The 72089-nt window shown below is 36.1% G+C and overlaps 5 protein-coding genes and 2 non-coding genes across 7 annotated transcripts in view; 4 read left to right on the top strand and 3 right to left on the bottom strand.

Moving 5' to 3' along the window:
- Positions 1-15588: 15588 nt before the first annotated feature.
- LOC133307097 (putative disease resistance RPP13-like protein 3) lies at positions 15589-17838 on the top strand. The gene is made up of 3 exons (XM_061507520.1): positions 15589-15769; positions 15924-17734; positions 17818-17838. Exons 1-3 carry the CDS (start codon positions 15589-15591, stop codon positions 17836-17838), a joined length of 2013 nt encoding a protein of 670 aa, XP_061363504.1.
- Positions 17839-21076: 3238 nt separating this feature from the next.
- TRNAK-UUU (transfer RNA lysine (anticodon UUU)) lies at positions 21077-21149 on the bottom strand. Its single transcript has one exon. It is a non-coding gene; the product is annotated as a tRNA-Lys (tRNA).
- A 114-nt stretch (positions 21150-21263) lies between these two features.
- LOC133307094 (uncharacterized) lies at positions 21264-27270 on the top strand. The gene is made up of 13 exons (XM_061507517.1): positions 21264-21446; positions 21527-22157; positions 22531-22615; positions 22708-22797; positions 23216-23289; positions 23536-23620; positions 23731-23820; positions 24143-24273; positions 25444-25525; positions 25614-25661; positions 25991-26063; positions 26174-26277; positions 26797-27270. The coding sequence occupies exons 1-13, from the start codon at positions 21290-21292 to the stop codon at positions 26914-26916; spliced, it is 1770 nt and encodes a 589-aa protein (XP_061363501.1). The 5' UTR covers positions 21264-21289; the 3' UTR covers positions 26917-27270.
- Positions 27271-32128: 4858 nt separating this feature from the next.
- Positions 32129-32201, bottom strand: TRNAK-UUU (transfer RNA lysine (anticodon UUU)). The gene has a single exon. It is a non-coding gene; the product is annotated as a tRNA-Lys (tRNA).
- Positions 32202-42558: 10357 nt separating this feature from the next.
- LOC133307098 (pentatricopeptide repeat-containing protein At1g06143) lies at positions 42559-44199 on the bottom strand. Its single transcript, XM_061507521.1, has one exon. The coding sequence runs from the start codon at positions 44197-44199 to the stop codon at positions 42559-42561; it is 1641 nt and encodes a 546-aa protein (XP_061363505.1).
- Positions 44200-56350: 12151 nt separating this feature from the next.
- LOC133307103 (uncharacterized) lies at positions 56351-68021 on the top strand. The gene is made up of 6 exons (XM_061507526.1): positions 56351-56704; positions 58602-58663; positions 58770-59035; positions 67392-67466; positions 67581-67643; positions 67866-68021. The coding sequence occupies exons 1-6, from the start codon at positions 56598-56600 to the stop codon at positions 67908-67910; spliced, it is 618 nt and encodes a 205-aa protein (XP_061363510.1). The 5' UTR covers positions 56351-56597; the 3' UTR covers positions 67911-68021.
- Positions 68022-71078: 3057 nt separating this feature from the next.
- Positions 71079-72089, top strand: part of LOC133307100 (acyltransferase GLAUCE-like) — a 2045-nt gene continuing 1034 nt past the window's right edge. The window contains exon 1 of the mRNA XM_061507522.1: positions 71079-71513. Coding sequence (XP_061363506.1) covers positions 71079-71513 — 435 coding nt within the window. The remainder of the gene's footprint in view (positions 71514-72089) is intronic.

Consider the following 72089-nt stretch of genomic DNA (forward strand, 5'->3'; position numbering starts at 1 on the left):
GAATTCATCTGATCAAGTATAATTAAAGGAGTTTACTTAATGTTGAAAATCAGAATTTCTAAATAGGTTTTGAATTTACGGACGTTTAGTGATAGTTCGGGCGCGTTTTAAATCGCGTGAGGTGGAGTGGGACCCACCCCACTTAGATTCCACTTAAACACATCATCAAAACACTATTTCTTCATCACTCCCACTCCCCCCCCCCCCTCTCTCTTCAGCCGCGCACAGCCCCCCTCCCCCTTCATTTTTGTGAAAATCCTTCTTTGATCACAACTCACACAAAACTCAACCAAAATCAACAAACTTTGACTTGAATTCCATAGGAAATTACCTTCTAAAGCCATTGGTGGCCTTGTTTAACCTTGAAAGTGAGTGAATTTTGAGATCTTCCCCATTTTAGGCTGCGGTTTTCTTGGGAAAAAGAGTGACCATGGTGTTTTCAAATGCTCCAATGGTGGAGTATACCTAGGAGGAGTCATTTACCTTGCATTTGGGTGAGTTATTTCAACATTTCAATGGTTGATTTTTGATTTGTGTTTATAAACCCTAAAGAGGGATTTTATGATGTGTTGTGTTAGAGAGCTCAAATGGAAAATGTCTATTAGATGATAATGCCCTAGAATGATGTATTAATGCTAGAAATGCAATGAAAATTTTAAGTGAAAAGTGATGATTTTTAACTTGGTGGATTTGAGGTCATGATTTTGGGACTTTGGAATTTTGTGTTGAGGCATTGTTTGATGAATTGTGGTATGATTATATGATGATATAATGTGGTTGTGTGAGGTGTGGAGTAATTAAAAGTGAATGGAAATCCTAGAATTGCCCTAGGTTGCAACTTGGCCTTTAAAGGAAAATTAGGGAATTGATGTTGTTGGAAATTGTTTGAGTGATGAATTATGTGTTAAAAAGGTAATTAGATGGGTTGTGTGGTGGTTGGCAAGTGGAAAAATCAATGCAAAAAAAAAATAAGTGGTTTAGTTGGCATAAAGAACCTAGAGTGAAATATTTCGCAAAACGATGCGTAAATGTCGTAAAACGGAAAAACAACGATTGAACTAGCCTCTAAGCAACCTAAGGAAGCGTAATAAAATGAGAAAGAAAATTTAGAAAAATAAATCCTAAATTAACACTACAAGGGCCGAACCATTTAGTGGGTGAAGGGGATTTTGGTGTTTTTCACGTTTTGTCGTAATTTGACATAAACTGACGGCTATACATGGTTGTATAGGTTGTCGTACGTGGATTTAAACCCCGAATAGTGAACCAGTGGATTGCCCTTGGTCCTGGACCAAGTGGATTGAGGTAAGTGAATTGGTTAACACATGTATAATTGTGAAATTTCATGTGTTGTTTGAATTTCTAAGTGATAGGAAATGTCCTCTGTGTAGGCACTCCGTTGTGTACCAGGCTGTGGAGTAAGCTGCTGCGGAGCATAGTGGACTAATATTTAAGGTAACCTCTTGGTACTGGGGCTTGTTCCCCTTTTCTGTTCCACCTTGCCAGTTGATGGCAACGGTAGGAAGTGTGTATGAGTAGTGTAGAACACATGAGCATGCATGCATTATTACAATGGGTACTTATGTACCGAGTCTCTGGCCAGTAGACAGTTTTCTTAGCCTTCGGGCAATTTCGGACTTCCACTGGATAGGTCTCCGAGAGAGAGTTCCAATTGACCGTGGGTCATAGTGTGTGATCCGGGTAGGAGCACACTAGGAATGTCTTTGGAGTTTTGGATGGTTGGGGCATCATGGTTGTGGTTTTTGGAACGCACCTTATATGATACCCGTAGGCTTATATATGCCCAGGGCGTACGTGGTATTGGTAGGTACCATCCCGTATCGTCGTAGTTTGTATCTCTATATTCCCCATTTCTCTAAAACCCTTGCTATATCCCGTTTTAAAAATTGGTTGTTGTATTCTATTCATATGCATCAAAGTGAACCATTGGGCGGAGTTTTCTCCAGAACCTCTGGGTTACTGAGATATATTCGTATATCTCACCCCGTCTCGGGGCATTTATTTCAGGAGGTAGCAGTCGAGTGGGAGCAGCGGGCAAGAGGCCCGCAGAGTAATTCAGTGGAGTTTTAGCCCTTTTGCATTTTGTTGGCCATGTGGCCTAGGCTAGACTTAGGGCATGAACATCTCATTTGTACTTAGTAGGAGCTTCATTAGCATCTTGTTCATGTCATTTTGCCTAAGTCTAGTGGTCATGCCATGTAGTTTATTTTACCATTTGTATTTATGTTGTAATATTGGAAGATTGTAATTAAGTTTCATTTGGAGTTGTAAGTTGTAAAGCAATATTGTAATCGTATCTTGATGCATGTCTATTTATGATGGAAGGGCCTTAGGCCTATTGTAGGTTATGATTATATGTATGATGATAATGTGCATGAAAATGGTGTTAGTGATTGCAACTAATTAAGAATGATTAAGATGAGTTATATGTCTAATAACTATAAACTGGATTGGGTTGTAAGTGCCCCAAGGCGTTGTTGGTCCTTGTGCGTGCCACCCATTGGGTTATTACTGTATTATTATGTGATTATTAGGTACATTTGAGGCTTAAATGATCTTGTACAAATTTGGGGATTATTGGAAAAACAAAGGAAACTCTGGCGAATTTTCTGTAGAATTGGCAGATTTTAGGCGAACTTCGGGAGAGCATATCTCCCTCCATAGAGGTCCAATAGGGACGTTCCATACGCCATTTAGATGTCCTCTACCTTGTGTCAAAATTTGGGAAAAATCTGGGTTGGTCTTCGACCTGGAAAAATTGGAGGAACGCAGACTGCTCATGTGCCCACTGCACATGTGGCAGTTCTGGTCCAGTTTTGGGAAATTACTTTCCGCTTCGTTTCTCAGTCAAATTAAGTGTATGATATATCAAATCGAAGATTGAGGTGTCTAGTTTATGGTGTAAAAATTTAAGAGCAATTGGATGAGAGGAGTGAGTTCAGTAATTCGTGGAGTGAGAGAGGTTTAGAGCTGTTTTGGGGTTGGTTGGCTATTTTGCTCATCCAACTTCAAACGGTGATAACCGGAGAAAATGAGCTCCGAATTGAGCGTGTGGTAGCTTGTTGAAAAGGGAATTAAGTAAGACAAAGATATAACCTAAGAAGAAGGTCTGGTTGTGAGCGGTGTGTTCGCAGAAAATTTAGGAGTGAACCATGTTCGAATAGGTAAAAACGTAAAGTTTGGTAATTGGCTAAGTGGATTTATGGGAACCCCTTGGTAACTTATAATAAGTAAAGTGTGATGTAAAAATAGATAAAATAAATATTCCGCAAGAGTTAACAGTTATAGTCACAGCTTTTAAATATTACGCGTTTTATTGTTTTAAATGTTCGCGTAATAATCGGAAAAAGTTTATTCGTATTTTTATAAATGAATTGCTGTGATTGTAACTGCGCTTAATATCATAATTAATGTTAACAATACCGGTACGTAACGGGCTGTTACAGTTACGGAAGTGAGAAGCTCTCTGGGTTTGGCAGGTTACTATAGGAGGTTCATCAAGGGTTTCTCCACGATGGTTCTCCCTTTGACTCGCCTTACCCGGAAGGAGACTCCATTTGTGTGGACTCACGAGTGTGAGGATTGTTTTCAGGAGTTGAAGGAGAGACTGACTTCTGCACTTGTGTTGGTCCTTCCTGATCCTGCGCTCGAGATTGAGCTTTATACTGATGCCTCCGAGAAGGGGCTAGGTTGTGTGTTGATGCAGTTGGGCAAAATGATTGCCTATGCTTCGAGGCAGTTGAAGCCTCATGAAGAGAATTACCCTACTCATGACTTGCAGTTGGCTGCTATTGTGTTTGCTTTCAATATTTGGAGGCATTATCTTTTTGGTTTAAGGTTTGTGGTGTTCAGTGACCACAAGAGTTTGAAGTATCTTTTCGACCAGAAGGAGTTAAACATGAGGCAGAGGAGATGGATGAAGTTCATAAAGGACTACGACTTTGAGTTGAGGTACCATCCTGGCAAGGCCAATGTGGTAGCTAATACTTTGAGCCGGAAATCCGATAGCTCATCCAATTTGTTACTTGGTAACTTTGATGTGGTTGAGAAGTTCCAAAACTTGGCAGTCACCGCTTCGTGTGAGGGTTTACTTCTCGAGCTGGAAGCAGCGGATGTTGTTAATGAGATGTTGGAAAAGATCAAAGAGGCACAAGTTCAGAGAGTGTCTAGATTATGTGAAGAACCAGGCCGGTGTGTCTTGAAATGATGATGGACTTCTTTTGTTTCAGCAGAGGATCATGGTTCCTCGAGGTCCGTTGATCGATGAGGTTATGGCAGAAGCCCATAAGGGCCAATTTTCTATCCACCCTGGTGCTACTAAGATGTATCAAGACCTGACGAAGAACTTCTGGTGGCCGGGCATGAAGAAAGATGTTGCTGTCTTTTTGTCTAAGTGTTTGGTTTGCCAGAAGGTGAATATTGAACATCAGAGGCCGTCTGGTGAACTTCAACCTCTTGAAGTACCACAGTGGAAGTGGGAAAGTATTTCCATGGATTTCATGGTGGGATTGCCTAAGACTCAGGCGGGTTGTGACTCTATCTGGGTCATTGTGGACAGACTGACAAAGTCTGCCCATTTTCTTCCAGAGAAGGTGAGCTTCACTACAGAGCAGTTGGCCAAGCTTTATGTTCGCGAGATTGTGAGGCTTCACGGGGTGCCCGAGAGTATCATCAGTGATAGGGACCCGAAGTTCACATCTCGGTTCTGGGAGGCGCTACAGGAGGCTTTTGGTACGCAGTTGAGATTGAGTACCGCCTATCACCCTCAGACTAATGGACAGACTGAGAGGACCATCCAGACCTTGGAGGACATGTTGCGAGCTTGCACGTTGGAGCAAGGCTCGGCATGGGATAGGTACCTTCCGTTGGTGGAATTTTCGTACAACAACAGCTTTCATGCTGGCTTGGGCATGGCGCCCTACGAAGCACTGTATGGTAGAAGGTGTCGGACTCCTACCTGTTGGTCTGCGGTTGGAGATAAAGAGCTTTTTGGCTTGGACTTTGTCCAAGATACCACCTTGCAGATCCAGATGATCAGAGAAAAGTTGAAGCAGGCGCAGAATCACCAGAAGAGCTACTATGATGTCAAGTATCGTCCACTGGAGTTCAGTGAGGGTGAGCACGTGTTTGTGAGGATTTCACCTGTCACCGGTGTTGGTCGGGCACTCGGAGTCAGGAAGCTGAGCTCGCGATATATTGGGCCATACCAGATTCTTGGTAGAGTAGGACTTGTTGCCTACCGGCTTGCCTTGCCTCCGAACTTGGCTAACATCCACGACGTGTTTCACGTGTCTCAGCTTCAGAAGTACATAGCAGATCCTTCGCACGTTGTGCAACCTGATGATGCGGAGGTTCGGGAGAACCTAAAGACTCCCGTCGGACCACTCAGAATTCTCGATCGTGGTGAGAAACAACTGAGGAGCAAGATCATTCTGATGGTCAAAGTGCAGTGGACTGGAAGAACTCCTGAGGAGTGTACTTGGGAGCTTGAGGACGAGCTTCTCCGGCAGTACCCCGAGTTTCGAGCAGGTATGTTCCTGGGTTTGAGGACAAAATCCTAAAAAGGTAGGGTGAATGTAAGAACCCGCACCATTAATTAAGAAAATTAATTGATTAATTATGAGAAAATAGGAAATGAGTTCATAATTGACCCTAATAATTATTATGTGACTTAAATAAACATAGTAAGTGGTTTAGAATGCTGAAAGTCGCTTTTCGGAAGAAAAGTGCAGATACCGATTATGCTAGTCGATATAAATGCGTACCGAAAAAGTATCCTGAAAAATTATAATAAGTACATGATAATTACTAGAATATTATATAAGACTTGTAAAACGAGTTTCAAGTTAAAATAATGAGAACTGGTGCCAAAAATGATACTGGCTATGGAAAAGCGCGTACCGGAAAGGTGCTCAGAAAAATATAAGAAAAATATGATAATTCTTGTTAAAAATGGAACCTTGGAAGGATATCTTCACGAAATGCAGAAACGCATTATATCGTGAAATATCCGGATATTGGATATCCGGATATGGGGATCTGGATATCCGGATATTGGATATCCGGATATGGGGATCTGGATATCCGGATATTGATATTCGGATATGGACAGTGAGATATCTGGATATTGCATATCCTGATATGCCCCGAAGAATATCCGGATATTCTGGGATTTCGAAGAACAGTAGCTGTGCTGTGAGTACAATAGGCTATTGGGGGTTTGTGGACCCTAGATTGATGAAGTTGAACTTCTGTAATAATTGAACTAAGTCAGAATCATGTGATTAAGGGCTTATGGCTTTGTATAAAGCCTTAAGACGTAAAACGTAAAGGAAATGTGTTGTCTTTAAGTTGTATGCTCGTGGTGCATGTTTATTGATATATTATTGGTCCTTAACAGATTGTGTTACTGCTGTGTTTGGACTTTGAGCTTGTGTCATTGGATAGCTAGCTTAGAGGTAAGCTTTCGTGTCCTCGGTTTAGCCATGTTGTGGTTCCACCATGTCCCATAGGGGTATGGTATATGCATGCTGTGTTACATGCTTTTGATGTTTTGGAAATGCTATTGAGTTGTTATATGTTAGTGCCTTTTTGATATGCATGTAGTGTTTCACCTATACGGTAAGCCTGAGTATGTAGTACATACAACATGGTGAGGCTGTGAGGTGCAAGCGGTGTTCCTTGTACTACATGTAAGAGATAGACGTATTCCTGCATTTCTCTGGCCAGTAGAATAATATCAACACACATGTCATGAATATCTGTTGCACTGCATAGTTTTGAGAACTTATTTTGAATTACTGCTTTTGAACTTATATTGCACATGTAAGTGAGCTTGGGGTGGAAGATCCTTGAGGACCCCTTGTCTTACTGAGATTTCTGTTTAGAGATCTCACTCCACGTTTGGGGCGCTTATTTCAGGTTCAGGTAATGTTGAGACCTCAGGTGGCAGGAGGCCGGAGCTGAGTTAGATTTGCTGTTATGTTATGCTGACATGTTGGATGCTGGTTATGCATGCTGCTTTATGCTTTTAGCTTCATTTTATGATTATGTTGAGACACTATTGATTTGGTGAGCATGGGGATTGTCCATGACACATAGACTTGTTTATGTCTTATTTTATTTGGAGTTGTAATAATGTATCAGGATTATTGTCCGAATTACGTGATGTAATGTCGTGACTTAGAGACTCACTTTATTTATATATTGAGGTATTTTAGTAGATGTCTTATTGCAATTTACATTCAGACGATATTTTATGAAATTGATTAAGTAATCATCTTGGCTAAGTTTAATGACGTCATAATTGAAAAGGAAAAGAATATTCCGCATTTTTAATTAAGCGTAGCTTAATACGATGTAATGATAACATTACCGGATATATACAGGGTGTTACAATAGACGTGTGGTGTTATTGAGCCCTCATGATCGTGATCCCTATCACACATCCTCAATGTGACACTCGTTCCATTCCAAGGGCTTTATCCAATTATTCATATTCAATATTTGAGACATACAATATGAAACAAGATAAAAAATGCTTTATTCATAAAATTTATTCATGACAATAAAGAATTACATGGGTCTATATGACTCTCAGATTATCTCTAGGACACCTATGTACTAACAGCTCACGACGTCATGTTATGTCCTACGTGAAATGTGACTTAATCAGTTAACGTTACACGTGAGAAACGTTACTAACATTGTTAGAGCTTCACTAATTGAAGGATTAACATGGGTCTACTTTGAATTTCAGAGGGACCACATGTCTAATTTTTTTTAAGGGATTAAAATGAGCCCTATGAGTTTTGTTGAGAACCCAAAAGGGACTTCACTCACATTTAAGGCATTTTTGATGCACAATATATGATAAGGCTAGTATAAGATATGATAGTATAAAACCTGATTAAATTTTAATACTATCTAGCATTTGGCATGATATTGTATAAGATAATATCATTAAGTGTTTGGTAATGCACTGTATATTACTAAATAGGATAAAAAATAAATATTTTTGACAAAAGTACTCTTTAATAAAGAATTTATATAATTCTTCCAAATATGTCATATGATAATAATTTTTATAAAAATCTATTGATCAGTATGTCCAAAAAATATATTTAATTTTATCAAAATAAAAATGTCCAATATTTGTAAATTTAATTTTTATTTTAATATATTAATATTAAAATAATATATTAAATTGTTGAGAATTGCACTTGTTAGCGATGTTAATACATCAACCCCTTATCAAGTCTAATCCCACCTCTTAGGTCTGATTAAGTTATACATCATTTTAATGTACTAAGAAATTCTGTTGTATAAACTTATACTATATGATAGTCACACCAAATAACTAAAAATATCATAACGTATAGTATAAGCTTATACTATCAGGCCTTATATATAACCTTATCAATCTGTAAAATAAACAATCAAGGTTTGTGATTGCTGGACCAATCACATGCGAAATGGAGGATGAAGACTCCAGCACCATAGGATCAGGAAGAGAAAACACACTCTCATGTGAACGATTATTAATGTGCATTCCTTGTGAGCCAATGGCATGATTCTAATTAGTTGAGAAAAATATAGTCTAATGGTTGTGATCAAATAACATGACCACATGACCATTTTTTTACATGAGAGGATCACTCCCAAATCAAATGACTTGAATTGTTTTATTCATTAATGGCCTCCAGGGTTGGCTTCTTGGGATTCTGGTTGTTGGGCCGCTATGAAGCACCGACACTTCAAAAATCCTGACGTGTCGTGTCCGACACTTCCCAACACTCTCAGACACTCCGACACTCTTTGACACTCCAACACGCATTATAGAAATTCAAAAAAAGGTTCAAAGGTTGCGCTGCGTTGAGTTTTTAGTTCCAACAATTAGATTCGTTGGATTACGATTACTATTTTATTGAGTTTAATATAAATATTTGCGATATCTTATGTTTTTTTGCAAAATTGATGAATATTATAAGTTTAGTTTCATTTGTTTGTTAAATTATTGAATATTAAATATAATATACACTACATAAGTTAAAAACATTATTTAATATCAAAACGTGTCCTAACGTGTCGAAATTTAACATTTTTTAGAATTAACGTGTCGGAGTGTCGTGTCATATCGTGTCACATGTCTGTGTCGGTATCAGTGCTACATAGTTGGGCCGTGAGATGACATGAATGCTACTAGTGACCTGCTCCCCGTGTGCATTGACTCCACTAACTGAAGTGATTGCTACAAAAGTGTTGAAACTTTCACGTGGTCATTAGCTAATAAAATATTTTGATCATTTAAATTTGCCATTTGACCTTTTGTGTAAGATATGACTAAGCAACGACTCTCCTTTTCTCTTTCCCATGGTTGCGGTGTGGGCCACAAGAATTCTCACACACTTCACCAACAAATACCTCTCACCCCACCATTCATTCACACTTTCAAACACACTTACCCCTCATTCCCTCACTATTTCAGGAAGTTTTAAAAACATATTTGAAAGCTCAATACAACATCTCTTTTTTTACATCCTCACCTCTTCCTGCTAAGTATATCCTCCTTTTACCTTTGGGACGTGTGTTGAACCCACTACCTAGTTCCACACGCTCCATATCCTTGCAAGCATAATCGACAACACAGTGAAAACACAAAGAATTTCATTCATAATATATTGGATCGTGTAGCCAACTTTTTCAAAATATAGGAATTTTTTTTTTCACAATTAATATTATGAATTTAATGTGTAAAATAGACTATGCATATATTAATCTCTAAACATTAAACATCTTACTCAAACTAGCTGTTCCATTTCAGACAAAAAATAACTTTTTAAATTTAAGTGCCACAAGAGTTCAGGACAACCTTAGCACAGATTAAAAAGAAATACACAAAACACTATAAACTATAAGCACGAAAATTTCTTCTAATTGTAAACCGCATGGGATTTTGAATTTTTTCCTATTTACAATTATCAGAGTCTTATACGAGAACCATAGCCTTGTGCTCAGTGAAAATAAATAGTCTTTGGATATGCAAGTAGAAGACTATCGGAATTTATTAGCATGAAAGAAAATTCTAGATAAAACACTAGAAAAATGTTATGGGAATACTTTAAATGCCTCTTTTACATGTCTTATTTTTAACTTCTCTTCTTCTTAAAAAGTAGAAGTTTAGCCAAACATATTTTTTATAAAAACTCTTAGTATAATTTTTTTTTATATAACGAAGAAAAAATTTAAAAGGTAAAAGCTCCCAAGAGAAACTTTTTTTTATGATGTAAGTCAATTTTTTGGAATCCTCATTTTTTTTTTTTTACAGTTTTTTTTATAAACAACAGTCTTACCTTTATTCTAAACTTGTATTTATACATTTTATCCTTTACTATAATAATTCATCCTAATAACGAATTATTTTATCTTTCCTCCTTCAAAACCATGAGAACATCTTTATATAATTATCAAATAGTTTTTAAATTTATTTTTTAGGAAAAAATATTTCTCCTGACACAGAAAATAAAATTATCTCCAACAATCCTGAAACTACGTAATTTTGAGAATTGAGAAAACTAATGAATGATATTTTAGAAATTTGGTTAGTTTCTTTATTATATGAATTTTATTAAATTAACTTCATTAATTTCTCCAACTCTCAAAACGACATAATTTTTTAGATTGTTGGAAATAAATTTATTCCACGTGAGAGAAGAAATAATAAATCCTATATTTTAATCTTTCTTTTTTTTAACATAAAAGTTACTGTTAACTTAAAAAAAAAGTTGTCAAACAGACACTTAGGGTGTGCATGACAACCATTCTATTTCCTAGTACTATTTCTGAAAAGAAACAATTCTTTTCTATTTCTGTTTCTTGGAACGGTTTCTGAGAAAAAAATGTGTTTGATAACATGTTTTATTTTTATACCAAGAATGAGAATTGCGTTTGATAACACAATAAATAATATAATAAAAAATAATTCCTATTAAATATAAAAAAAATTCGGATCGTCACTTTTCTTTCCATATGGTGTGATTGTGGTGGTGGTCGTGGCGGCAGGGGGTGGCATGGTGGTTGTGGCGGCAGTGACATGGTGATGATAGTGGTGGTGGTTGTAACGGTAGTGGTTGCGGCGACGGCAGTGGTAATGGTGACAACAGCGGCATAGTGGTGGAGGTGGTGGTGGTGACGGCAGTGGCTGAGACAATGGTGGTGGGGATGGTGGTTGGTGGCATATGTGGTTGGTGGCGGCGACAATGGCAGCGGTGGCATGGTGGTGGTGGTGGTGGTTGTGATGGCTTCATGGAGGTGGTGGTGGTGGTGGCAGTGGCTACGACGGTGGCGATGGCGGTGGTGGTGATGGTAGTGGCGGAGGTGGTGGTGGTGACAATAGTGGCTGTGACGATGGTGGTGGTGGTTGGTGGCAGCGGTGACGGTGTCGGTGGTGGCTGCAACAATGATAGTGGTGGTTGGTGACAGTGGTGGTGAAGGTAGTAGTGACGTTGTGGTGGTGGTGGTGGTGGCGATGGTGGTGGTGGCAGTGGCTTGGTAATGGTGATGATGGCGGTGGAGGCAGTGGTTGCGATGATGGTGGTGGTGGTTGCAGCGGTAATAGTTGTGGTGGTGGTGATGGTGGCATGGTGATAGTGATGGGTGGAGGTGGTGGTGATGGTTGCGGTGGCATCATGGTGATGGGGGTGGGGGTGGTCACGACAGCGACGACGACGATGATGGCGGTGGTCGTGTTGGGATGATGGTGGTGGTGATGATGATGGTAGAGATGGAGAGTGATTAAGAGAGATAAGTGTTTCTCATTTTGTGCCCGGAAACAAAAAAACAAAAATTTTCTGATTCTTTTTCTGTTCCTCAACACAAAAATTAATTCGGTTCTTCTCAGGAACAAAAAAATAAACCTGTTTTACCAAACGAGTTTTCTATCCATTTCTGTTCACAGGAACAAAAATTAAAAAAAAAAAAAAATTCCGGAAAGGTTGTCATGCGCGTAGCTTTGGATATGGATTATGTGGGAAAATTTGGAGGATGGTTTCCATATTAATATCCTCTTAAAATTGTCATTTAATTAAAATAAAATAAAATAAAGTGTGGTAGCAGAGCTATCGAAGATAGGTTAAAGCTCATGGGCGGTCCCTCAAAGTCTTGTCTTTTGTAGTTTTGATTTTCATTCTTCCAAAGTGTGTTGCCTTTGAACTGATCAATGTTCTCATTTCAATTGTAAGCAAAAGGTTCAGTACATTATCATTTATTTGGTAGTTAATAATCGATTTTTCTTATTCTTTGCCCTCGTAAGAGCGAGAAATCAGTTACCATTTAATATTCTGTTGCTGTAATTGTTACTTTGTAAAGTGGGTGAGAGAAAAACAAAATGTTTGGGAACTTTTTCATTCCAGAATCAAGATTAAAAAGCTCATTTTGGAACGGTTTAACTCTTTTTTCTTTTTTTTTAAATATTGGGAGCTCTTTATGCGTATCTAAGGATGTGACGCCATGAAGTTTGGATAACACATATATATATAGAAAGATATATAGTTTGGCTAAATGGGTTAATCCTTGACATAGAGACGGGAAACCTCTCTGAATTAGCATTCAAGAATTAAATATGAGTTAAGACCCTTCTATGAGTGCGTAAAAGAATTATGATGATATCATCCTATGAAAACCATTAGGTGGCCTTATATAGATCTTGTATGTTTCCCCATATTTACTGGTTATCTTTGGCAATTTCTCATGCTGTTCAGTTATGTTGCTATGCTTTTTAATGGTACAGCATAGCTTTAAGAAGCTGCTGTTGGTGCAAAAATATATGCTTCAGGCTCTTATGTCTAACAGGCAAGTTCTGGTTTATTGGACTGTTCAGAAACACAGTGCTGAAGATTATAATACAATCTTAATGAGTGGATGGTTTCCATCATGATATCCTTTTATATTGGTTATTAATTTTTTACGATATTTGGAATTTGATACCATTGAATGGATGTTAATATTTTGCTCTAATATACGTATTTTTTCACTAGTTCGGCTGTTTATCAATGGAATCCCTCCAAATCACTAAGGCGGCGTTTGGTACGCGGGATTCTCCGAGAATTCTGGGAAACTGAATTTTTCTAAATTTAAAATTTGTGAATATTTTTGTAAACTTATTGTAAAAATCATATTTTTGAAAATCGAGATTCTCGGACAAATAAGAATTTCTCCTGTACTAAGCGCCTACTTCCTTGGATAAAAAGGAATGGTTCAGGCTTTCCAGATTTTTATACGTAACCACTTGCAATACCACTTACAATAATACAACTTTCTTTATGTATAGATCTATTATACTTAGAGAATGATTCATTTACAAATTTTTTTTACAAATTACATTATGACACTTTTGATTGAAGTATGACCGAATACTTTGTAAGAGTTTATAAACAAAAAATTTGTAAATATAACTTTTCCCATTATATTTATATATAACTTATCAATGTGTAAAATAAACAATAACTTCATTAACAGCTAATTCTGAGGTGTAGGTGTTATAGGCTTGACTAAATGATAGTTGGAAAGTGGAAATATCAAATCTTAGTAATCAACTATCTATTAATTTTGTCTAATTACATAAGCTAAATAAAATGCTGGTTTGCTTATAAAAAATGCTTATCAGACAACTAGCTATTCAGGGACAGCAATTATATTCCTGTATCTTGTTCCCAATCCCTTGAGTTTGTGCTCAACTGACCCCTCTTGCTTATAAAAGGTTAGCGGTCTAAGTTGAGTTGGTGCTGTTTAGAAATGTAAAGTTCACTATTTCCTACTTTGTCCAAAGCTCAAGTCCATTTAAGAAAGAGATTTTGAAAAACACAATAGCATCTATTCACCCTATCTCTAGGATTTTGTTTAGCATCCGAATAAGATGCCACTTACCCAATAGTATTGGTTATGATCTTTTAAAATAAATTTTGGTACTGAGGTATCATTGAGTGGATTTTTATGTTGCTTTACTACATTTTTTTTTTTGGATACTTTCCATATTATTAATGGAATACCTCCAAATTAGTGAATTACTAGTGAACATAACCATTGGTTCAAGTGGTAAGAAATTTGTTCTACTTAATCAAAGTTATTGAATTCCAGTCACGAGAGTAGAAAAAATGGTCTCGAGGTAGCTGTCCCTTATATGAATTTGATAGTGATTGAACTGATAATTGATGAACCGATTGAAATAAAAAAATAAAAAAACTATCATCCGGCAACTTCATTGCTTAAGGTCACCACACCTACTAGTGTAAAACTGATTGATGTAGACTTTCCAAATTTTATACAACCACTTGCAATACAATTTTCAGCAATGCAACTTTCTTTATGTCTGCATATTTTACATGTATATATTACGTTGTCAAATTCAAATGGGTGGATGGTTTCCATCATACTATCCTTTTATATTGGTTATGAATTTTTTAAATTATTTGGCACTGTGGTAGCATCGAACGGATGTTCATATTTTGCCCTATTATATACATTTTTTCAAGTAGTTCTGCATTTTAATGGAATTCCTCCAAATCACTAGTGAACAAATCTTATACAACCATTAGCAATACTGTTAGAAATATTCAAGTGTGAGTAATAACAAAATCTCACATCAGTTAAACATGAACCAAATGAGGATCATATAAGTGTAAAAAAGACCCATACAACTTAAGCCTTAAGGTTTTAGGTTGAGCTGTGATGTCGGTTCATTTATTGTAGTTTGTCATTTGGCCCATAGGTGGATTTATCCCTTGTAAGGGTTTTGGGCACCCCAGAACCGTTCCTAATAGTGATATCATAGCCAATGGTGTGGCTGGGTCGGGTATTTGAAGATGGTGATGTTTCAAGACCTCTGCAGAAGACTAGTGTGACTCCAATACTTGAAAAAAAAAAGATTTCTGCAGAAGTTGCTCACAAAAAGGGAATATGATGTTGGGCCTCACACTTGAAGGGAGGATGTTAGAAATATTCAAGTGTAAGTGCAAAAAAGACCCATACAACTTGAGCCTTAAAGTTTTGAGTTGAGATGTAGTATCGGACCACTTATTGTGGTTTGTCATTTGACTCATGGGTTGATATATCCCTTAGAATGGTTTTGGGCACCCCAATACCATTCCCAACAAAATACCTCTTACAATAGTGCAGCTTTTTATAACCTTGTTAATGTGTAAAATAAACACTAACTTATGCTATCAACTTGCTATTATTTTAGGCTAATTAGGTAAGAAAAAAATCAACACTAACTTCTGCTATCAACTTGCTATTATTTTAGGCTAATTAGGTAAGAAAAATAAAAATGTTGATTTGCTAAAGAAAGATGCTGATTGATAACTAATTCTTAGGTGCAGTTGTTAGATAGTATAAGAGATAGGATTGACTAAATGATTGGTGTATTAATCTTGGCTAATTACACAAGAAAAATAAAATGCTAATTTGCTTATAAAAAATGCTGATCAGCAGCTATTCAGGACAACAATCATCTTCCTGTATCTTGTTCTCTGTCCCTTGAGTTTGTGGTCAACTAACCCCTCTTGCATAGAAATGGCCGATCTTGTTGTTCGCCTCTTGCTGCAGAACTTGCCACAGCTTCTTGAGGATGAATTTAAGTTACTTTCTGGGGTAGAAGACAAAATCAATTCCCTTACCAATGAGCTTAAGTTTATTGACTTATTTCTCAAGAGCTCTGAGGGGAAGCGCAACGACGATTGTGTGAAAACTATTGGTGAGCGAAATAAGAGATGTTGCCCATAAAGTTGAGGATGTGATTGACACCTACATTACCAATGTCACCAAACACAGAAGCAGAAATGTATTTCAAAAGTTATTCCATTTCCCGCCACACATGATGAAGTTTCATGACATCAATGCTCAGATAGAGAAGATCAAGAGCTATATTGTTCAAATTTATACGAATAAGGAGAGATACGGCATTGGAGAAGGAGAATTTAAAAGTGAAGAAGAAGGAGAAGAACAACAAGTTACAGAATCACTCCGTAAAAGGAGGAAGGATGTGGAGGAAGAGCATGTGGTGGGATTAGTTCAAGACAGCAATGTTGTAATTACACAGCTCATGGAAACGGATTCGCGTCTTAATGTTGTTCCCATAATTGGTATGGGTGGGTTGGGCAAGACCACACTTGCAAGAAAGATCTACAACAACAATAAGGTGAAGGAGTTGTTTCGTTGCCGCGCTTGGGGTGACGTGTCTAATGATTACAGACCCATGGAGCTCTTGCTTAGCCTTTTCAAGTGTTTCCAATCGTCTTCATCGGAATATAATAATTTAAATGAAGAGGAATTGAAGATGATGGTGAGAGAATGCTTGAAGGGAAAGAGGTATCTAATAGTGCTTGATGACATTTGGAAAACTCAAGTTTGGGATGACATAAAAGGTGTCTTTCCAGATGACAAAAACCGTAGCAGAATACTGATAACTAGTCGTATAAAGGAGGTGACTTCTTATTGTGGAACAACCCCTCCCTATAACCTTCCATTGCTCAATAAAGAACAAAGTTGGGAACTCTTTTCCAAGAAGGTGTTTCAAGGTGAAGAGTGTCCTTCTGATCTAGAGCATCTGGGTAGGTCAATTGCTGAAAGTTGTGGGGGTTTGCCACTTGGCATAGTCGTCTTAGCAGGATTGGTTCGAAAGAAAGAGAGATCAGAAAGAGAGTGGTCGAGATTGAAGAAAATCAGTTGGCATCTAACTCAAGATAAGACTGAAGTGATGGATATATTAAAGCTTAGCTATGACAACTTGCCTCGAAGATTAAAGCCATGCTTTCTGTATTTTGCAATCTACCCTGAAGACTATGAGATCCGTGCAAACAAATTGATGGAATTATGGATAGCCGAAGGATTCATACAACCAAAAGAAATTGGATACCCAAATCCACCACAAGTAGAAGACATTGCTGAATACTACTTGGATGAGCTGGTGGATCGTAGCTTGGTGAAAGTGGTAAGGAGGAGGATTGATGGAGGTGTAAAAACATGTCAGATTCATGATCTTCTCCGTGACCTCTGCATATCCGAGAGCAAATCCAATGGGTTATTGGAGGTTTCCACAGGGGCGAACATGGATACACTGAGCAGTCCCCATAGATTGTCCTTGCACGGGAGAGCACAATCTTATCTCTCTTTTGACAAATTTAATCAATCATCCACTCGTTCCTTGTTCTTCTTTACTACAGGGAAATTCCCTCATTCTGGTCATGATCATGTTATGAAGAACTTCAAGTTGGCTCGCGTGCTATATGCCGAAGCATCGTTGTTTTCTTCACTAAGCATTGGTTTGAAGATGATGATCCATCTGAGATACTTGAAAGTAGATACAGATGTAAGAGATATTCCAGCTTCTATATGCAGCCTTCGGAATCTAGAAATGCTACATTTGACACTACCACTTATCCGGGGAAGATGGAGTCGTCTTCCTATGGGAATGGGAAGGTGTAGAGAGCTGTCAAGCCTAACCAATCTCCGTTCCATAAAATTAATCGGCTTTGAACATCTTCCATTGGAGTTTCCATCAAATATTGTGAAGATAACATTGCAATCTACAGTTATAGACGGCAACAAGGATATCATGAAGACTCTAGGACGGCTTGCCAACCTCCAAATTCTGAAACTAAAATATTTTGTTGGTCTTTCTGACATTATTATTGCCGCTGGAGAGTTCCCACGGCTTCGAGTGTTTCAGATGAGGGAAATGGAAGCCAAAAAGTGGAGATTAGAGAAAGGTGCAATGCCTAATCTTCAATATATGCTCATCAGTGGGTGCTCCTTCTTGGATGAGCTTCCCGAAGAACTCTGGTCCTTGACTAGCTTACGACATGTGTGTGTAGGCAGGCCCACCGAAAAATTGGAAAACAGCCTCCAAAATGTGGAGTTGAAGAATGGTTGTAAACTAGAGCTTGCTCGTTTTCGAGGAGCACCTGAATCCTATTATGATCCTAACAGAAATATGGAACAAAAATTCTTTCACCGAGTTCGGTAACCCAAACAAAAAATCCCACAATCTTAGATGAATATGAGTTTCGTCATTCAAAATGGGGGCAATCACTTATAAGTTAAATGAGGTACCTCACGTATAATTAAGCGCTACGTTTCCATTTTTAATCTCACTGCTTCTTGTCTAATTTATTTTTCCTTCTTTGTTCTAATTCTGTACTTGTAACTTCATTTATAGGTTTATTATAAAATGTTTTTTTTTGTTTTTTTATTTTTATTTCAGGTGCATTTAGTTCAAAGAGTCCAAAACTCATTGGATAGAGTCCTGCCCACAACCTGTTTGATGAAATGTAGGACATTGAAATAATCTGTGATTTCCTTCTTTCTATTCACTTTTCTGTTTTCTTTTTTCCTGAATGGCCGGATATTTCAGTTAGCTAGAGATGAATCATTTCGTTTGCTTTGTTATAATAATAGTATTAAGTTTCGAATGTATAATTTAATGCAAATTATTTAAGTCCCTCACTATTACCCCACTCCTTGTTGCCTTTCATTGTTGTATCATTTGTTTAACAACATTTGGTTCTGTATTAATTTTTAACTTTTCCTATAAAATGGCTAGCTTTATAAAATGGTTTTTGAAGTATTAACTTTGTCAGGAAGTGTTTAACAATATTTTTATCGTGTTATTAACTTTGTCAATGAGATGAGAATATATGGAGAAAAGATACCAAATAAATAACAAGGTGGTTGAAAAAATTCTTCGCAGCATGCCAACCGAGTTTCATCGAGTGGTGACTACAACAACTGAGGGCATGTTTGGTAAACTGCATAAGATAAGGTCTGATAGTATAAAACCTGATAGTATAAGACCTGATTGTATAAGTTTTGATTAAATTTTAATATTATCCAACGTTTGGCATGACATTGTATAAGATGATGTATTGTATAACATAATACTATACAGTGTTTGGTAATGCACTGAATAATACTAGATAGGATAAAAATAAATTTTTTTTGACAAAAATATCCTGTAATAAAGAATTAATATGATTCTTCCAAATATGTCATATGATATTAATTTTTATAAAAATCTATTCATCAGTATGTCCAAAAAATAAAATAATCTTTTTGTATAAAAAATCTTCAATATTTTTTTAAAAAAATTCATGAATACTATATATATTAACTTAAATGAGGTAAAACACTATTTCTCCTTGACCTTTTTTATTATCTTAAAATTTTGTTGTTTTCTTCGTTTTTTTGTTTATATGTTGATACTGGTGCGAGTTTATATAGATGAAGATATTCTTAATTAAATGTAAATGAAAACTGAATGTTGATACTGGCGCGAGTAACTCACAGAAGGTGATTCTAATTACAAAAATTTAATTCAAGACAATTTACTCAAGTATCGTATACTGTGTATGTAATAAAGCAAGCTAACAGCTAAATTAACAAGGATAACAAAACAATATTTTTCTTCTATATTGACAGTAACTATGTGAACATCCTCAATGTAGATTATAAGCAAGATTAACTATAATTTAAGCATAAAAAAAAAAAAAGCAACAACCAAGAGAAAAACTTGATCGAATAAATAGCATAATGACCAAGAATCACAATTATGTGTTCAAACTGGTCCCAATTCAAAATACAAGTATTTTTCTTAGATACAGGACATAATATGATCAAAATGAAATGAGCAAAAACTAGGTCTATGAGCTTTTTACAACTCTATCAAATAATTTCAAGAGTTATGATCAAGCAAATCTTTCACAAATTGCACTATGTGTTCACCTTTAAACCCCAAAAATAAATGCACTAGAGGAAGATTCGACATAAGTAAAATACCCACCTTATTGTGTTCTCTTGGTGTGAGGTCTTCCGATTTCATTAATTCATCCGCAATACCCCTTCAATCATCATAAAAGTCTTTCACAACCTTCACACCTTCAGCCATTACCTTAACACTTTCAGCCATTACCTTAACACTTTCAGCCATAGCACCCATCCTATCGGCAGATTTTCCAACAACTTCTACAAGCTCCTTCACACCTTCACCCATCATAGTGGCTAGTGCATCCTCTCCTCTTGATCTCTTTCTTACTCGTCGACATTCAGTGTTAGTATCTTTTGCCTTATTATATGTGTGTCAACCCCTACCACCATCCACTGTCCAACTGGAAGCAAGGTTGTTTCTATTAAATTATCAACCAAACACTTAAGTTATATGCAAAAGTATGAACAGGTCACGAGAAAAATATAACCTCTTTTTTTTTTGAAATATTCCAATCGGTTTACCGCTTCGCAACTAATCCGATTCGGGGCGGATCCAGGATTAAGGCTTTAAACCCCTCCCAAATGTGGTACTGGGAGGATGCGAACACATGCTCTCTCCACACCTGCTCAACTCCCATGCGCCAACTGAGCTACCACCATTTGGTAAATATAACCTCTTTAAGTTTTAACAACACATTAAAAAAAAAAAAACTCACTCCAATTCTACTACTAGTATAAAACTAAGGGAAATCATACTCTTATATGGCATGAGATTGATCTCTCATATCACTCTCACTTCGAAAAATGTGCCATTTTTTTTTTTCTAAAAATTGGTGGGACTCACTTTATTTCTCTCTTATCATAAGAGAACTTCTCTCATGCTACATGAGAAAAGTAATCCCTAAAACTAATAATAAGAGAGATTGAGAAAATTTGAAGTATTGAATTGTTTGTTTTGGTTTTGATTGAGAAATCAAACCGATTCAAACTCATCTCAATTAGTTTGGAATGTTTTTGTCTAGTCCGGTGCACTAAGTTTTTAGCTAAACACTTTTTTATAAAAAAATAAAAAAAAATTCACATATAAAAATCATCCTTTTTTAATAGTTCTATTAAGTAGTAATAATAAATAAATATGTAATCCATGATAGAAATATAATCAAAATAAGTATAAATAACAAATTGTTTTAAAAACAATTATATAAATGATAATAGATTAATGGACCAAGTGAACCTGACTTCAGTGACTTACACAAGCTCATATTAAAAGAACAAAAACAAAAGATAAAAAAGACAACTGCGCCGTCTGTGGGAATCGAACCCACGACCACGTGGTTAAAAGCCACGCGCTCTACCAGCTGAGCTAAGACGGCTTGGTTGTAGTAGAGTTTCAATATTTAATTTCTAGTCTTTTAATGTTCACTCTCGTTTGAAGTGAACTTCAAACTCTTCTGCATCGTCACGAAGCTCGTGCGAATTCGAATTCGCAAAACGTCAACCAATTGGTGCTGCAATGGCGGAAATCTCAGATTCTCCATCAAACTCAAAACCCGCAGATGAAAACCCACAAACCCAGATTTCTGAATTTGACCCGAAAACCATGCGAAACACTAAACCCGGTGTCAAACGCCTCGTCCTCAGCATCACTGTGCTCATCTCATTCATCCTAGGTCTCTCTCTCTCTCACACATACTCACACTCTCTCTCTTCACATCTTCAACTATTTTGATGTGCTTTTTGCTCTTTGCAGGTTTCCCACTTCTCTGGAAATCCATCGAAATCTACCGTGCCCCGCTCCCCTTCGAACGAATCGAGTCCTTTTCATCACAACTCGAATCGAATCCACTATTCTTCCCGTGCCAATTTCAAGCCATATTCGTTAATTTTGATTTCAAGTTTTCTCATGGCGAGGTCGGGGCAGCAATTAGGAGGAAAATGTTAGAACTGAACCCTGGCGATTCGCGGTGCGGCGGCGATTGCGGCGGAAATTACTCCGTCTCCGTCGTCCTGGATTGGGGCTCCGAAGTTAACGCGGCTGATTTTGGCGGGAAGTTGAGGGGCAGCGACGAAGATGCTGATGAATTGCTGAAGAATGTGCTGAGTGAGTATGGTGGAGGGAAGGTGTATAGTGTTGTGGTGGTGAATGGAGAGGAGGAGGTGAGGGCTGTGGTGGGGAAGTATCGGCACGCGTGGATTCTCGGGCGGGTTTCGGAGGAGGAGGCAGTGTTGAGTGTGGCTGAGATCTTTGCTAAGGTGTTTGTTAATGGTGGGAATGAAGTCGGTGCGATTCGCGGCGAGTTTATGCCTGTTGGTGCTGATGGGAAGATTGTTCTTTCTTTCAGTTTGCTCAATGCAGACCCTCGAGATTGGATATATGATTGGTATGAATTATTAAAATGAAACTTCCATTGAAATATTGTCCTGATCAACATTTGGTTTTGTTTCTATATTATAGAAGATATGTTTTTTGTTGTGCTGTACTTGGAATTTATCTGCTCGTGTAATTTGTAAGTTGGGATAGAAAGAGAACAGAAATGCTTCAACTTGTGCAGAGTTTGGTAATTTTATGGTTGGGTTCAAGGCAAAAATTAATCTCTCTGATACTTGATTTGTTTGATATTCATTGAACCCTGCTGCCTTTGTTTTCCTGGATAAACAATGTAGATCCATCTTTCCCTTTCATGTCCGGAATATTAGGGTAGTTGTCTTTTTGAATAGTATCATTTTGAAGTTTCTGTGATCATCTTGTTGTAGGAATTTTCATGAAATTGATGAGACTTTGTTGCAACCTGTCATTAAGGCTTTGCAACCTATAGCAAACATCACTGTCGAAAGCCAGGTCAAGTCTCCTACATGTAACAAACTAACAATTACAAGACTCGTTTTATACTTTAGATTTCCAATGATTTTATTGTTCCTTCTAATTGGCAGGTTTTGTACCACACACCAAAGTCTTCGTTTTCTTACTGGGATGATGAGCATAGCAGCCATATATTTAGTACCAAGGATCTTCCTTTCTTTGTATGTTCTATTTATTGCTTTGACTTATCATTTATAGTTTACAGTTTATTTTGAATAGAATTACCATGTATTTAGTTCTAACTTGTGACGCTGCAAACTTGTATGATGATGTAACTTTCTGCCTGAAGCACTTGACATATTAGCATGGTGCCTTTGTTAGAAAATGATGAGATGATGTTTTGATCATTCAGAAGTTTCATTATCTTATCTTTCCAGTTATGTGTAAGGTTTTTCTTTTCTATTTTTTTTTTAAAAAATAAAATAAAATTGGCTCAAGTTATGTTAGTCCTTAGTCCTTGTTCATAGGAAACCCACTGCTCTGTCTTTTTCTTTTCCTGGTCGTATTTCATTCAATGTTTCTTGTATATGTGATACTATGGTAATATATTAATGACATGAATGTTTCTATGTCAAACAGGTGAATTCAAATGAGTGGCACTTGGATACTTCAATTGCAGCAGGTGGGAGGTCAAAAGTATTGCAACTTGCGGTGTATATTACTTCAACTCAATCCTACATCTAATTACTTTTTGACTGCATAATTCTAAGCATAGAATTTGGTTTGTTCAATTTACTGTTTATAGCCTTAGCGTTAAAACAGTAAAAAGAAATAAATTACTTCTCCATCTATTTCTCTCTACTGATATACGTACTCTCAAATGTCTGATTTCAACATGTTAATTATGTTATGCTGTAAGACAGAGCTTACATTTCTACCTTCCTTGTGTATTATGTCAGATATATACCATCTGCGAAGGAGTGTCCTCTTCAGCTGGAGCTTCCAAATGGAGAGATCTCTAAGACTAATGGCTTTATATCACCAGTTGTTCCTCCAAACTTCAAAATTTACTTACTTATTCCTTTTATTTTATTATGTCTTATTAAATTTCCAAATTGGTTAACACTGTAAAAGTCTATTCTGGAATGTTGCAGATGTGGGGAGGTGTTGTTGTATGGAATCCCCATAGCTGTATAAAGGATTTTGAAAGTAAGGATCCAGTGAGACATATGATTTCTCCCCAGGTTTTACTTTTACTCATTGATTTGACTGTTTGTTAGTTTGCTAACTGTCTTGCTTCTCATTATTTATGTTTAAAGTAAACCAGTGCCGTGGAACTTTTTATTTCATGAGTGATACACTTTCAACCTAGATTCACTTTTAACCAATAATTTAGAGTTTCATTCTGAGGCAATTTATTTCAGTAACTTTTTAAAAGCACTTTTTTTTTTCATTTAAATAAAGAATTTAATGCCAGTTATTTATGCAGATATACGTACAGTCCTACTGTTGTAGATTATCATTAATTCTCTTGCTTAACATTGAACCATGCATATTCCGAAACAGGATCTCCAGAAGCTTTTTGAAGTTCTCATGGGGCAGCTGCGGCAACTCCTTGGTCTGAAGTCTGATAACCTTTACGTTGGTGAGTCAGGCACATTCATTCTCCTAGGGAGTAAAAGAGGTTTCACGGAATGGTAAGATTAATAGCCTTTTTTCTAAACTTAAGAAATTATTAACTGCATGTTTTGTGAAGTAATTTTCTTTGATGTGGTCTGTTGAGATAATTTTGAAAGCTTAATGCTGCCTCCATATGTTTAACACAATAATGGGAGTGCTAAATGGGCATTATATTTCAACTTAATTTATTTTCACAACTTCCTGTGATGCACACATATGTTCTGAAGGGGAAAATCTTATTGAACAGAATACTTCTGTAATTGATTGTGTTTTCTTTAAATCCCACAGAGTGGGTCCTAACCTAAATAAAAAAAAAAAAAAAAGTACCAACAAATCCAACTTTGAAAAGAGTTGGGGAAGAACCACGGTATGCGAAACTTGAGTCAGATACTGCTACTAGCAGTTAGCTATTTATAGTGCCTTTGTGTTACAGAAGATATTTTTCTGGGTAACATCTTTATTCTCTGCTACTTCGTGTGAAAAATATTTTTAAAATTCATTTTCCTTTGTTTGATGCAAAAATAAATATTCAGTAAAATAGGTTTAACAGTCAAAGCAAAATGCTATCTTTGGCAATTGTATAGAATGGGAAAATGCAATACCAAAAAAAAAAAAGGATAGGAAAATGACTGCCGCTTTTCCTGAACAAATCAAAAAATATAATTTTTTTAAAAATAATGCATCACTTTCTATGCAAATGTTTTTAGCTAAAAATATATTTTAGGAAAATATCCTTACATTAAATATTTTTCTTGGAAGCTATCTTCTACTGAAAACATTTTTCAATATCAAGTTACTTTTGTGAAAACTAATGATAAAAATTTTCTTGTTTGATTTGTTCAGGAATTCCCCCTTCTTTAATTAGTTGTAACAATTCACTAAGAAACTATTTTTCTTCGACTGATTAAACCAAAATAAGAAAAATGTTTTCTGGAAAATACATTTTACAAACTGAAAACTACCAAAAATATTTTCAGAATTTTTTCCATTAAACAGATGAACCTTAGACTTCATGGTGTTGGTTGAAGCCATTAAAGTTACTCATTTAGTTAGCTTAGGATGGTATAAGTGGAATTTCCTTACATTTTTATTATGTGTATGTCGGACAGAGGCCTATGTTTATATTTATTTATTTGCCTTGGAATTTAACTGCTGTGAAATAATTCTTCTGAGTTGATTGTATGTAGGGAGTTGGATGTTTTGTCACGGAAGCACATATGCTTTAATCTCCTTTCATGTGCTACAACGCTTGGATCTCTTTCTAGATTGGTATGTTTGTCAATTAAGTCACTTCAACGGAGTCTGTTTCAGCTGGCTATTGTTTGTTGAAAGCTTGTTAAACTTCCATTCCATGCAGGTACAATCATTACCTAGGATGATTATCATGGATGAAATTGGAAAGCAGGTGATTTGTTTGACTAAATGCTTTGTGTTGGCTGTCCAACTTATATTGGATGATATTATTGAACATGGAATATGATGTCCATCATATTATTACTAATAGGGTTCTGGGTTTAGTGCATATTGTAATATTTATTGTAGGTAGATTTATGCATTTTTTCCCTTTTGCCTTTAGTTGTGAAGATCTTAAATTTATGATGTTTAATTTCAGATTTTGGTCAGCAACACTTTCTGCCTGATTATTTGATATAAAAGTCTTATTTCCTCTTTGTTTTTAAAAGATGGTTTGAAATCCCTTTTCTTCCTCCTCAATATTTTGTGGTGTTTGAGCAGGTGAAGTTTTCTTTAGAGGCTGCAAAATTTGCTCAAAGTAATGCTTCTGTTGGAATATATGATGCTTCAGCTGGTATGCTTTGTTTTGACTTTACATTGATTTCAAACGCTTGTTAATGACTTTGATGAAGATTTGCAGGCTGTTGTCTATTGCTAATATATGATTAATCTTTTTCTTGTCAGTATCATCAAGGGAATCAAGATCTCTGGCAGAGGATGCCTTTTTTCATCCTTCAATTATGTCCATCAGCTATTATTCGTTTGAGCATTGTTTTGCCATCTATTCGGTTTGTCCTTTAACTCTTGTCCTTTCTTCCCTAAATACTAATAGTTTATAATCTGGCTTATGCGGATTGGTAAACTTGACCTTTATATGATTCCACCATATTGACTAGATCATCTTTATCTTTTTGACATTCACAATTAGGGAATGCAGATTATGCATCTCCCTTCCATGAAAACATAATTCCTGTTTAATTTGATAAGTTTCTTACCACAAAAGAGGGAAATGAATATTAAGGAGGTGGAAGATCCACGGTGCCCATAAAAGATGTCTCAGATGGAAGCTTGAAAAATGTTCTCTCCATCCTTTTTATTCGGAATTGGCTTTTCTTTGTTCTTATATGATCTAAATTATTTTATCTGTTTCTTTGCCAACCACATAATGTTTGTTGTTACTGCCCCTCTAGCTCTAAAAATGAGCTCAACGACCAATTCATGGGAATTGAGTTGAGATGCACTCACAATTTTAAGCAGCAAGTTGAAGTTTACTGATTGTCATGTCTATTTTCCTTCTACTGTGGCAGCCATTTTTTCTACCAGTCTCAATGCATGTCCTCCTAGCTGCTTTAAGAGAATGGAAAAGATACAAGCAAGAGAATAGAAAGTACTTGGCAGGGAAGGCCAAAGCAAAAGTTACATCTTAATCCCCGTGACCTGAGATGACTGGATAGTTTCCAGGTAGTTGAGGTTTAGTGTGTGGTGAAGCACTTCCTCTCTCTCCCCAATACCTCCTTCATTGTGAATTTTGGTGAAAAATGACCATTTTGACACGATCCTTAAGGGACATAAATAATTGGAACAAGACAATGTTGACCCGGCGGCTCTTGGTTGTACCATAGTTATGAGTAAATTGAGGGGAAAAATGCACTTTACAAAAATTCTGGAATGTATCTCATTGTATAATCTATGAATGTATCTATATCCAGTCTCATTCTCCCATCCTCTAAAACCCATTGTGAATGAAAGTGACGCCATTGACTAGATTTGTTGAATTGTGCTTTTCGTCATAAGATGTGATTTTACAACGTATTATTTCATGTTCACATCCATTGCAATTCTTTTCCTCATCTATCCTCGCTGTGAACCAATAGAACCTTATGGGTGGAGAAAAAATATAATAGGACGGCAAGGGGGAAAATCTTATTGTCTATTTCATTTTAACAGAGGACAAGGATTGAATCCGCATTCATGAGGATTGATTCCGCAGCCGTGAAACAAGAAGCTGTTTGATGTGGGCAGTTTACGGCAGATTAGGCATAACTTTTTGTCCTTTTAAATATTAAGCAATACCTATTACCAAAAACTTAAAATAAAATTAAGCAATCACATGTTTCATAAAGAACTCAGTAAATTTACTATACATAATGTTTGTTGTCATCACATAAAATCAAGTATCATGGAAACCTTGTGCTACAAGACTAAGAAGACACTTGTTTCTCTTTCCCTTAGTTGCTATAATGAAAGCCACAGCATGACTCACGCACTTCACCTAAAAATACGTCTCACTCTCCCTTTCATTAATGACATGCCACAATCATTCATTCACTCACTATTTCAGAAAGCACTTCAAGCATATATGATAATTTTACACCAGAATGGAGTCAGTCTCCATTAGAAGTCAGAGAGAAAAGGAAGAGCAACAAGACAAACCGTAGGAAGAGGAAGGTACAAATATTCAGTAAGTACAAGCTGACATCAGAAAGAGCATTAAAAGCAGAAAAGTAACTAAAGTAAACATAGGAACCTATCTAAACTAGTTATAAAGTAACTAAAGGTTAAATATAAAACTTCCCCTCGATATGGAATGTGTATATCAATCACATACATCTTGAACAGTAGAGAAAACAGGGATGAGGATGGCAGAGGCCTGGTGAAAACATCAGCTAGTTGATGTTGAGAACGAATAGACATCAATCGAATAAAACTAGAAGATACCTTGATCACGGACAAAATGACAGTCTATCTCAATCTCATTGTGCTTGATCCGTTCATGGAAGGTTGGATTAGAAACAATGTGGACCGTCACTTGATTATCACAAAACATTAGAGCTGGAGGTGGAAAGCAAACGCCAAGGTCCTGCAGCAACTGTGACAGCCAACAAAGTTCTGCAGCAGTGGCAGCCAGTGCTCTATATTCAGCTTTAGCTGAAGATCTAGAGATAGTTGTTTGTTTTTTGGGCTTCCAAGATATCAATGCATCCCCAAGAAAGACACAAAAACCAGCATCCCCAGGTAGAAGATCACCATCGGTACCATTGAGTTGTGACTTATATTCCATGGGAATAGCAACTGGCTTAGAAGCAAGAAATTCAGCATCTTCTAATAATTGAAGACTATACCTTTACTACCCCTTTCTTTCCCTTTCCCAATTGTTTGCTCCCTTTCCCGGTTGCTTCCTTCCTTTCCCAGCTGCATCTGCTGCTGCTGCCACACTACCGCCCATGTTGTCGTCCCACTAGGGTGAGCCACTTAAAAATGACTCATTAGATTGAAACGCAAAGCAAACAAAAATTTCAAACTCATTGTTTAGATACCGGTATGGATTGAATACTTGAATATGACAACAAAAATAAACTGATCACAATTCACTGTTTGATTTGTCTCTATTAAAATTGGGAAATACAGACAACTGTCGAAAATTGAAATTAAAGGCTTGCGCTGAGAATGGTGCAAAATTATCTGACAACCCCTCTTACGAATAATTTCTTTCATTATCTAAAGAATGAATTATACATCTGTACAAAAGCTGCTTATATAAGTGCATCAGAAAAAGAAAAGGGGATAAAAGGCGGGAAGCTTCTAACTGCTACACCAGAAAGTAGTTATTTATAGCGCTTAACACTCAGAAAATAGCAGCACTGGCTTGGAGGCTAGTTGTTGGTTGCTCCAAGCCTGTATACATTAACTGTTTTTGAACTCGTGTGTAAAGATTTTGAAAGATTAGTGGAACCAATCCTAAATAGCCTAGTTGGTCTTTGTACAAGACGTAGCCCAGATTAGGGGTGAATTCGTTAAATTGCCATGTCAATTGTCACTATCTTTAATCTTTTACTGCTTCCTTTGTAAATCTGTGGCAGTAATGCAAAATTGATGGTTGAAATGTGGTTTAAACTCATTCGTAAAGGACTTTTGCTGAACTGATTTGTGAAGGTCTCTGTTTGACTTTATATTTGAAATCAAATCCTTTTTAATATTGCTTTGGTTATTCTGATATTGTTTTGATTCTTGATATATTTATCATTTATTGAACTTAGATCAATACTGTGCTTAAAGTTTAATACTGGATTGTAATTCTGCAATATCCTGTTAAATTGATCCATATTTGGTTGATCTTCGTTTCCTTCTTGTTTTGGCATGTTGGGGGATATCATTATTGCCGAACCAAACGCTTACATTGCATTTGCGGGTAAAAGAGTAATTGAACAAACGTTAAATAAGGCAGTACCCGAAGGTTCACAAGCAGCAGAATATTTATTCCAAAAAGGCTTATTTGATAAAATATTTCTTGCTGCCATAATATGGCCTTGACTTTGGTGTATTTTGTAATATTGTGAATTGGTACAGTTTAGTTAGTTCTTTAGTAAAGTTTGGAAGTTTACTTTGAAGACATTTCTTGGTTCATACTGAACCTGATTTGTACTTATTGGTTGGTCGAACCATACACTGTTTCAATTATAAATTTGTAGTGTAAAAATTCTCTTTTGTTGTATATTCAAGTACATAAATATTGTTATTCCTAGCATTGTAAATGGGTGAAATTAGACTAGGTTTTAGCTTTGATAGTCTAAGTTTATGTAAAATATTTAGAACCTATACTATCCTATTAAATGTTTGATTTATAGATCTGGCCTGACTTATTATAAAAAACTAAAAAAACATAACACGGCTTATCAAGTTGCAAACTACAAGTTTATAAGTCCAAATCAAACTAAAATATAAAATATAAAATTTCTTATTCACAAAATTCACATGAAATAATATTTTCATTAACAACGCATGAAATAATGTTTTTGAAGATCGCATGAAAATTTCATATATGTATATATACATATAATTTGCACTTTCTTTACTAATTTAATTTAATATTATTTTTAAATTTTAAATAAATATTTATTATTTGTTAAAATAACATCAATCTATTACTTTGAAAATTAGTGTTATAAACCATGGTTTCAAAATATGTCTTTAAGTGAACAAATATTATATTATTAAAAAAATTAAAAGGATAGTTTGCAAGTTTTTAGACCAGGCATTTTAAAATGGGTCTATATCATAATTTTTAAATGGATTTTTTTAAAAGTTTAAACCTGCTCTATTTAAAAATTAGAGCAGGTCAGTCCTAAGGCAGAGCAGACTCTGTGTCCTTGGTAGGCTGTCTGGTCCATTTACACCTTCCTCGAGTGGATATTGTGATTTGCTGCATAATTGTCCTGACATTGTGGTTATTTGGACAGGATGGTGTTAGTCTGACTGTGTAGCTCCATCTGTCTGCAATTGTGAAGTTGTATACCGCTGCATAGCCCGTTGCGGTCGTTTAACTTGAAAGTTGAACTAGGGGGACGTTTGGTACAAGAGAAATTTTTTTTTAACCGAGAATCTCAATTTTTAAAAATATGAATTTTACATTCAGTTTATGATAATATCCGTAAATTTAAAATTTAAAAAAATTCAATTTACCGAAATTCTTGAAGAATCCCGCGTACCAAACGCCTCCTACAAGTTCTATATAACTTGAGAAAATTACCAGAACTATTGTACTTTTATTTGTTCTACTAGTGTAGTGGCATTACTCCGTACCTCTGTTGCTTTACTACATTGATCCGTTCATTGAGTGGATATTATTATGTTGCTTTAATACATTTTTCTTCTTGCTACTTCAATGGTTATCAATCTTCATATTACTAGTGAGCATAACCATTGCTTCAATTGGTAAGAATTTTGTTCCACTTAACCAAAGCTTTCAAATTCGAGTTGCCTGAATAGAAAAAATGATCTCAGGAGAGCGGCCCTTTATATAAATTTGATAGTGTTCGAAACGATAATCAATGAATAGGTTGAAAAAAAATAAAAATAAAAAACTATCATCCAGCAACTTCGTTGCTTGAGGTCACCACACGTCCACACCTACTATTGTAAAACTAATTGATGTAGACTTTCCAAATTTTATACAACCGCTTGCAATACAAAACGGATGTCATAAACTTTTTAAAGTATTATTAACTAAATATTTGACAAAAAAAAAAAAAAAAACATGATATGCCTTAAACAATTTTTGTTAAAGCAAAAAGGATCTAATTTTTTATACCATTTTTATTTCTAATTTAATACCAGCAGTCGGGAGGGGGGGGGGGGGGGGGGGGGGGGGCGGGGCGGGGGGTATAAGGGACATTGAGAAAATTAGAAGTATTCATGGATTGAATTGTTTTGGTTTTGATTGAGAAATCAAACCGATTCAAACTCATCTCAATTAGTTTGGAATGTTTTTGATTGAATTAGTTTTTAGCTAAACACACTTTATAAAAACAAATAAATAAATTCATATAAAAAAATAAACATTTTTTAAATAGTTCTATTAAGTATTAACAATAAATAAACCATAATTCATGATAGAAATATAATCAAAATAGGTATAAATAACAAATTATTTAGAAAAAAAATTATATAAATGATAATAGATTAATGTTAGTTAAAGACTTAAAGATAAGTATGTGTAAGTATTTGCCAGAAACAGAATATTGACAACATAGGATCTCTATTCTCTATGCCGTAGAGGACCAAGTGAACCTTATTTTATTTCAGTGTCTTACACAAACTTATATAGAAAAAGAGAAAGAAAAAAAAGAAGCAAGTCAACTACGCCGTCTGTGGGAATCGAACCCACGACCACGTGGTTAAAAGCCACGCGCTCTACCAGCTGAGCTAAGACGGCTTGCATTTAGTTTGCAGTAGAATTTTTAAATGGCTTAAAAATTTTTGTTAAAACACGCTATGCCTTAAGAGGTGTTTGGTTTAAGCTTTTTAAATATTTCCCCGTGCAGTTGGCTTTCGCAAAGTATGTAGTCTATATTTGGTAGAAAGATTTGAAATATTTTCCCATCTTTACTATTTGCATAGCTTTTTATAATTGCTTGTTAAAATTGAAGCCACACTATTGAGAAAGACAATTTAGAGGTAGTATTTTGTATTTAGCTGGGTAAATATTTTAACACATGTTCAAACTTTACACAAATATTCAACTGGCACTGTTACTTTAAAGTAATTTACATTCAAATTTTAAAAAAAAGGGTATTTTAGTAATTGTAACTCATTTTCCCATCAATATTTTAACTCAAACTAAACATAGACTTTATAATATTTACCAAATTTTCCCGATAAAATTTCTTCCAACCAAACAACTTTTTTTACATTTTCTTACCAAACTCACTTTCCAACCATTTTTTTAGTAATTACATTTTTTTAGTATTCAAAAATTTTCTCCTCAACCAAACGCCCCCTTAAACACTGATATGGTATACGCATGTTCTCATAACTTGAGAACTACTAGAAAGTTAATCGAAAATAATTCAAATTAAAAAGCTCTACTTTACATAGAACAAATAATCCGAGGGTGAAACCGATAAAAATAAATAAATAAGTAAATAAATAAAATTCGAAGATTATTTTTGAAAGATGAAAGCACTTGTTGCATACATTTATGTCGTAGTCAGTGGGAAGAAGACCACTTGCTGATTATGGGAACAGTGATCAAAGTGTCACTGTTGGCAAAAAAATTTACCAAACTGTTATGCTAATAATAAATTTTGCCAAAATGTCACGTGACATATTTCGCTATATTGTGTAGCGAAATATGTGTGCAAATAATTCGCTACACATTGTAGCGAAATATGCCACATCAGAACCAAAAATGTCATGTGTCAAAATTGGAGAAATTCGCTACATAGTGTAGTGAATTTCTCCAATTTTGACACATGACATTTTTGGTTCTGAGCATTCTGATGTGGCATATTTCACTACACTGTGTAGCGAATTATTTGCACACATATTTCGCTACACAGTGTAGCGAAATATGTCAAGTGACATTTTGGCAAAATTTACTGTTTGCGTGGCAGTCTGGTAATTTTTGTTGTCAACAGTTGCAAAATAGTCACCGTTCCCTGATTATGATGCTCTGTTTTTTATTTAAAATATTTGAAAATTATACAACATGATTTGATTTATTATAATACAAGGGACAATATAATGAAAAAAATTCACTTTAGTTTATTTTTCAAATCGTACAAGAAGTAAATAAAAAAACAATTCAAGTTACAACATAAATCTCTAATTTTTTATTAGTCATTAAATTGGGTTAAAAAATATATAACAAAACAATGCAAGATAATACAAAATATTTAGCTCAAGGCATTGGTTATCAAAAACCCTTAACAATGCGAAACATTATTTATTGACTCAACCACGAGTAATGTACTGTATTTGTCCAGTTCAATATGCATCAAATGCAACAAGAAAATCGATTAGTGTGTCCAGAATATACTTTTTTTTCAAAGCAGGTCTAGACGACATGCCTTTAGCGGGAGAATATTTTTACTACCAAAATTTTTTACTACTAACTTACTATCTATCTAATCACCATTTAATCAAAGAGAGAATACTAAAAAGATTTTCAAAAAAGAGAAAATGTAAATCCAATGGTGATGAGATAGGTAGTGAGTTGGTAGTAGAAAATTTTAGTAGTAAGAATATACCTCCTCTAACACTAGACAACTAAAAAAGGGATCCATTTTTGTTAACAGCGGGACCTGAAATGTGGCATTATGAAAAAAAGTTAGCTCTGGACCTAAGCGTCTGAATTGCAAAATAAGAAAGAGGGAGCAGAGGAGGGAATGCAGCTATTGTAATAGAATTTAGAGGCTGTTTGGATGGGTTTTTTCTCATCCAAAAGCTGTTTTTTTTTAAAACAAAAAACAAAACACTTCTATAATTTGTTTGATGTTTGGATGTTGACTTAAAAATTAAGAAAAATATTAAAATCCTGCTTTTCTAAAAAGCTAAAATTTCTAGCTTTTTTCTAAAAGGAGAAGCCAAAAGTTAACATTGTCTTCTCGGAACTGATTGGTTTCGACGTGGGGTTTTCATTGTCTTCTCGGACCCATTGGTTAAGTCATATATGTACAGTGTCACTTTCGTCATCTTCACCAAAAATAGTAACTTGGCTCACCTCCGCTTCCTCTTTCTCTCTCTAGATTCTATCTATCTATGTGGGTCTCTCTCTCACACACACACGCGTGCACAAAAGTGATTCAGTTCAAGAAAAAGCTAGCAGCTCCATTCCACCTTTGTTCTTGTTGTCTGGGATTTGAATCAGAGTGAGATTCAGCAAAAACCCTTAAACTTTTCTTGAAATTGTGAAAAGAACAAAGAAATATGTTTTAATGAAATGACTATATGAATAGTGAAGAGATGAACGTCAAAATTTACTGAAAGAACGGATATTGTGGAGCTGTTTTCTTAATTCATAGGATTATCGCAAAATGGATAATCCGTTTAATAAAAAAGGGCTCAATAAAACATCTTATTACCTTGTTTTATAGTTGTTTTTTTATTTTAACATTCAAATGAGTTTTTTATTTAAAAACACTTTTTAAATATTACATTCAAACACAAAATAATTTTGACTTTTAAAAAAAGTACTTTTTAAAAAAGCAGCCAATAAAAAGTTATTTTTTCAAAAGGCCATCCAAATAGGCACTTTAGAAGTTTTCTTACTTTAGAGTGAAGTCACAAGTATTTTGTCGATATGACACAACTAAATAAATAAGCTCATCAAAAAGCAAAGCCCGTGCATTTTCCTTTATGTACTGGAACTACAAGTTTGAATCCATATTTCTACTGATAATGTGTTTGTTTGCAAGGCTGCTAGTTCAATTGTTTGAATCTATCCATCCTCACATTTTTTTGGACACCATACGTTGTAGAAAATCTTTATAATTCCTAATAGGGTAGGATATGGCAGAGTGTTTTGCTAACTGACAGATGTTACAAGAAAAGTCAGTGGATTTTTTATGGATAAAGAGGTTTGTTAACAATTTTTTAAGGTAATTGAAAGTTGGGTGCCCTAACTTATGGTGCCACAACATTACATCATCACTACAATTGGAAACAAAGAAAGGATTATTTTCGACAAAAGTAGCTTGATTCTCCACATGATCATATCCCTTCAAAATGTAGAGTTCTTCTTTTTCTTTAGCACTGCCAATTATACTCTCTGATTCATGTTCGTGAAAAACACAATCATGCATAGAAAATTTTGCAACACAACTAAGTTCTGTTGTCAGTTTACTAATAGAAATGAGGTTACATGCTAAATTAGGAACATGTAGGACATAATTTAACACAATTTTCTCAAAGAGTTTAATTGACCCTTTTCCCTGCAACCTGGGAAAAACTTTCATCCGCTATTTTGACCCGATAATTCCCATAGCATGGATTATAGGAATAGAACAATGTTGGATTATCTGTCATGTGATCCGAGGCCCCAAAGTCAAGTATCCAACGAGTGCTACCATTAATATGAAATGCAGTACCTTGTTTAGCCATATTGCTAGATGCCAAACTAGATTGAGGCCATTGGACGAAGTTATTTCCATTCAACTTGTGAAGGGACTAATTTTCACCATATGCCTGCAAGTTAGAAGCTGAAGACGCAGCGATAGATCCGATGGAGGAAGCCATTAGAGAAGACCAAGGAATACCCACAAAAAATGTCTCCAATCACAGATTTGACCCTTGGAACAAAGAGAAGAAAAGAAAGCGAGTCGAACGAGACCGATCCGAACCGGAACTGGGACCTGCAATGAGGCGCGTGGCTGTCACACGCCGGAAGCTAGGCGCCCATGGAGCTCACTCTCGAAGTTGTCTTTGGCGCGTGTGGGCTCGTTTGACATCAGACACCGGTAGGCCTTCTTGGGACTCTGTAGATCGGCTTCTTCTGATTTTGATGGTACCTGTTTTGGCAGAAAAGTCTCTGTATTTTTTTTTCTACGGTTGTTGACGGTGGCTAACAGCTATGCAAGGCTGAAATTTGACCTTCTACAGTGACTGGCAACTTTACTTTGCTGTTGGGGCTTTGTAGGAAGGCTAAACAACCTTGACAATGGTTGGACCTTGAGTTTTCTAGTGATGTGACGCTGGATTGATGATGCCTGGGTTCTTTCAAGACCATACAACTCTTGATACCATGTAAATAACCAATTCAACCCAAAACCTTAAGATGTTCGACGAAGGCTTTTTTAATGGTTTATATTATTCTCTAACAAACACCTTAAGGTTTTGGGTTGAAATGGTTCTTTACATTGTATCAGAGTTTTTGTGACCACAAGGTCATGAGTTCGATCCTTACCACTAGGCTCTTGCGTGAGGAGTGTGTTAGAGAATAATATAAACCATTAAAGAGGCTCTCACCCAACACCTTAAGATTTTTTGTTGAAATTATTCTTTCAGGCTCTTGGGATAGATTTTCAGGAGACATTTTCCCTTGTTGGCAAGCTTAATACTATCAGAGTTCTACTATCACTTGCTGCCAACCTTGATTAGCCTTTGCAACAATTAGAAATGTAAAGAATGCATTCTTGAATGGTGATTTACGTGAAGAAGTTTATATGGATCCACCACCTGATTTTGAAAATGGAGACGGTTCAATATGCAAGTTGAAGGAGTCTATCTAAGGACTCAAACAATCTCCTAGAGAATGGTTTGAAAAGTTCACTCAAGTAGTCAAGGGGAAGGGATTCCTACAGGCACAAACTGATCATACCCTCTTCCATAAGCACTCTAACGATGGTAAGGTTGTTATTCTTATAGTTTATATGGAGGACATGATTATTACATGTGACGATCATGAAGAACTAGATTCTTTTAAAAAATATCTAGCAAATCAATTCAAATTGAAAGACCTTGGAGCCCTTAAGTCTTTCTTGGTGTTACGCCCGACAACTTACAAGGATCAATTATTGTCCCCACAAACTAACACGAGACTTTTCAGCGTGTTTTGTTTTCACTCACACACTTCTTAGGAAAACTTCCCAAGTGGTCACCCATCCCAGAATTGTTTCAAGTCAAGCATGCTTAACTATGGAGTTCTTTCATTCTAAGCTAGCGAAAAGTAAATGCATCTTGTTAGTATAGGTAGTACCAATTAATTCTTATAAGTTATCCCCAACTGTACCGTTTCATACTAGTATAGTCTCTGAAATGCCTCTCTTTCGGGTATTGATTCGGTTCATTCATGTACCCTCAGCTGCAAGATTTGGCATGAGCCGCTCATTGTTTGTGCCTCCTTTTGTACCAGCGATCACTCCTTGCCCTTTCCAGCCCATGGGAACCAACTTTTGCCTGGTTCATCCTCGAACCACCCGGTACTGGGCTGAGACTCTGCTTTGATATCACTTGTTACGCCCGACAACTTGCAAGGATCAATGAATGTCCCCACAAACTAACATGAAACTTTTTAACATGCTTTGTCCTCACTTACACACTTCCTAGGAAAACTTTCCAAGAGGTCACTCATATCAGAATTGCTCCAAGTCAAGCACGCTTAACTATGGAGTTCTTCTGTTCACAGCTACCGAAAAGTAGATGTATTTTGTTAGTATATGTAGTATCAATTAATTCTTATAAGTTATCTCCAACTGTACCATCCCACATCAGCACAGTCTCTGAAATCCATCTCATTTGGGTGTTGATTCGATTCATTCATATACCTCCACAGTTGCAAGATTTTGCATGAGCCGCTCATTGTCTGTGTCTTTTTTTGCACCGGCAATCACTCCATGCCCTTGTCAGCCCTTGGGATATTACACTTAGCATGGAAGTGGCACGAAGTAAGACTAGGATCATTATCTCCCAGAAAAAAAATACATCATAGACTTGCTTCAAGAAACATGTATGCTAGGATGCAAACCAGCTGACACCCCTATAGAACCTAACATTAAGTTAAGGATCGAAGATAGGAAGTAAGTGGATAAGGAACAATATCAGTGATTGGTTGGTAAACTGATCCATTTGTCTCATACCCAACCTGACATCGCTTTCCTTGTAAGTATGATCAGCCAATTTATGCACTCACCAAAGGAGAAACATCTTGAGGCAGTCTACAGGTCTTGATGTATATCAAAAATACACCTGGTAGGGACTCTTCTTTAACAAGGGATACAACGGGACGGTTGAAATCTACACTGACGCTGATTGGGCAGGTTCTGCTGTTGATAGAAAATATATTCAGGATATTGCATCTATGTACGGGGTAACCTAGTAACATGGAGAAGTAAAAAAGAAAACTGTTGTTGCAAGGAGTAGTGCCGAAGCAGAATTTAGAGCACTCGCTCATGGAGTCTGTGAAGGAATTTGACTAAGAAGACTTCTTGTAGAATTGAAGATCAGTTATTCTCTACCCATGAGGCTGTATTGTGATAATAAGGCAGTTGTAAGCATTGCTCAGAATCTAGTTCATCACGACTGAACGAAGCATGTTGAAGTCGATCGTCACTTTATCAAAGAAAAATTAGATGATGGAAGTGTGTGTATGACATACATGATACATCCCTACCAAAGAACAAACTGCAAATATCCTCACCAAAAGTCTGCATAGACCATCATTTGAAGATCTGATTGGCAAGTTGAGAATGATCAATATATATCTCCCAACTTGAGGGGGAGTGTAGAAAATCTTTCCGCTTTTATTTCCTATTAGTTAGTGATTGATTTTTTCCTTTAATAGGAATTTGAATTTTGAATTTGCTTCTATAGATAGGATAGGGTTGATGAATCATTGTTGAGTCATTTTTTTTCTTATTACTCTTGTATAAATACTCCCTATTAGTGTAAATCAAATGTATCAATTCTAAAACCCTTTATTTCACATTTCTCAACATGGTATCAAAGCTTCAGTGACCACAAAGTCATGAGTCCGTTCCTCACCTCCACCCACTTTCTAGTGGAATTAAATAAACACAAGGTAAACCAGAAATTGGCCTTGTGCAATATCCACGTTTCAAGCCCAAAGAGCTCTTGCGTGAGAGGGGTGTTAGAGAATAATATAAATAACTAAAAAGGCCCTCATCCAACACCTTAAGGTTTTGGGTTGAATTGATTCTTTATATGTGTAATGTACATATTAAGAGATGTTGAATCAATTTGTGCTTTTGATGCTTCTTGCTATTGCTAAGAATAGATTTGCCTCAACCATTGTTATGTTTAAAAGGTACAGAACCATTAAGCATGGTCTCCGATCTATTGTCATTAGGGGTGTGCAAGAAAACTGGTTCACTTACCTACTCTTGATGTGACCTTGACCTGACTCATAAATACCTATTTTTTTGAACTGGATTTAAATACTGACTCGCTTTTATTTGGGTCAGTTTTAGACCTGACTTATTTAATAATTGACCCATTGACCCAAAACTTGACCCATACACATTATGTGAATAAAAAGAAAACAAAAAATCACAATCTCAGTTCCTGTTTAAATTGTATTTTATTTTTGAAAAACACTGTATTTTATGTATACACACACACAACAAAAAAACCTTCCATATAGTAGACTTCTCTAATAATCATAAACTTATTTTGCAGTCACCAAGGAGAGATTGCTGTAGAGTTCTGCCATCACGTAAGAGCACAACTCTGTACCTGTGGGTAGGCAATTGTAGAGAGGGTGAAGTTACTGAATTGTAGCATGAGAGTCTTGAATCCTTCTATGTCGTTCTTGTTTCTAATGTATTTCAAGACACACAGGAATAAAGAAGTCCAAAAGATGGAAATTGAGCTTCCAACTACATTCTCACTTTGTAGCCTCTAGATGCACCAGAAACCCCACACAATGCTAGTTAAACTGTTATCTTTGACTCTCACAAACCATAAGGTCACAAGCTAATGTTCCGTGATCTACAATATTTCTTTCTCTCTTTCCCTCTATGTAAATTAAACAAAGCATCTTAGCATTTGTAGTTGTCTTGGAATGTATTTTATGAAACATGTTCATTATTGTTTCCCAATGTGACGGAGAACACTAAATTGTCATACTTCCAATGAAATAGAATTTTTTTTTTTCTTTTGGGATACAATGAAAAGAGAATAATAACTTATTCAAATCTAAATTTGTGATATGGATAACTCGTCAAAGTTGATTGAGTTAAATGTGACAAGACCAATATGCAGTGCAGCATTTGTAAAAGAGCATATGGATAAATAAATAAATTACATGAGTTTAAAAATTAAATCAATAACTATAAAAAAAATCAAATTAAAAACAGGTTTTGAAACCAAGTCAGACCCACTTTAAAAATCAAGTCAGGTCAGATCCGATCCAGTTTTGAACTAGTTCAAAAAACTTCAAACCAAGTCAGACCTGACTTGGATCAATTTAAAACGGGTCGGGTCAAAATACTTGATCTATAAAAACCAAGTTGGGTCGGGTCGGCACAAAAACCTGACCCGACCTGACCCATGAACATCCCTAATTGTCATTGGTGACCAATGCTCTCACTATAGAAGATGATGTTCAAAAGGTTGGCTTTATGAAAGAAAAATTTCTAAATTACCTTTGACCGGATCAGGTTGATTATGTAATAAGCTTGACAAAGCCCATCTATGACATGCTTTGTTCTTGTGATACAAACAAGTTAAATCTTCATTTGGTTTATGAGAAATGGGATTCTATGATTAGGCAAGTGAAATCACTAATATATACTAACATGAGGGCAAGGATTGAATCAGCATTCATCCTTTTAAGAAGTAGAATATAACATCCAAATCGATAGATGGATTAAAAATTGCACACCACTTCATTGCTTGGCTCATTCACTTAGTCCTAGTAAATTTAATTAACATGCAATTTCCAATTTGTTGTACTTTTTAAGTTCTAATTAACTTACGCTTATATTTCACACTTTGTATGATAGGTACTATTGTAGGCAATGGCTTGAGGAAGCTCCAAATCAAGTTCCCCCACATAAGGATAACGAGATTGGTATAGGGAGAAACAAATGCCTAAGGAATTACTTTCCGGATCTAAAGGAAAGGCTAGAGGCAACAGCAAAGTTTGTTAAATTCTCAAGTTCTTAAGAAAAGCTTAGCTAATTTGATTCCATGCAAGATAGATGGAATCTGAGAGCAAAGGAATGGTGGGTCATGTATGGTGCTACAGTCCCCAAACTTCAATCCATTGCCTTGAAACTCCTTTCACACCCATACTCTTCCTCTTAATTGTGAGAAAAATTGGAGCACATATTTCCTTATCCACTCCTTGAAAAGAAATAGGCTCAAATCATAAGAGTTGAAGATTTAGTTTTTGTGCATACAAGTCTTCGTCTCCTCTCGAGGAGTATGAGCTATAATGAGGGTGAGACCAAAATATGGGATATGGGTAGAGATGAATGGGGATCCATTTGAAGGGGCCGAGATTCTTAGAAGTTGCTAGTCTTTATCTTAATGAACCAAAATTGAAAGGTGTTATTTTCACTAATGTTGAGCATGGAAATAATGAGATTGACACTAGTATAATTTTCCTAATCATGCTTAAATTTTGTGGTTAAATAATTTAGCATTATAGTTTCTTATTGTGAAAGATGTTTTGTTGTCCAATTGATTAAGTCAAGCTCCATAGAATGAACACTCTTGTGCAATATTTATTAGCATAGCACAGAAAGGTCCCCATAATGAAATTTTATGGCTTCGATTCACTAAATTACGCAGGCCAGAGACTACTTCAGTATTCTTTGACATCACCAACCTTGAGGTCTGCCAAATACTCCTCATTCGTGTTACTAAGCCAAAGACTGCATATCGACTAAGCAATAAAATTGCTGGGAGTTGTCTCAGTTTCTTTCAGTAGCCAAAATACCTGCCTAGAGACAGCACTTCTCAAATTCCAGTTCAGAAACACAAAAGCAGTAAATAAAAACAAGAAAACTGGCGTGCTTTGAAAAACAATGTTGAAGAATAGATTCTCAAATCTTTTGTCATTAAGATTGCTCCAAATGCATTAAAATAAAGTTTTACTTGAGCCTTATGTATAGACCAAACAACTAATTTAACTTACAGGTTCAGCAGTTAAAACACATCGAATATTTGATTGGGCAGAAAAGAGGCTATCAAATTTTTTGAGCATACCTTGCAAGAACATATCGAGGTTTTTCTTCAACTGTATGGCATTGCATAATTTGCATTATAATTTCAACCCTTCATTCCTAAAGTTATCCTCCTTCTAAGGACCCTCCAACTTGAAGAGCCTAAATCATTTCAAAATAATCAGGGACATAGCCTGCTAGCCTCAGTTGCTCATCGAGTTTAACTAGCAACAAGTGAACTTGACCATAAGATGGGTGGTATTTATCAGAAGCTGCAAATAGATGTATTTTCTTATTGATTTCAACCCAGCTAGACCCAGGACATCTCTTTTCTACACCCAGATCCTTCATGGTTGTTCGGATCTTTGCAACCTCACTCCACCTATTTATTTCAGCATACATGTTAACAAGGAGATTGTAATACCCACTGTTCCCTGGCTCCAAAACCATCAGATTCTGAACTGCAATATGAGCTATTTCCAAGTTTCTGTGAAGCTTACACCCATTCAATAAGGCACCCCAAATGAAAGAATTAGGTTCGAATTTCATGCTTGTGATCATCTCTAAAGCATCCTCAAGCAAGCCACCTTTGCTCAATAGGTCAACCATGCATCCATAGTGTTCAACTTGAGGAGTAATACAATAATCTTTGATCATACTCATAAACCTGCAACGGCCCTCTTCTATAAATCCTGCATGGGTGCAAGCAGTTAGGATACTAATGAATGTAACTGCATTTGGTTGGATTCTTTTCCTCTCCATTTCACCAAACATCCTTAACGCTTCTTCCGCATAGCCATGCGTTGCAAGGCCATCAATCATAGAATTCCAACAAAACAGGTTTTTATTTTGCAATTTGTAGAACACCAAAAGGGACCTATCTATGCTCCCACATTTTGCATACATATCAATAAGTGAAGACCCAATATAAACATCAAGTTCAAATCCATTTAGCATCAAATAAAGGTGTACCTCCTTTCCCAAATCAAGCGCTCCAAGATGGGCACAAGCTGAAATGACAGTTGTCATAGTCACTTCATCAGGAACTATTCCTTTGTTGATCATGTCATGAAAAAGTGCAATCACATTACTATATCTTTTGTTCCGAGAATAACATGTCATCATGGTTGTCCATGAAATAATATCTCTGGCAGGCATTTGATTAAACAAAAACTCAACAGATTCAACATTTCCTGATTTTGTATATCCATCAATCATGGCATTCCAAGTAGCAATATTTTTTTCAGGCATTATATCAAACAACATCCCTGCAGAATTCATATCCTCATTCCGAACATGAGCCGAAATCATTGTCGTCCAAGCAAAAACATCTCTTTCAGACATATCATAAAAAACCTTTCTTGAATCACCCATATCACCTAAAGTCGAATAAAACTCAACCAAGGTAGTCTGAACAAACACATGAGAATCAAACCCATGTTTCCAAACATGGCCATGAACAGCTTTGCCAAAAACTGAATTCATCAACAAAGTGCAAGCCTTAATTAAAGACGAAAATGAATAACTAGTAGGCATGACGTTTTTTCTCAGCATCTGCATATAATATACCAATGCTTGGTCTGAATAACAGCAATGAACACAACCTCTAATCAATGCATTATAAACCAAAGCATTAGGATTTTCCATGTGGGCAAAAGCTGAACTTGCCATATCTATGTAAGAAAAGTTTGAGCATGCACTTATAAATTGATTCATCAAGAAACAATCTTGGTTGGCATTAGTCTTGATCATTAGGGCATAGATTGATTCTATTGATTTTGGCCTCAAGCATCCCTTTATCATGCCCAGAATTGTATCTTTGAGACTGTGTGTGTGCATTGCAGTGTTGAACAGTGTGTTTTGGAATTGACAAATGTATAGCTATCATTGCTTCAAACATTTTGCATTATGGGGGTGAATGACATTTACTCACCTAATAAGAACTTAGGAACAAATATGTTCACTTTTTAAAAAAAGTATAACATTTTTCTTTCTTAATGATGGGCTTATTTTTGTTTTTCCTTTTTCTTTGCAAATTACAAAGTATAATATATATATATATATATATATATATATATATATATATATATATATATATAAGAAAAATATTTCTCAAGTCAATTCAGATAACTTTGTTTTCAAACACCTCAAAACTACATCATCTTGGATGTTATGAGAATTAATGAAGGGTGTTTTGAGGTGTTACGAGAATTAATGTATGATATTTTGGTATTATTCATTGTTTATTTATTATATGAATTTTATTAAAACATCTTAATTAGTTTTTCTAACACAAAAAATGACGTAGTTTTGATGTAACAGGAGATAAGGTTATCTCAAATGACTTGACATCTCTATATTTCTCGGGGGTATCCTTAGAATTACCACTGCTTAGCTTTTAATCCGCCTCTGACCATCAAATGAAATGTGAATAACCTGTCCTCTACCGTTTGAAACAAGGGACGCTTCTGGTTCTGTCGGTGCTTGAAACAATTTCGTCTTCTCCATATTACTATATCTCTAGAGTCAATAGTCTTATATGAAGAACTACTGAACTCAATCACTTGCTATCGTTACTCTTCAGTTTTCTGTTGAGGTCTATCCTGTAGAGGTACTCCAATTGGATCAGTGATCGATTTCTAGGTTTCGCCGTAAACCTAATTGGTTACTTCCAATTACGTGAATCAATAGTTCAAATTGCACTCAAAGGTAGGGCATTTCCCATTTTTATAGGAACTTCTGTACCAGAAACAATGGTATCTCCAATGATAGCCCATATGGGGTGTAAAATATATCTTTTCTCACCATACCCATAGTGTATGAGACAAATGTATGCATTTTGATTAGGGTCGTATTCTATAGTTATGATTCTACCATATATGTCTTTTTCATTCTGTCGAAAATCGATTTTACGGTATAGACGCTTATGACCTCCCCCTCTATGTTCAAATGATTTTGTGGATTGGATTTCACTTGACTGTCTACGGCTCCATTGCATGTGCTATTAAGTATTTTTAATGATAAACCCTATATACATATATATATATATGTGTGTGTGTGTATGCGTGCGCGCGGGGGAAATGATTTGTAATGTGACTCAATGGGATAATGAAGAAGCGTTAAGGATCCTTTCATACTTAATGTTTTATATTTATTTCCACTTTTGTATAGTTATACTTCCCCATATTTGATGCTTTCATACTATAAAATGACATAGTTTTATATGACTCCACCAATATAAAAATAAAACTATAATATATATATATATGGGCAAGATCATTTGACATTAGTGTCAAACTTTAAAATTTGACATCAAATCCTAACCGTTGATTTTCGTCAATCAACGGTTATCATTTTTTAAGAATCAAACTCATTAATTAATTATTAATTCCCAATAAATGATAATCGTTGATTTGCGGAAATCAAGTATTAGAATTTGGTGTCAAATTTTAAAGTTTGACATTAATGTTAAGGGGGAGGGTGTTTGGGGATGCTTGTATGGTACTAACATTCTCTAGTTTCTAAACATATTTTAAAATTTAAATAAATTATTTTATTTTATTATCATAAAACTTTCACTAAATCTTTCAATATCTAAAAATATATATTAAAACTTTAAGTTTAGAAAAAAAAATATTTTATTTTATTATATTAAATATAATTTCATCCCTAAAGTTAAGAAAAAAATCTCATGTTAATTAGACCCTCTGCCCAAAAATATTATATTTTTAGGACTAGGTAATGGGTGTTAGTGTAATTAAACGACAATTTTGTATATGTGCCAATACTGCAATTTAGGAAAGCCTTGGAAAAAATAAGATATATAAAAAGTACAAAATTATGTTAGGGTCGGGATTAGCCTACGCCGTTACTATACACCGACTTCTTTCACATCATGTAATGGGAATTGGAAGGTAACATGCTAGGCTGATATCACTAAACCCTCACATGTTTTATTATCTATATGGGAGCGTCAAATATAATTTCATAAAGGGAAAAATATATATTTAATTTTATTTTGAATAATTTTGTCTAGTATTCACTGAAACGATGTTATTTTAGGGTTAAAAAATTAAAAATTAAAGTAATAAAGATTATTATAATACTGAAATAAATTAAAATTACAAATACATCATGATCTCCATACCAAAACGACGTCGTTTCGGTGAACATTATACAAAGTTGTCTAAAATAAATTTGGAAAAAATGAATCTTTTTATTAGGGGTGGTAAACGAATCAAGGGTCTTTGGCCCGGCTTGTGAAGGCCTGACCTTATATGTCTAAAATTAGTTATTGGAACTAGGCTTGAACTTGTATAAAATCTCAAATAATAAAAAGGCCCTAGGCTCCAATTCAAAAAGTTGGCTTTAAAGCTTATGAGGCTGGCCTAGTATACTAATTTTTTTTTTAATTTTTTATACTATTCATAATAGCTCTCTCTCTCCTCAACTCATTTAATCCCATTTTGTTAGTTAAAACGATATTCTGAATGATTTTGTTATATACTATGCTAGAGAATGATTATACTTACAACCTATTTTCCTTTACAATCTCTTTCAACCATATATCTTAACCGTTAATTTCCGCCAATCAACAGTTATTATTTTCGTAATTTAAATTTATTAATTAATTATTAATTCGCAATAAATGATAACCGTTGATTGACGGAAATCAACGGTTAAGATCTGGTTGTAAAAGGTTGTAAAGGAAAATAGATTGCAGGTATGACATTCCTCATTATGCTATATGGATATATATCATATTTATGAATCTTTATGAAATTATTAATGTTGTTGATTGTATATTTGGTTTGGGTAATTTTTTTTAACAGGTAAACTAGACTTTTATTTTTTGTAAATAAATCAGACCACATGCGGATAATTATATTTATAACAGGTAACAGACTAGGTCAGACTGAGACATTTGAATACAGACTTAGCTTTTTAAGATTAAAGTTTGGCTCAGCTCGGCCTGTTAACACCCCCAACTTTTACAAAAGTTGTTATAATACAAAAATATTTTTTATAATGAAGAAAAAAATTAAAAGTCCCCAATAGATTTTTTTTAATATGTATATCAGTTTTTTGGGGTTGTTACATTTATTTTTTAATTATATCTTTATTTTAAATTTTTGTTTATAAATTTTATGATTTATCAAATAATTTACTTTATTAAATAAAAATATTTTTCTTACTTCAAAACTCTAAGAACAATTTTATATCATTATTAAACAATTTTTGCTCATATTTTTTATTTTTTTTAACTTTAACTTAAAAATAATATTTAACTTAAAAATAATAGATTATGATTATAATGTTACATGGAAATTTTGTATTTTCCTGTATAGACAACATATATGTGCCCATCATTTAAAAAAAAAAGTTTGAGACACGGGTTTCGAGGCTTTTTGACCCTTTTGCTCCTCATTAATTAATTAATAACCAATTTGCCCCTCCCCCAGAACTATCCACCATCTTGCCCCCATTTAATCAATCAAGTTGCGTTTGTAGTCGATTAAATTGACAAAATACAGGAAATATGAAACACGCAATTTAATCGACTACAAATTCAACTTAATCGATTAAATTTCTGAGAGATTTAATCGACTAAAATTATTATTTAGTCAATTAAATTGCGCAGGATCAGTTTTTTTTTAAAAAAAAACTATTTCGCAAAGGGGGTTATTTTGAAACCCTAGTCGATTAAAAGCTCCCACCACACCATCTCTTCAACCTCCGACCGAATATTGTGATCCCACCATCTCTAAAGCCCGAATATTGTCAAATCATTGTCATTCCACTTGCTTTCTCATTTGTTGCCCCCAAATCCGAACCCTACTCCCAAATTCGTGTGAAATATGAGCTCAAGTCCAAACATGTATGTTACAATGATCTACTATGATGGAAATCATTATGAAGGCCCCAATGGTGTTCAATTTGAAGGAAAAAGGAAAATGTTGAAAATCAAACGGGGCACTACGTACAATGAGCTGAAGGGGAGAATTCACCAAAAATTGGGGCTACAAGGTAGCCAATGCGTTCAACGGATGATCGCCAGGGTAGAGTCTATAGTTGGTAAGGATGTTATATTCTACATTGGTAATGATATATGTGACGATGAAGATGTGGAATGTGTCATAGATGCAATTGTTGACCGAAAATTTCAAAATTTTATTGAGATATATGTTGAAATAGACTGTGGTCAATCTTCATCTGCACCTATGCATGAAAGAGACATGAGTCAAGAAGAAAGAGTCGTCGGTTTATCTGCACCTGCATGTGTCTTAAGTCAGATAACACTGAGGGAAATAGACGAGGATGGGCATGAGGAGGATGCAGCCATTATAAGTGTGATGCTGGGAAAAAAAACAACACTTAAAACACAAAAGAGGTGCAAACCATTACCTACAATGTTGGTTTCACAAAAGAGGTGCTATCAGACGGCCAAGGGGAGGGGATTCGGTCGGAGGTTGAAGAGATGGTGTGGTGGGAGCTCTTAATCGATTAGGGTTTCAAAATAACCCCCTTTGCGAAATGGAGTTTTTTTTAAAAAAACTGATCCTGCGCAATTTAATCGACTATATAATGATTTTAGTCGATTAAATCTTCCCGAATTTTAATCGATTAAGTTGAATTTGTAGTCGATTAAATTGCGTGTTTCATATTTCCTGTATTTTGTCAATTTAATCGACTACAAACGCAACTTGATCGATTAAATGAGGGCAGGATGGTGGATAGTTCTGGGGGAGGGGCAAATTGGTTATTAATTAATTAATGAGGGGCAAAAGGGTCAAAAAGCCTCGAACTCTATTCAACTCTATTCACCACCAAACTTTACCCAAATGTCTAGAATATTTTTCTGGGAATATTTCCACTTTTATTTTTATATTTTGGGTACTTTTGCCTACACCCATTTATACCCCTTAATTTTCACTGAGTACACTTTTTACCTCAAAAGTGACCCCAATTCACTTAATTAGGTCCTATACGTAATTTTACTCACTATTACATGCTTAATTATTCAATCACATTTAATTTACTAATTAATTAGGTTAGGGCTATTATAGTCACCCCACCTTTTAGCGATTTTGTTCGCAAAATCAAGAACATACCTGTCCTTAAACTCATGATATTGCCGGAGAAGCTCATCTTCCCGCTCCCAAGTGGACTCTTCAGGCGTCCTTCCTTCCCATTGGACTTTCACCATAGGAATGGATTTATTCCTCAACCTCTTCTCATCTCTTTCGAGTATTTTCAGTGGCCCAACTGGAGTTTTCAAATTCTCCCGAATTTCAACATCATCAGGTTGAACCACATGAGAAGAATCAGCTACATATCTCCTCAGCTGAGAAACATGGAATACATTGTGCAAATTGGATAACTGAGGAGGTAAGGCAAGCTGGTAGGCAACCGGTCCTACCCTACGAAGAATCTGGTATGGTCTAATAAATCTCGGACTCAGCTTCCTCACTCCAAGGGCTCGTCCAACGCCCATAACCGGTGACAGCTTTAAAAATACGTGATCTCCCTCCTCAAACTCTAGAGGCCGATGCTTGAGATCATAATAACTTTTCTGGCGATCTTGAGCCTTTTTCAGACGATCTCTAATCATTTTAATCTGTTCAGTGGTCGCCTGAACAAAATCCAATCCAAATCGCTCTGTGTCCCCAACCTCTGACCAGCAAGTAGGTGTCCTACACCGGCGACCATACAAGGCCTCGTAGGGAGCCATGCCCAGACTAGCATGAAAACTATTATTATATGAAAACTCAACCAACGGGAGATATCGATCCCATGCAGTACCCTGCTCTAGGGTGCAGGCCCTCAGCATATCCTCCAACGTCTGAATGGTCCTCTCAGTCTGACCATCCGTCTGTGGATGATAGGCAGTGCTCAGTCTCAACTGAGTGCCAAGAGCCTCCTGCAATGCTCCCCAGAAGCGAGAAGTGAACTTCGGGTCCCGATCACTAACAATGCTCTCAGGCACCCTATGAAGCCTCACAATCTCCTTCACATAGAGCCTAGCCAATCTCTCAGCAGAGAAATCTACCCGAACTGGTAAAACGTGTGCGGACTTTGTCAATCTATCCACAATCACCCATATAGAATCATAACTAGTCTGTGTTCGCGGCAAACTAACTACAAAATCCATGGAGATACTCCCCCATTTCCATTCAGGAACATCCAGAGGTTGTAACATTCCAGAAGGTTTTTCATGTTCAATCTTGACCTTCTGACATACGAGACACTTAGAGACGAATTCAAAAATTTCTTTCTTCATACCAGGCCACCAGAAATTAATCTTTAGATCCTGATACATCTTTGTAGCTCCCGGATGGACAGTGAATTGACCCTTATGGGCCTCTGTCATTACTTCCTCCGTCAATTGTCTAGGTACAACAATACGACCTTGATATAATAGTATACCCTCATCATTGCAGGATACGCCACTCTGACCCTTCAGTCATTTTGCAGTTGAGCTTCTTTAATCCTGGGCATCATTTCATTTTCGATTCTTGTAATTTCGATGCCACAAATTCTGCATGGAAAGACTTTAGACAATTTCATGTCTCTGAACCGCTCAATCACATCATAATCTCTCATCATCATGCTAGCTACGCTCACAGATTTCCGGCTCAATGCATCAGCTACAACATTAGCCTTGCCAGGATGATATTTCAATTCGAAATCATAGTCCTTTAAGAACTCAGTCCACCGTCGTTGTCTCATATTCAACTCTTTTTGGTCAAACAAGTACTTCAAGCTCTTGTGGTCACTAAATACGGCAAACTTCATTCCATACAAGAAATGCCTCCATTGTTTCAGCCCAAAAACAATTGCAGCAAGTTCCAAATCGTGGGTCAGATAGTTTTCTTCATGCGGTTTCAATTGCCTTGATGCATACGCTACCACTCGCCTATCCTGCATCAGCATACATCCCAATCCCTTTTTGGAAGCATCACTGTATAATTCAAAACCACCTTCCGAATCAGGAAGTACTAACACCGGAGTTGTTGTCAATTTTTCCTTAAGATTTTGGAAACATTCTTCGCATTCCTGCGTCCAAATAAATGGAGTATCCTTTCGGGTCAAATGGGTTAATGGCAAAACCATTGCAGAAAATCCATTTATAAATTTCCAGTAATAATCGGCCAAACCCAGAAAACTCCTTACTTCAGTTACAGTCTTGGGTCTCTCCCAATCAATAACTGCCTCTATCTTACTCGGATCAACCGCCACTCCATCAGCAGAAATGACGTGACCCAAGAATTGAACTTGAGAAAGCCAAAATTCACATTTTGAAGGCTTTGCATACAACTGTTTCTCTCTAAGAATTTGCAACACAGTTCTCAAGTGATCCACATGCTCTTCCTTACTCTTGGAATATATCAGGATATCATCAATAAACATAATCACGAATTGATCCAGAAACGGCTTAAAAATGCGATTCTTATAATCCATAAACACCGCCGGAGCATTAGTGAGTCTAAATGGAATTACCTGGTACTCATAATGTCTGTATCTAGATCGGAAAGAAGTCTTCGAAATATCTTCCTGCTTAATTCGGATCTGATGATAACCCGACCTCAAATCGATTTTTGAAAAGACACAAGCACCCCTTAACTGATCAAGCAAATCATCTATGCGAGGGAGAGGATACTTGTTCTTAATAGTAACCTTATTCAACTGACGGTAATCAGTGCATAATCTCATGCTACTGTCTTTCTTCTTAACAAATATAACCGGTGCTCCCCATGGGGACACACTTGGTCTGATAAACTGCTTAGCCGAAAGCTTCTCAATATGCTTCTTTAACTCGGCTAATTCCGGTGGTGACATCCGATATGGAGCCAGAGAGATAGGCCCCACACCAGGCAATAGATCAATCGTGAACTCAATCTCTCTATGAGGCGGAAGTTGCGGAATATCATCTGGAAACACATCCACAAACTCCTTCACCATGGAAATATTGTCGATCTCCTTATGACTTCCACCCACTAAACCCCCCACAAAGACATATCACAATGCCTCGGCCCTCAAAGCCTTTCTAACCTGTAACACAGATAGATATGGGGAAGAACTAGTAGCAGAATCATCAGCAGAAAGCACAATCCTTTTTCCACAGCAGTCTATCATAGCACAGTTCTCGACAACCAGTCCATTCCCAAGATAACTTGAAGGCTGATCATAGGTAAGCAAATAAAATCCAGCACGTAATCTCGGCCTTCATACTTAAATTCAACATCTTTACATAAAACGGATGTATAACACTTCTCTCCAGTAACAGTCACCACTTTCATAGGAGGAGAAATGTCTTACATTTGTAAGTTTAACCCAACGGCCATAAAATCAGACATGCATGAGTGTGTAGCTCCTGAGTCAAACAAGACCTTAATATCCATATTATCAATATAAATTATACCTTTCACAAGGTTTGGAGCCTTTTCTGATTGTTGACGGTCCACGGTGTATGCACTACCAACCGAGACAGGAACAACAGTGGCTTGAACTGCCATAGTCCTCACTTCATTCTGAGGACACTGCCTAGAATAGTGGCCGGATCTTCCACACTTATAACAAATAACTTCACCTGTAGCACACGGACCTCTATATTCTTTTCCACATCCTCTACACTTGGGAGGAGGTCCTCTATCAACAAGGTTCTTTTGAGTTCCGGGCTTCTTGAATAAATCGAGTAGATTGTTCACACTTAGCTTCTTACCCTTCATCTTCTTATTCTTCCAATAATTGGAGCCAGTTGCTCTATTTGCATTAGGTGCCTGGGCCTTAGAAGGCTTCTTGGTTTTGGACACATTGTATACTTCTTCTACCTTTCGGCACTGATTCACAAATCTGCTAAATTCTCGGATGTCACAATTTGACATCTTCCGAGACATCTTCTCATTCAGACCCCATTGAAACTTGGAGGTCATCTCAGCTGGAGTAGGTAGGGCTCTCCCATAGTTGGCGTACTTCACCAATTCATTGAACTTGGCAAAGTATTGGTCGATTGACATCGACCCTTGCTTCAGATCATTGTATTCATTTTGTTTCTTCTCCCTAGCCTCCCTGGGGAAGTAGTTGTCTAAGAACAACGTCTCGAACAACCCTAGGTGATTTCCCGGCCTTCAACTTCTAATGGTTGCACTGTATTCATCCACCAATCTTCAGCTTCACCTTCCAGCATATACACAGAGTAGACCAACTTCAACGTATCAGGGCATCTCATCACCCTAAAGATCTTCTCCATAGATTGGAGCCATTTTGCTGCCACCAGTGGATGATAGCCTCCATTAAAAGAAAGAGGTTTGTGTTTTCTGAAAGCCGTCAATCTCCTTTCTTCAGCTTCATGTTCATCGACACGCTCTACACGTGGTTGACGAACCTCGATGTGATGACTATGACTACCAGAATGGTGACTAGCCTCACCATCATTATTATCCGCTTCATCCTCTTCCTGTAGAATAGGTGGAGTAGGCGTGGCAGTGTGAGGAGGAGGAGTGGGTTGCAGGTTCTCAGGTCTAGCACCCCTCAATGTCCTCAACTCATTCATCATCGCGGCCATAACATTCAGTGTATCTTCATTCGTCTTCATCAATGTTTCATTAGCCTAGCGACTCGCAGCCAACTCCCTTTGCATGGCTGCCATAGTGGCCGCCACAGGATCTGACTGTACATCTGTTGCCCCACGACCACTTCAGGGCCTAACTAAAGCAGCCAAAACAGGTTCTGGCTGAGCATTGACATTCGATGGTCCAGGGTTATTCCGGTTCCTCGTCATGACACTACAAATGTTACACAAAGAAATGAGTTGATCAGGCCCACACTCTGTGATCACAAATGCAATAATCATAAAGATTACCAAAACAACTATAAAGCATTAAACACCAAGCATATATAACAATAATCCACAAATTTCCCTACAAAACTGCTCTGATACCATTAAATGTAACACCCCGTTCTAGAACCGGTTTGTTAACATTGCTTTATGATATTAAGCGCAGTTACAATCACATTGGTTCAATTAAAAACCCGGATAATTTGTTTGTTTTCCTTTTTAACAACGCCAAGTTTGAAATAACCAATTGCGTGACCATAACTTATTACTTTGCGGAATAATCAAAACTAAACTTAACATCATATCATTATTCTGTTCGAGTTCAATACTAAACTCTCTTCGCCTTTTATTAAATTGGAATTTATATACTTACTTTTATGGTCTCTAAATACCTCATACAAAGACCCATTTCTATAGAAAACCTAGAAATTACTCTTCAACAAAAACTCAAATAAAACTAGGATTTATTAACACTAACTCACCTAGAATCACCCAAGGAAGAGATTCCAAGCATCACTTCTAGCAATGGACTCCTCCAAGACACCCAATCAACAATGGGTCACCACTTTCTCAAGGGATTTTCTCTCCACACACCTGGTTTCTCAAGATTTTGGCTTATGGTTTACACTCACAAGGAAAAACTAAGCATCTTTGCTTCATAACATCAAGTGCTTCAAAATTGGTTTTATAATCACATATGCATAACTCTCTTTTTTGGAAACTGATCATAATTACCTCTTTGAGGCGAATCAGAACCCCCCCGGTATACCCACGGGTTCGACTCTTTGAGCCGCCTATGGGACTAATCCAGAGTTCGGGTGCGAGTCCAAGGATTACGGTACTTATGCCCCTCCCAAATGGTGTCGGTGAGATTTGAACCGAGGTCCTCTCTCACCACTCAGTCCCCATGCTACCAACTGAGCCACCACACTTGGGTACATATGCATAACTCTAATTCCAAATGAAGAAGATAATTTTTAAACCATTGGTCAAACTCAAGAGCAGGAACTAGAGGTGTTAACAGGTCGAGTCGAGCTGAGCTTTGGTCTTAAAAGGCTAAGCCCGTATTTAAATATGTCAGCGTGACCTAACCTGTTACTTGTTATGAATATAATTATCATCGGCCTATGGCCTGTCTTAATTACAAAAAATAAAAGCCTGGTTTAGCCTGTTTAAAAAAAAAAAATAAGACAACAAATATTTATTCAAAGAGAATATACAATCAACAACATTAGTAATTCCAAAATATTCATAAATTCAATGTATATCCAAACATCATAATATAGAACAAAATTATTCAAAAAGTCTATTTAACCAATAAAATGGGGTGAAATTGATTGAGGAGAGAGAGGAGGCTATTACAAATAGTATAAAAAATATAAAATAAAAATAAAAATTAATATACTAGGTCAGCCTGAGAGGCTCCAAGGCCGAGCTTTTGAATTGGAGCCTGAGACATTTTTATTAAACGAGCTTTTATACAAGTAAAGCCTGGTTCCAATAACCAATTTCAAACATGTAAGTTCAGGCCTTCACGAGCCGAGCCAAAGGCCCCTGGTTTATTTACCACCCCTAGCAGGAATGAGAAAATGCTAATGCGTGAAGGGTTAGTATAACTTTAGCTATGTGGAAAGTTGTTGCTTAGTAATTTTGAATGGTTGTTAAAAGTTATATTATATTTTACTGATTGAGAAAATTATATTAGGTTTTATTTTTTTTATTAATATCATTGCATTTCGATGTTATTTTTTTTATTGACTCTTATAATTTTGAATGTTTGTTAAAAATTCATATGATTTTTTAAAATTTTATAAATTCATATTATCTTTTCAAATGTTATAAATTCTATTAAAATTATTTAAAATCAAATCTTAAGAAATCTTAATGGTAAAAAAAATCTTTTAACAAAATCTTTAAATTTCTCAAATTCTAAATAATCTTTTAAAATCTATAAAAATATTTTTTTAAAAAAATCTTTTAAAATCATAATTGAACAGACTGTCCCTCAATTTAGAATCCAAATCTACATTACCTGACCAATTTCAACGTGTTCGGGTTTTATTTCGGTACAAAAGCATCCAAAAAACGACCCGATTGAGTTTCGTTCGGGCTTTACTCATTCATTTTTTCCTTTGCTGCGACCGCATGAGGACCTGATAGACTCTCTCAAGCTACAACACCACAAAATTCTTCTCTCTCACTCGCTCTATTTGGCTTTTGTTTATTTTGGTGTGAAATCTCTCAGAAATCGTTTCCACTGATTTTCTTCCCAAACAAAGAGGAGTCGATTTGTTTTTAGGTTTGGATTTAGGTTTAGGTTTAGGTTTTGGTTTCATTTTGAACAAATACATAAATAGAAAGTATGTATTCTGATCGAGTGGAGACAGGAGCTAGGAGGTCAGTGAAGGAACGCCTTAATGGGAATCTTTTCACTGACTCTAATCGCCAACGCAAAATCATCGGAAAGAGGTTCTTTTATTATTCTTATCATTATCATTATTAATATTATTATTATTCTTATTTTTGTAACCCCATGTTTTTTTTGCTTGAACGATTTTCACTATGAAAAAAAAATGAATTTTGGGTTGTGGGTATGCTTAATGTTGGTGGATTTGGCATTTTTCAGATGGGTAGGGTAGCTTTTATGTTAATGGTCTCTTGATCTTCCTGTGATGGTTGTGAAGGGGTTTAGGTACATGGGGTGGGTTGAGTTTATCTTTGTGAATATCCCTGTCTAGTGGTAGGAAAGAAATTGGGGTGATAAGGCTTCATGTTTCAGGTTTATGTTGGTGTTTGTGTAAGGGGGAGAAAATGCAACAGAAAATAAATGTAGACAGCAATCGCAATTTCTGAATATATATGCACTCCTTATTTTGGGGATACTGCTATCAAGTAATAGCGGAAGGTATAAGTACAGTTATTTGCAGAAAAAAAAAACACTAATATGGGAGGAAGGAGGAGGTAGAGGAAGAAGAAAAACCCTCAGGACTAGTAACTCTACTCCCTTCTCATTTCTCTCTCTTGGATATAATCTTCCCGATTTCCCTTCCGCACATACTCTTATGATGATGTACTGGCTGATATTGAGGATTGATTTTAATCAGAGGATTATTGGGTTCACATTGTCAGAATGACTTTGACTATTTAACTGGTGCAAGGATATTTGATTGAATTTAGCATTTTACTATTGTATTGTGTGATTGAATACTTTGTGTGTGGAGTTTTAGTGATGGTCTGTGTAGATATTTTGTACCCTACAACTGTGAATTAAATCATGTAATGAGCATGATTGTTCAAAATCATGGCTCTATTTGGAGAATCGTACGTTTTTATGCATCAGGAAGGTGGAGAGATCCTGATTACTGAACACACTCGTTTCTGCTTGGATTGTCCTTGGATTATGTGTCAGCATGTAGAATTAGAGTGATATTACGGGCATGCCAAATCCACCTTAGCCCCAAAATACACTTGAATGAGCAGCCAAATTTTGGAAAATTCCCACCCAAACCCGGAAGATACCAACCTCAATCTATTCCAAACCAAAAATTCCTAATCCAGTTGCTGCTGTGACCTTCTCACAACTGAAATCTTTGATTAAAATCTGATATTTCTCTGTCTGTAACTGGCAATGATTTGCTAGCACGGTGAAATGATGCCAGACCTTGCTGTAACTGAATTATGAGATTAGAACCAATTATGCCAGACCATGCTGTAACTGCTGGGATGCCTTTGACCTCTTCTGTAGTGTGCGTTAGTATGTTGGTATCAGCATGGGGATGGGATGTCAGAGATGAGATAAACCGAATTAGTAAAACGCACAGTTTTGGTTTTAACTGTCTTCCTTCTTTATTCCCTGAGATTCAAGCCAACAGGCCACAAAAGTTAGCCCAAATTAATTACTATACTAAATATGAACATAAAAATACGCTGACGTTGAAGATTTATAATTAAAATAAGAACTCAAAATAAAAAGACACCTACTATGAATTTTTAATCAGGTTTAGTTAATTGTTAGTTGTGTTGTTAAAGGTAGTTTTGCCTGTTTTCTTATTTTTATATGTATACATATAGTTAATACAATTTTATATTAAATCTTTTGCTCATTGTTATGATATCATGTTTTATATGCCAACTCCTGCTGTCCGATCCAAGGTAGGATCTATGAGTTTGACATTCTTGGAAATGAACATACTTGTTGGATTAATTCTCAGTCATATGCTGAGTTATTTCTGTTTCAGTTGTATTTAGTATGTTCTTTTGATTGTGTAGCACTGTGTTCCTCCTATGTGGCAAGTTCATCTTGGATGTTTAAACGCTTATAGAAACAAAAGACTTGATGATGTATTCCAAGTCATGCTTTTTGCAGGCAGAGGGAAGACGACAAGTGGGAACATGATCTCTATGAGGATGATGAACCCCGGCTCTCTAGTATGGATTGATTATGTTATTCTCATATGCAAGTATAAGTTGCTGCTCTTGTTGGATGCCGATAGTTCATTTTCTGGGTTTTGATTGTGTGTTAATACTTTTGAAGATCGCAAGGTCACTGCTCAAGATCTTCGCATGAAGCTTCAAAAGAAAGGTTTTCACCCTGGAACTCAAACTGGAAAGAGTTATGTTTCAAGTGGGAGGGATCTCCGTGAAAGGCTATCAGGCACGATGACTCCACAACCTAAAAACTCTGACCCACCAAAGTCAAAAGTGGCTGTGAAACCTAGCAGTAAAAATGTCAGCGTTGAGGCTCCTGCAGTATATATCAAAAGACCAGCTAATACATCTCCTAAAAAGTTTTCCCGAAAGGTATTATAGTTCTCATATATATATATTTTTAAATTAATAATTCAGGATTTTGTTTATTGTAATTGCTGTCTGGCAGGGATGTCAGTCCTAGTGCATGTCATGTTCTGTCATATCCTTTTCCTCTGCATTGACCATTGTATTGGCTATTAAACTAGTCATGACTTTACTTTTAAAAAAAAAACTGGGGATGCCTGCATTAGTAATTTTAAATACATTACTACTGTGATATATAATATACATGGGTCGTCTTTATATTAATGAACCGAACTAACATCTTTTTGGGTGTTTTGGGAGGCTGAGGACTTTATTTGTGGTCATCAAGAGGGTTGTTCATGTTTTAATTTTACCAGACTTATATTGTGTTGGCAAATTTCTTGCCTTGCTTAGTGTAAGGTTAACAAAATGGACATGGATATGGGATTTTCTGCCTGAGTCTTTATATATGCTGAATTCATCCTTGTAAAAAAGAAAGGTTGCATCACACTTGAAGCTTAGTCAGTGGAGAATTTTGTCCTATTTTGATGTTAGTAATACTTTAATTTATACAGCATTTTTGCAAAAATATGTTGCCTTATGCTTATAATAAGAATCAAGCCATAAAGATGGTAGGGCTATAATTGAAGCATATGTAGGATTTAAATTTTTGAAATGGGTAGCAAGTAGTACTTATTATTTTTTTGGGGGTTACATGTAGTTAAATTCTTATTAGGCTGCTGGATTCATAGAGGAGCATTATAATTTCAAATATTAAGGTAGGACGATAATGCATGACATAGGGATCAAATATAGTTAAATATTGGGTTTCTGTTTGGGCTGTTGTAGATGAGTCCTGTATTACTGTTTATGATATTTTAATGATACAGTAGAATGAACAGTACTCATCTACAGTGGCCTAAACAACAAGCCATCATTCAGTTATGATTGGCTCTCTTTGTCTTTATTAGATGAGCATTTAATATATAGACAATAAATGAATAGAATGAAGATTTAGGTTTTGGAGATCGTCAAGGACTAACTATCCTAGAAGCTTAAGTTGTTAGGTAGATTGTTACGACTCTGGATTTGGAAAAGGGAAATTGAATGGGGAATAGGGGAAAGATTGAAGATGAAAAGGAAAATCTTTGTTGATTATGGATACAAGGAACACAAGAGCTATGCTCTTCACAAGGGAGAATTCCCCTTCACAACAAGAGATTTCTCAGTCTATTCTACTATTCAATTCCAATTCATACGATGCCTATGACCGATGCCCTGATATAGTATCTAAACTCTTCTCCAAAAACCCAAAAGCCCATAACCATCTAACTATCTAACTAACAAGTCTAACTATCTTTACATGACATGATTGTCTATTTTAGGTAATCATAAATGCCCCTAACTAAAGGTTGTAACGATGCCGCCCCTTCGAAGCAACCTTGCCCTCAAGGTTGAGATTGAGCAATTGTCCTTTGATCATGATTACAACCTTCCAAGTCATAGCCTTCTTGCCATATCTGTGCGTAACTATGCCAGAACTTGAATGGAAAATGAGAAGAATGGTTGCCGAGAATAATAGCACTTCAAGCCCAAAGGGCTCTTGTGTGAGGGAGTGTGTAGAGAATAATATAAATCATTAAAAAAAGCCCTCACCTAACATCTTAAGGTTTTGGGTTGAAGTGGTTTTTTACAAGTATATCTTTGAAATGAAGGGGGGGTCGGCAATGTGCTCCATCAGTTTCATGATAGGTAATGGCCGGTATGGTGAGACACAACATATAAAAGAAATTGAAAATAAGAAAAAGAACACATTTTGAGTTATAAATGTGCAGAGGTGATGATGATTGAATAGATGGGCAGTAACATGACAAATAATGGTTGGGAATGTGGTTACTCAATATCTGTACGAAGGTAACTTTGGCTGAGGGTGAGATGAAGATTGAAATAAGATAGTTTCGCTATGTATTATGGAGCTGTCAATGGTCTATTAAGTATTACCGAGAGAAGTGGAGAATACGAAATATGATTGAGAGAGCAATAACTATGTGATAGAAAAGTCAGGAAGGAGCATGCAAGATGATATTAGAGGATTGATTCTTTTTGTTTTTTTGAGGATTCTTCATACCCTTTGGGTGGGACTAGTCCTCACTCGGGGGTCAAGCTTACACTTATAGGAAAACCATGTAAGAACAAAAAAGAGTTAATAACTTGCATCCTTCCTGCCCTTTATATCCGACAAACATTTCAACCAAAAAATTGATTATTCCTGGTACAAATATTTGTAAAGAAAGACAACTTTCTGTCCTTTTGTGACTGTTCTACTGCACAAATAACAATACAAATTCATTATAGCGTATTTATTTATTTATTTTGAAATATCTAATAATTGTACATGTAGAATATTCTAGATTATCATTTATCATTTATTGCTTTCTTGCTATCTGTGCCCTTATTTACTAGTGTCTCTTGTTATTGTAAATAAGTCTCTTAGGTTACTGTTGCTATTTATTAGTATAGCTCTTTGTACTCAATATAAAAAGGACCTATTGGGTCTCTCGATGAATTAAGAAAATTGTGTTATTCAGAAATACACTTCTTCTTTTCTTCATGGTATCAAAAGCTGGTTATATTCTAGTCTCTTCCCCGTTCTAAATTTTTTTAAAGTTTTTTCCCTATTCCTTTTCGTTTTTTTGCCACTGCCAAGGTCAGAATCATTACCTAGACACCTCCAACCAAGAAACCAAGGCCACCATTAGGTTCAGAACAAAATTCCGAGCCAGCCAACAAAAGACCCGTCGCCGGAAACGCCCCCACGCGCTGCCACGCGCCGCCACCATCCTTCAGCTTCGTCGGCGCGTGTGATCCACGCGCCACCCTCCCATCATTTTTTTCCGACGAGTCATACCCCGTTCTGATCGTCTGTCTTTCCTCTTCCTGTGTTGAGGGTCAAAATTGTATTTGGAGGAACTTTTTTTCTGGGTACTGTTGTTAGCAAGCCATGGACACTGAAAATGTTGAAATCTCATCTGGAATTTCGTTCGGAACCTCATCCCTTCCCATTTCTTCGTCTTCTGGAGACAACCCAGCAATGCAGATCACCAATCACCGTTTAAACGGTAGGAACTATGTGCAATGGTGTCAATCTGTTAAGCTGTTTATCCAGGCTAAAGGGAAGATGGGGTATCTGGACGGAAAAAAGGTTCAACCAGCAGAACATGAACCTGGCTATGATGCTTGGGTGACTGAAAATGCTTTGGTCATGACATGGCTGACTAATTCTATGGATCCAGACAGTCAAACTTATTTATTCCTTGATACGGCTCAAGAAACTTGGGAAGCTGTTAAAGAATACTACTCTGACCTGGGCAATGCCTCTCAGGCTTTTGAACTCAACACCAAGATGAGAGATTTACGCCAAGGAGGGATGACTGTTACTGAATATCTCCTTGCTCTAAAAACATTGTGGCAAGAGTTGGATCTTTATGATAAAGCAGACCTTCAAGGTTTAGACGCTAATGCAATATTCAAAAATTATATAGAGAAAAAGCGTCTCTATGATTTTCTTGCTGGCCTTAATTCTGATCTAGATGATGTTCGTGGAAGAATTTTTGGGCAAAACCCATTACCTTCCATTGCTACTGCCTTTTCTGAGGTACGAAGGGAGGAGCTTCGCCGAAAGGTAATGTTGGGTGATAAGGACTCTAAGTCCTTTGATGGGTCTGCCTTTATAGCAAAGAATACTGTTCGTCCTTCTGGGGACTCAAAACATTCTGACTGTTGGTGTTCTCATTGCAATAAGGGTTGTCACACCCGTGAAAAATGTTGGGAAATTCATGGCAAACCACCAAACTCGAAATCAAAAAGACAGAACAAGAATCGTGCTAATCAAGTATCTTCTGAAGATAAGGGGGATGGGTCTCATGTCCCTTCAAACCCTGATGGTGTTTTCCTCTCTAAGGCCCAGTATGAGCAATTTCAGAAATTGATGTCTCAACCTGCTGAGGCAACTAGTCATGTTGCTCAAAAAGGTATAACATTCCATGTTGAACGTAGTAATCGTTGGATCCTTGATTCAGGAGCCTCTGATCACATGACAGGTAATGCTACCTTATTTTTCTCCTTTACCCGTTACTATCACCCGTCACGAATAAGAACAGCTGATGGAAATTTCTCCACTATTGCGGGCAAGGGATCCATTAAACTTTCTGAGCATATTATTTTGAATTCAGTCCTTCATGTTCCCTCTCTTACTTGTAACCTCATCTCTGTTAGCAAACTTACTGCTGAGTTGCATTGTATTGCTAAGTTCTCTGCAAATGCTTGTATCTTTCAGGAGCAGGACTCGGGGATAATATGATTGGCAGTGCTAGAGAGGAAGAAGGGCTCTACTATTTGGAAGAGGATCTTTGTGAAAAGAGGATTTTTTCGAAACACTCTCTATGTTTATCAGATGATTGTAATGATGTTTTGTTATGGCATCGTAGGTTAGGGCACCCAAATTTTGTTTATCTTCAGAAGTTATTCCCTAACTTATTTATCAATAAAAAGCCAACTTCCTTTCTTTGTGATATTTGTCAGCTTGCAAAGCATTCTTGTGTCACTTATTCTCCTAAGAAATACCATGAATCTTCTCCCTTTACATTGATTCATAGTGATATTTGGGGACCTGCTCGTGAAAAAAATGTCTCGGGTGCTCGTTGGTTTATTACTTTCATTGGTGATCATTCTAGGGTATGTTGGGTATTTCTCTTTAAAGATAAGTCTGATGCGACATCCACTTTTAAAAACTTTCATGCTATGATTCAAACTCAATTCCAGACCCCTATCAAAATTCTGCGAACAGACAATGGCACTGAATATTTTAATTCTGTTCTTGGAGATTACCTAAACCAGCATGGAATTATTCATCAAAGTTCTTGTCCTAACACCCCTCAACAAAATGGGGTGGCTGAAAGGAAAAATAGACATCTAATTGTAGTTGCTCGAGCTCTCTTATTCACGATACATGTCCCTAAATATCTATGGGGGGAAGCCGTCTTGACAGCCTCTTATCTCATTAATCGGATTCCTTCTCGGGTACTAAATTTTCATTCTCCTTTATCTTGTCTTACTAAATCTTTTTTCTCTTTCAGTGCTCTTTCTTCTCTTCCTCCCAAAATATTTGGCTGTGTGGTTTTTGTACATATTCCTCCTCATCAAAGGTCCAAACTTGACCCTAAATGTATTAGATGTGTCTTCATAGGATATTCCCCTAATCAAAAAAGCTATAAGTGTTACTCACTTTCTCTCCGTAAGGTCATTGTTTCCATGGATGTTATCTTTTATGAGACACAATCCTTTTTTTCCCCAACTTCTCTTCAGGGGGAGTCTACTGGTATGGATGAAGATAAGATTGGGAAACCAAATGAAGATAAGACTGGGAAACCAAATGAAGCTGCTGTCTTACCTTGGCCTTTGGAAACATGGGGAGTTATTTGGAAGGAAACAGGGGGAGCAACTATATTTGAGTCTAATGATCCTCCTTGTGATCCTCCTGGTAAATGGGAAAAATTCTACAGCAGGCACAAAACACATCAAGAGACTCTAGACTGCCAGGATCCTGACTCGAGTCCTTGCTCCAGCAACCCACTTGAATGCACAGCCAACATTGCTATGCCCATTGCTCTCCGAAAATGTACTAGATCTTGCACTGCTCATCCTATTTCCCATTATATCTCATATGAGAAGTTATCTCCAGGTTTTCGTGCTTTCAACACTATGTTAGATTGTACCAGGATACCCAAAAATATCCAAGAAGCACTTGATGACCCAAAATGGAGGAACACAATATTAGAAGAAATGGATGCACTTATAAAAAATGAAACATGGGAGTTTGTGACATTACCTAAAGGAAAGAAAACTGTTGGCTGCAAATTGGTGTTCACAATAAAATTTAATGCAGACAATAGCATCAATAGGTATAAGGCCAGATTAGTTGCTAAGGGATTTACTCAGACTCATGGGATAGATTATCAGGAGACATTTGCTCCTGTTGCCGAGCTTAACACTATCTGCGTTCTGCTATCTCTTGCCTCCAACCTTGATTGGCCATTGCAACAGTTAGATGTTAAGAATGCCTTCTTGAATGGTGATCTACAGGAGGATGTTTACATGGATCCACCTCCTGGTTTTGAAAAAGGGGATGGTTTTGTGTGCAAGTTGCAGAAGTCTCTCTATGGACTTAAACAATCTCCCAGAGAATGGTTTGGGAAATTTACTCAAGCTGTTAAGGGAAGAGGGTTCACCCAAGCTCAGACTGATCACACTTTATTCTTTAAACACTCTGACAAAGGTAGAATTGCTATTCTCATCGTTTATGTTGATGACATAATTGTCACTGGCAATGATAGCGAGGAGATAACCTCTTTAAAAAAATGTTTAGCTGACCAGTTTGAACTAAAAGATCTTGGATCTCTCAAATATTTCCTTGGCATGGAAGTTGCTAGAAGTAAGGAAGGAATTTCTTTAACTCAGAAAAAATACATTCTAGATCTGTTGCAAGAAACAAGTATGCTTGGGTGCAAGCCGGCAGAGACTCCAATTGAAGCTAATATCAAGATGGGAGTTGAGGACAGGGAAGAGGGAGCAGTACCAGAGACTAGTGGGGAAATTAATCTATTTGTCTCACACTCGTCCTGATATTACTGTTGCTGTGAGCATGGTTAGCCAATTCATGCATTCTCCTAAGGAAAAACACCTTAGTGCTGTTTATAGAATTTTGAAGTACCTCAAAAACACCCTTGGTCAGGAATTCTCTTTAAAAAGGGGAACAAAAGGATGATTGAAATTTATACAGATGCAGACTGGGCTGGCTCTGAAATGGACCGAAGATCTATTTCAGGATATTGTACTTATGTCTGGGGAAACCTTGTGACCGGGAGAAGTAAGAAACAAACTGTTGTTGCAAGAAGCAGTGCATAAGCGGAATTTCGGGCTTTAGCCCATGGTATTTGCGAAGGAATTTGGTTAAGAAGGCTTCTGGAAGAGTTGAAGATCTCTTATTCCCTACCTATCAGATTATATTGTGATAATAAAGCTGCTGCCAGCATTGCTCAAAATCCTGTTCATCATGACAGAACAAAACATGTGGAAGTCGATCGTCACTTTATCAAAGAAAAATTAGAAGACGGTAGTGTATGCTTGTCATATATACCTACCAAGGAACAAACGACAGATATTCTCACCAAAGGATTACATAAGCCGACCTTTGAGGATTTGATCAGCAAGTTGGGAATGATCAATATATATCTCCCAACTTGTGGGGGAGTGTAGAATATTCTAGATTATCATTTATCATTTATTGCTTCCTTGCTATCTGTGCCCTTATTTACTAGTGTCTCTTGTTATTGTAAATAAGTCTCTTAGGTTACCGTTGCAATTCATTAGTATAGCTCTTTGTACTCAATATAAAAAGGACCTATTGGGTCTCTCAATGAATTAAGAAAATTGTGTTATTCAGAAATACACTTCTTCTTTTCTTCAGTACATGATATGGGGAATCTATTCTGGATATTTGTATTTCTGAGGCATATAAATCTAGCAATAACAAATTGTCATCTATTTTACCAAGCTTGGTAGCAGTTCAATATAATTTTGTGGAAATGAATATTTTTTATTTGAAATAATATCCAGCCGTGGGCTACATGTATAGATATTTTAAACTAAGGGGAGAATGAATTGAGTACCAGGGAGAATACGATAGTGACAGTTTTACATATTATGAATTGTCAATCTGCTCGGCAACGTGGTACTGCTGGCTGGCTTTAATAATGCTAATTATAAAACATTTGCTGTAGTTACACCGACAATGGTATTTGATACTGAAAGATGAAAGTGGGTGAGGTGTTGGTTGTGTATGTGATCTAAACAAAATGGTTGACTAATGAGATATATCCAATGGGGGTAGTTTGTATCTTAATAATCCTGGATATAAATCTCTTTAATGTGTTTAATCATTTAATTTTTCCTTCTTTTTTTTTTTTTATCTTTATTTTGATTTCGTATCAGATTTTCTCCTTACATAGATGAAACTGCACTAGTTTATGTTCATATATGCAAAAAGTGAGTCAGTTCTGTGAAATGTTATTCCTGCAAAAAGTGTTTATCCTTTAAAATGACATAACTTGTATTCTTTCACTCTCACAAAGAAGTGGGACCCACACCTTTATTTTTTTTGTCAACTCTCTCTCCTCCTTTATCTATCTCTTTCTCTTTCTTAAAATAACATAACTTTACATCATTTAAAATGACACACATTTTACCCTATTTTGCTATGTAATGCTTTTCTTTATTAAAATAAAGGAAAATTAATGGGATATGAATCCTGGCTCTTGCTTTGCAGGCTGACACCTCAGTGGATGAATTTTTGCAGTCCTTGGGTCTCGAAAAGTATCTCATAAGTTTTCAGGCTGAAGAGGTATGCCATACATCTATTTATCTTTTCCCTCCCCCCATGGACTAAAGTTCAATATTGTAACTAAATTTTAATTTTACCAGAGTTAATATTTACGTGTAAAAGCTATTTCTTCAGGTTGATATGACAGCTCTCAATCATATGACTGATGAGGATCTCAAGGCCATGGGCATACCAATGGTACGCATCATCAAGGCTTGGCCTTGTTTATATAACAATATATATACTGTTATTTTCCTATTGCAATAAGAGTGCAGACTCCTTACTCGGTTACTCCTATTATTTCCTAAACTCTTCCACCCTATTTTTCTTCTGCCAAGCTTGCTCTTAGTTTTGATATAGTAATTAATAATTCCTTCTTTGTTTAATAATCCCATTCTGATTATGCTTTGTTAATTTCAGGGGCCGAGAAAGAAGATACTTTTGGCCTTGGAGTCAAATGGCTGACATTCTAGTATTGTATTATTATTAATATTACTCTTGATATAACATATATTAGTAGGCTTATGTTTAAACTTTAGATTGATCAAGTTTGCTTGTAATTTATTTGTTTGATCCCTTTGGTGCTTTTATTACCATTTTCAATCTTGCTTTCTCCTTTACATTGCTAAAGTGACCTAAACAAGCTATTGATATTTACAAGATAAAATTCGAGCTTGAGAGCAAGAAAATTAATTGATAGAATTTATTGCGTGGCTGGAAGGACCTGTATTTTTGGATGGATCAGCATCTTAAAACGAAGAGTGACAGCTTAGCTGTTTTGAATACCTTCTTTTTTCTTTTTTATTTCCCAAAATTATTTAGGCACAAATCAGTACGGCATTACCCTCTTTTAGTCTTTACCAAATAGAATATGTACTGGATTCATTTAACTCCACTTTTGTAATGCGATAATAGGAAGAGGGGAGAGTGGGTGATACTTTTCAACCCCCCGAGTTTGGGACCAAAGGCAAAATCAAACATGGATCAACTTGTTGCAACTTGCGTGCTATAAAGCCATATTTTTAACTTTAAGAGATTCATAGTAGTTTTGGTTTCATTATGTGGTGTAGAGTTTCTCTAGTCAATCAAGTGACAAACTCCATCTGATATGTATAATATGGTTAAGTATGGGACAAACTAGTTTGCCATTGCATTTCTTGCAAGTGGTAGTTAGGATAGCTTCTTTCTACGAAATGCCATTTGGGAATCTGAAATCCAACAATACCAAATTAAAATAGGATAATACTTTTCTTATGTTGCATAAGAAAAATATTATCTTTTACTCAAACAATAAATAAAAGAGAGAAGAGTTGGAGGTGAGAGAAAAAAAATCTTCTAGGATTCATTTAAAAAATGTGAGTGTAGGAGATAATATTTTTCTTTTACAACATAAAAAAAATATTACTCATTAAAATATTATGCTTTGTTTTGGACAAAGCAATCGTTTCCGATTTGTTGCTGGGTTACTTAGCTTTTACTTGAATAAAGATGCCACCCCAACAAAAGGAATGCTTCCTCCTACAAAAGGATAGTCTTTGCTTGCTTTAACAAAATGCTTTTTAACTATATCATTCAAAATGTGCGATAATATCATATATTATTTAGTGTTAATCATGTTTAGTGTGTTGTCAGATTATTGGAAGTTCAAATTTTAATGTAATAGCCAAAGGTCATTGATATGATATAATAAATATGGAAAAAGTTGAATGGTTTGACGGACGCAACATGTATCCAATTGTATGAGCGATCCGTTAACATGCTTATAAGATTTGGCAAAATTATACTTCCTCATAACTCTCCACAAATGGTTTTTGTGTGAATTGCAAATTATCAATTTTAACTTCTAGCTTTCGACTATTCGTTTAAAGTTTAAATTTTAGCAATTCATTTATTTGAACTATAAACATTCTTATTATTATTATTGCGTAAGTTTCGTACGAATTTACTTCTCAATTTTAGGTATTTAGCTTAGGGAGGAAAAATAAACATAATGTTATGCTCAGCGTTAACATTGTAACGGAGACCTATAAAAATAATGAATTATTAAATGTTCAGAGTTTATCTGTATAATTTGATGACACTAAATCTAATAGTAATCTTTTACAGCCTTGTAGGCTTGAAGAATGAGTTTTTTTTTTTGGAAAGATGAAGAATGAATTATCGATAATGGTAACAGTTCATCTTGCTTGCCATTGCATAAATTGGGCCATTAATGATTATTATTTTGGCAGTGACTAAAGTACTGATTCTTAAGTCTTAAAAAAAGAAAGAAAAAAAGTACTGATTCATAGAAATGCAAACAAAAGATCTGTATGCCCATGCCACTGCACCATTAATTATTATTTTTTGGCAATGACTAAAGTTCCGATTAATAAAAATGCAAACTAAGATCTGCATGCCCATACCATTGCATAAATTGGGCTTTTTCACCTTTTTACCCCTTATTAATTAATTAATAACCATTTTGCTCCTGATTCGAAACTATTTATCAATCTGCCCCTCTTTAGTCGACTACCTTGCATTTTTAATCGACTAAATGACCAAAACAGACAAAAAATGACTGCTGGGAGATTTAGTCGACTAAATCTCCCTATTTAGTCGACTAAATCTTCATATTTTACAAAAAAAAAAATAAGTCAGTATGATTTTAATCGATTAAGTAGAGAGATTTAGTCGATTAAATCTCCCAACAACCGTTTAGTCGATTAAAAATGCAAGGTAGTCGATTAAAGAGGGGCAGATTGGTAGATAGTTTCGAATCAGGGGCAAAATAGTTATTAATTAATTAATAAGGGGCAAAAGGGTGAAAAAGCCGCATAAATTGGCCCATTAATGATTATTATTTTGGCATTGACTAAAATATCGATTCATAAAAGTGCATACCCATGCTATTGCATAAGTATTGTAATCTTTGGACTCGCAACTGAATTCTGGACTCGCAACTGAATTCTGGATTAGTCTCATGCGACTCAAAGAGTCGAACCCGTGGAGATACCGGGAGGTTCTGATTCGCCTCAAAAAAATAATTAAGATCAGTTTCAAAAAAAAAAAAAAAAGTATCAATTCATAAAATTGTAAACTAAGATCTGCCTGGCTATGCCATTGCATAAATTGGACCATTAATGGTTATTAATTTGGCATTGACTGAAGTATCCATTTATAGAAGTGCAAACTAAGATGCATACCCATGCTATTGCATAAATTGGACCACTAATGATTATTATATCGGCATCGACTAAAGTACCCATTCATATAAATTGGGCCATTAATGACATTCATACATCTTTTACTATGAATAAGCATAATAATACCACAAAACAGACTATTTAAACTCTTAGCATATTCCTCATTAATTCATAATATAACAGTTGACAGCTACCCTGTAAATGTTCTGTTTGCAAATTCCTCATTAATTCATAATAATATAACACATGTAACTTCAGAGTAATGTTAGGAAACTGGCTTAGTACATAAATTTGCCGCTCATGAATTGTCAAAAGCATAACATTTTTTGCCAACTTCTAACGTACTATTGACCACTGAGCAAACTTATTATATATATATAGAGGGGGTAACAATCTTTGCTGGTTGTGTATTAGAACAAGCTCAACCAGGGATATTATATTGTATGCAATGGGTAGCATAGAACTAGTTGAGAAAGTTGTAATTGTTCCTGAGAAACCAACACTCTCTAAGAGAATGTTCTTGTCAAATATTGACCTGTCCCTTGTTGTTTACCAAGACTCTGCCTCCTTTTTTGATCCTCCAACTAGCCAAATGAGCTTTTCTGAGATTTGTAGCAAATTATACAGTGCACTTAGAAAAATGCTTGTGCATTATGACTTTATGGCTGGCAGGCTAGTGCCAAGTTTGGAGGAGAATCATCGGTTTGAAATAGACTGTAATGATGATGGTATTGTGGTTGCTGCTGCAAAAACTGCTAAGAAATTGGGTGACTTTGGTGTTATTTCTGCACCTAATCCAGAGCTAAGGGAACTAGTTGTTTTCTTACATGAAGAGGGTGAAGAAGAAACTGACCTGAAAGAAAAGCCCCTTGTATCCTTACAGGTTAATGTTCACTTCAGTTCTTTTAAACTCTATTGCTTCTGTGATTGCACCAGGTCATAAATACATAAAATTGATTTTAAATCACTTTGTGTGTGCTGCTGCAGCCTGTATGTTCATGTTACAAATATTTCATTTAATTGATCCACTCATGAGGTTCTTATAAATCCACTTAATCTATATATATAATTTTTTTTTATTTCTCCATCTTTATGGTTAAATGCAAAAGTATTGGGTAACAAATTTTTCTAGACTCACAGAATGGGCCCTCAAGCCCGTAGAGATTATGGGCTTGATAAACCCCTTATAAATAAGGGGATTCGATCGGTCATGTTGCACGAAGAGAGATGGGGTTCCTGTAGACACAAAATCTTGTGGGATCAACCACTTTAATAAAAAAAGAAAACAGAAAAAAGCTTGCATTTCCTTATAAATAAAGGGTTAAATCTCATATGTAATTCTAATGAAATCCTAGCCTCCTTATTGCCACTGTACAAACATACCATCTTCGTTGGTTTCAAGCCTCTTCTCTAATACACGGTGATCTGCCATCACCTGCGATTGCCTCCTACATTAATT

Source organism: Gastrolobium bilobum, unplaced genomic scaffold (genome assembly GCF_033153095.1).
Source record: "Gastrolobium bilobum isolate Gb01-03AN ecotype WA unplaced genomic scaffold, APGP_CSIRO_Gbil_v1 utg10898, whole genome shotgun sequence".
Classification (NCBI taxonomy): domain Eukaryota; kingdom Viridiplantae; phylum Streptophyta; class Magnoliopsida; order Fabales; family Fabaceae; genus Gastrolobium; species Gastrolobium bilobum.

Coding starts and splice junctions, on each gene's coding strand:
- LOC133307097 (XM_061507520.1), top strand. CDS start 15,589: ATGGCCGATCTTGTTGTTCGCCTCTTGCTGCAGAACTTGCCACAGCTT. Junction 15,770..15,923: donor CGATTGTGTGAAAACTATTG/GTGAGCGAAATA, acceptor ATGCTCAGATAG/AGAAGATCAAGAGCTATATT. Junction 17,735..17,817: donor GAGAGTTCCCACGGCTTCGA/GTGTTTCAGATG, acceptor TATGCTCATCAG/TGGGTGCTCCTTCTTGGATG.
- LOC133307094 (XM_061507517.1), top strand. CDS start 21,290: ATGGCGGAAATCTCAGATTCTCCATCAAACTCAAAACCCGCAGATGAA. Junction 21,447..21,526: donor GCTCATCTCATTCATCCTAG/GTCTCTCTCTCT, acceptor TGCTCTTTGCAG/GTTTCCCACTTCTCTGGAAA. Junction 25,662..25,990: donor TGGATGAAATTGGAAAGCAG/GTGATTTGTTTG, acceptor GTGTTTGAGCAG/GTGAAGTTTTCTTTAGAGGC.
- LOC133307098 (XM_061507521.1), bottom strand. CDS start 44,199: ATGATAAAGGGATGCTTGAGGCCAAAATCAATAGAATCAATCTATGCC.
- LOC133307103 (XM_061507526.1), top strand. CDS start 56,598: ATGTATTCTGATCGAGTGGAGACAGGAGCTAGGAGGTCAGTGAAGGAA. Junction 58,664..58,769: donor TGATGAACCCCGGCTCTCTA/GTATGGATTGAT, acceptor ATACTTTTGAAG/ATCGCAAGGTCACTGCTCAA. Junction 59,036..67,391: donor CTAAAAAGTTTTCCCGAAAG/GTATTATAGTTC, acceptor CTTGCTTTGCAG/GCTGACACCTCAGTGGATGA.